Source organism: Electrona antarctica, assembly GCF_951216825.1.
Source record: "Electrona antarctica genome assembly, chromosome: 21".
Classification (NCBI taxonomy): Eukaryota; Metazoa; Chordata; class Actinopteri; order Myctophiformes; family Myctophidae; genus Electrona; species Electrona antarctica.
In genome coordinates this window covers 4,689,150-4,750,097 of record NC_136802.1, presented here as the reverse complement: position 1 = coordinate 4,750,097, position 60,948 = coordinate 4,689,150, and the positions used below count along the sequence as shown (strand labels likewise).

The 60,948-nt window shown below is 43.0% G+C and overlaps 1 protein-coding gene across 3 annotated transcripts; it reads right to left on the bottom strand.

The window, feature by feature from the left end:
- Nucleotides 1-23,941: 23,941 nt before the first annotated feature.
- On the bottom strand, nt 23,942-37,804 carry LOC306914062 (putative apolipoprotein(a)-like protein 2). Of its 3 annotated transcripts, XR_013788639.1 has the most exons (8): nt 37,694-37,804; nt 37,529-37,619; nt 27,070-27,158; nt 26,189-26,342; nt 25,287-25,408; nt 24,740-24,852; nt 24,048-24,268; nt 23,942-23,982 (listed from the first exon to the last, which is right to left on the bottom strand). XR_013788639.1 is itself a non-coding variant. In XM_079490952.1 (7 exons), exons 3-7 carry the CDS (start codon nt 27,107-27,109, stop codon nt 24,128-24,130), a joined length of 570 nt encoding a protein of 189 aa, XP_079347078.1. In that variant the 5' UTR covers nt 27,110-27,158; nt 37,529-37,619; nt 37,694-37,804; the 3' UTR covers nt 24,007-24,127. The 3 variants fall into 3 exon arrangements, 2 of the variants coding, with proteins under 2 accessions (XP_079347078.1, XP_079347079.1); XM_079490952.1 differs by lacking the exon at nt 23,942-23,982 and having other exon boundaries at nt 24,007-24,268; XM_079490953.1 differs by lacking the exons at nt 23,942-23,982; nt 27,070-27,158; nt 37,529-37,619 and having other exon boundaries at nt 24,007-24,268.
- Between the last annotated feature and the right edge of the window lie 23,144 nt (nt 37,805-60,948).

Below are 60,948 nucleotides of genomic sequence, written 5' to 3'. Positions count from 1 at the left end.
AAGTGTGATTTTTGAGGGGCGCTTGCCCCCCCTATATACAGATTTTGTCCCCACAAAATGTCCGCAACACAAACATTAAATGCCATTGACAATGAAGGGAAGATTTACGTTAAAAAAAAAGTAAAGAATAAAAAGATTGTGTCAGCATTCCACGTTGGTGGCAGATTAGTAGAATGAAAATGAGTTTTCATTCTAAATTCGGGTGGTACCAGATCATGGTCGCTCCCTAGTGTTGTGGGTCTGGCTGTCACTCACTTTGGAGAAGTAGAACTAGTTAGACAGGTATGAGGGTATTGAGGGCACTGTCATTTACCATCACAACTATTAGGAGCAGTGAGCACTATTAATAAAGTGAGTGGGGAGCAGTTAGTGGTTAAGGGTCTAATTGACACACAGACCACGGCCAGGGTGAGAACTGGACACCTTTCTGTTTCCCAGACTAGCCTCTCTCCCACAACACTAGTGGTCCTTGACTTCCCTCTCCATCCGTTACCCTGTCTTCAGCATCTGAGACTTCTACCATCGAACCCGAGCTGACCTGCTACACTTCCGATGGTAAAAACTATCGGGGGACCATTGCCTGGACGATCTCTGGCCTCAACGTGCCAGAACTGGTCGGCCCAGACACCTCACGATCACACCAGGACGCCCGAAAACTACCCACACGCGTAAGAACACCCTGACAAAATGTCTGTCTGTCTGTCTGTCTGTCTGTCTGTAATACTGTACCTACATTTTTGTCAGCGGCCTGGACGGGAACTACTGCCGTAATCCAACCAAGGATCCGATGCCATGGTGCCTCACCATAACAGACACAGTCTGGGGCTACTGCCCGGTGCCCAGATGTGAAGACGCTCCCAAGCGAGGTATACTGTTACTGTTTACAGAGAAACTGAGTTTAGCTACAGTAGATGTGGACGTTCCCAGGCTTACCGTTTACTGTTCTGTTATTGAGCATCAGTCTGGATTAGTGAACTCACTGTACACTATAGGGTTTAATATTTTCTCGGATTTGGCTCATTTTAATTCCCGGGAATTTGCGGACCTTTTCCCGGGCTCCCGCGGGAATTCCTGTCAGAAAAAAAAGTAAAAGAGAAGAAAAAAAGTGCCCACCAAAATGCATATATATGTATAGATACTTCATATGTTCAATACACTGACACCACGGCACGTAATCTGCGCCTCAAACTGTGACTCCGCCCACCCTCTGGGGAAGTTGTGATTTGCGCTCGTTCACTGCAATGCAATTTTGCGGCATTTTCAAAACAATATTGAGCAGAGTAGCGATTATCAAACGTATTTGCAATGCCATACGTTGAAAGATCTGTTGCCCGTGGACAAGGCACGCTACCTCCGCAAGTTAGATAGCATCGGCATAGATGTTTGTCCGTATGTGATTAAGGATTGGACCAAGTTGCATTGGCAGCCATAGAAAATTCTTACCCCAGGCTAAAACCGGATGTGACGTTTTTGTGCGTTCCTGTCTAGCTTGGTGTCAGTGTTAACGTTTTATTTGAACGAAATATGAACATATAGCCTACAATAAAATTATTAAATTAAAATATTAATAATGTTATAGGCCTACCGCTTACTACGCTATTCTATTAAGTGACACTTAAGGAGTTTGCACTAATGAGACTGTCGAAGCACGGGGAAAAAAATAAACGACCTCACGTCTTTCACATAGATTAGCTATATGGTCTTTCACCCTTTGAGCAGTGCTGGGTCCCCTTCTCCTTCTATATGGTCTTTCACCCTTTGAGCAGTGCTGCTGGGTCCCCTTCTCCTTCTATATGGTCTTTCACCCTTTGATCAGTGCTGCTGGGTCCCCTTCTCCGCTGCAGATAATGTTGAGAATATGATCATCCCGCTTTGTAGGCCTACTTTATGAAAAGTCTGGGGGTTTAGAAGTGACAATGTCCATCACGGGGAAAGGTAGCCCTGGTCCAGTGCTTACAGCGAGTCTCTCTCTGACGCCCTGTGGAAGTCCCTTCCGCAGCCCTCTGGTCATATTCTCACTCCCGTGCGCGGGTTTTCAAATACCAGCAAATAAAAAAAACGACGTAACTACTCACCGAAACAAAGCCTGCTAGACCTTGGTAAAAGTCTATTCTCATAGCTGGGAAGCGTCTCAGGTCCCCAGCTTCTCTAAAATGCACTTTGTGCCATTTTAATAACGCAATGTACCCTGAATTTACCGGGCAGAGTCATTTCTTCTACTATGGCATTTCCGGGTTTTGCCTGCGCCGATCTGGTTGGATTTATTTTATTCAATGATTAAAATAGTGCATTTTAGAGAGAAGCTGGGGACCTGAGACAGGGCTAGGGGAAAGGTAACTCAGCTTGCTCCGTCGGTAAAACACACTTCTCACAGAGACTGATTAGGCTACTAATGATTGACAGGTGCAGCAGCTTTGGGAGCGTGCCTGAAGATGTCCAACACAGTTCTGGAGAGAGTGACTCGGTGCTTGTCCATTATACGTTCTCCTCCTACATTCATATTTTGCTAAAGTGTATATGCTCTGTATCTGGTTAATTGCGGGAGGATGCAGGATTCGCGGAGTCCCGCTGATTTTAGGTTTTTTTCCTCTACGAGAGTCTAAATGTTTGGGCTATGACCGCCTGTGCCCGCAGGTATTTAAATACCGCCCGTGCCGCCAACATTTACGTTGGGTCCCGCTGGCTCCCGTTCCCGTTGCAGCCCTTCGAGTGTGATCCATAATTCCATATAAATATCATCAAACATGTTTGAAATGATGGGAGGGTTCAGATTGGACATTTGACCACTCATAGATCAGGGGAAAGAACGTGCACCTATGTGTGAAAACTCCTTTAGTGTAATTTCTAACAAGAAAAAACAACAACCTCCGGGACGACGGGTCCCGAAGCCATTTCCGGGCGGGAAATTGCATGCCCTGTACCCGGGAGCAGGGACAAATTAGCCATTGGGTCAGTGGGGCCGTGGCCCAGGGGCCCTTGGCTCTCAGGGGCCCTTCAGGGAAATTGGACCGTCAGGTACTAGGTTTGACACCCCGAAATGGGCTCCTGGGGCCCTTCATTGGCCATTTATTTTGTTAAATTTAGGTAAAAAAGGTGATAAAAACACTGAAAAACATAAAAAATGCCGCACTCACGCGCGCTATGGGGGCCCTGCAAAGATTAGCGGCCCAGGGGCCCTCGTGGGGGTTAATCCGTCCCTGCCCGGGAGGCCCGGAATCCCGGCATTAAACCCTATACTGTACACGTCTGTGTCTCAACAAAGTCTGTTCAAATTACAACTGGTTCAGAAATGCTGATGCTTGACGTAGAAGGTTTAGCGTCATCAACACAGCCTCCATAGAGTCCCCCCCTCGTCTCCAGTCCACGGGGTGCATGCGTTGGTTAGACATAAAAATCACACCCGTGTGAACTGAGTGGTGTAAGGTCTTATATAGACTGATCAGCTGTGGTCTGACGTAATGTCTGACGTAATGAAATCACACCCGTGTGAACTGGGTGACCATAGCAACCATGCTCATTTGTTTTGGTACGGACAGACATACGGACAGAGAAGGATGTTTCAAAGGCATGGTTCACTATAGGCCTATAAGGATGTTTCAAAGGCATGGTTCACTATAGGCCTATAAGGATGTTTCAAAGGCATGGTTCACTATAGGCCTATAAGGATGTTTCAATGGCATGGTTCACTATAGGCCTATAAGGATGTTTCAATGGCATGGTTCACTATAGGCCAATAAGGATGTTTCAAAGGCATGGTTCACTATAGGCCTATAAGGATGTTTCAAAGGCATGGTTCACTATAGGCCTATAAGGATGTTTCAATGGCATGGTTCACTATAGGCCTATAAGGATGTTTCAAAGGCATGGTTCACTATAGGCCTATAAGGATGTTTCAATGGCATGGTTCACTATAGGCCTATAAGGATGTTTCAATGGCATGGTTCACTATAGGCCTATAAGGATGTTTCAATGGCATGGTTCACTATAGGCCTATAAGGATGTTTCAAAGGCATGGTTCACTATAGGCCTATAAGGATGTTTCAAAGGCATGGTTCACTATAGGCCTATAAGGATGTTTCAATGGCATGGTTCACTATAGGCCTATAAGGATGTTTCAAAGGCATGGTTCACTATAGGCCTATAAGGATGTTTCAAAGGCATGGTTCACTATAGGCCTATAAGGACGTTTCAATGGCATGGTTCACTATAGGCCTATAAGGATGTTTCAAAGGCATGGTTCACTATAGGCCTATAAGGATGTTTCAAAGGCATGGTTCACTATAGGCCTATAAGGATGTTTCAATGGCATGGTTCACTATAGGCCTATAAGGATGTTTCAAAGGCATGGTTCACTATAGGCCTATATAAGGATGTTTCAATGGCATGGTTCACTATAGGCCTATAAGGATGTTTCAAAGGCATGGTTCACTATAGGCCTATAAGGATGTTTCAAAGGCATGGTTCACTATAGGCCTATAAGGATGTTTCAATGGCATGGTTCACTATAGGCCTATAAGGATGTTTCAAAGCAGGAAATGCAAATAAGACACATTTTCGAGGGGCCCCTCCTAACACAAAGAAAATCACACCCGTGTGAACTGAGTGGTGCAACTACACATTTATTGTTATAGCTATAAAGATTGATTATATAGAGATTGATTCACTCTGACGTGATATCTGTGATGTCAGTGCTGTCACATACTAACCATAGCAACCATGCTCGTTTTTTTGGTACGAACAAACACGGGTACACGGGTACAAAGCCAGTTGTTGGAGTGGTTTGCACCACTCAAAAATGCCATTGATAAGCAATGGCCAGTTTTGAGTGTTGTTGTGTAAACACAAACGGCAAAAGATTAATGATTGGCAGCATTTGCTAGAATGAGATGGTGTATGATGACGTATGATGATAAGAGCGCCCCTCGCTTCACACAGGTGTGATTTTAATAACATTGAGTGGCTATGGCTAATGTACTGTATAATATTATTTACTACCCATGCTCCAAGTCTAAAACACAGAAAATCACTCTTTAAAACATTCTACTGTACTTGTGTATATGTTAATCACTCTTTAAAACATTCTACTGTACTTGTGTATATGTTAATCACTCTTTAAAACATTCTACTGTACTTGTACTTGTAATCACTCTTTAAAACATTCTACTGTACTTATATGTTAATCACTCTTTAAAACATTCTACTGTACTTGTGTATATGTTAATCAAGTTGTTAATTTGCATGCAATGTGACAATAGGCCTATCTCACAGCATCCCACCCCCCCCCCCCCCCCCCCCCCCCCCCGGCAAAAGTGATTTGCCGGAATGATTTGTGATGATATGATGATGTACGATGATAAGAGCGCCCCTCACTTCACACAAGTGTGGTTTTTGAGGGGCACTTGCCCCTCCTATATACAGCTTTTGTCCCCACAAAATGTCCGCAACACAAACATTAAATGCCATTGACAATGAAGGGAAGATTTACGTTAAAAGAAAACAGTAAAGAATAAAATTATTGTGTCAGCATTCCACGTTGGTGGCAGATAATAGTAGAATGAAAATGAGTTTTCAATCTAAATTCGGGTGGTACCAGATCATGGTCGCTCCCTAGTGTTGTGGGTCTGGCTGTCACTCACTTTGGAGAAGTAGAACTAGTTAGACAGGTATGAGGGTATTGAGGGCACTGTCTTTTACCATCACAACTATTAGGAGCAGTGAGCACTATTAATAAAGTGAGTGGGGAGCAGTTAGTGGTTAAGGGTCTTATTGACACACAGACCACGGCCAGGGTGAGAACTGGACACCTTTCTGTTTCCCAGACTAGCCTCTCTCCCACAACACTAGTGGTCCTTGACTTCCCTCTCCATCCGTCTACTTTTCCCCTGTCCTCAGCATCTGAGACTTCTACCATCGAACCCGAGCTGACCTGCTACACTTCCGATGGTAAAAACTATCGGGGGACCATTGCCCGGACGGTCTCTGGTGAAACGTGCCAGAACTGGTCGGCCCAGACACCTCACAAGCACAACTTCCCGCCCGAAAAGTACCCACACGCGTAAGAACACCCTGCCAAAATATCTGTCTGTCTGTCTGTCTGTCTATCAGTAATACTGTACCTACATTTTTGTCAGCGGCCTGGACGGGAACTACTGCCGTAATCCAATGGATGAGAGAAGGCCATGGTGCTACACCATAACAGACACACGCTTTGACTACTGCCCGGTGCCCAGATGTGAAGACGCTCCCAGGCCAGGTAGCTGTTACTGTTTGCAGAGAAACTGAGTTTAGCTCCAGTAGATGTGGACTTTCCCAGGCTTACCGTTTACTGTTCTGTTATTGAGCATCAGTAGCATCCAGTCTGGATTAGTGCACCTCACTGTACACGTCTGTGTCTCAACAAAGTCTGTTCAAATTACAACTGGTTCAGAAATGCTGATGCTTGACGTAGAAGGTTTAGCGTCATCAACACAGCCTCCATAGAGTCCCCCCCTCGTCTCCACGGGGTGCATGCGTTGGTTAGACATAAAAACACTCCTACAATCAGTCAGACAAACCCGTGCTGCGGGTTAAAAATCAACTGTGCTGCGGGTTAAAAACAAACCTACAACATTAGGGTTAGGTTAGGGTTTGGGGGTTTGAGGGTGTCTGACTGTTGGTATGTCTAACTAAACACATGCACCCGGCCGTCTCCACAGAACCAAAGCAGGTGTTTAAACTGAAGGTAACCCTGGACGACCCCACTGTGGACCTGAATGATCCTGCCGCGATGGAGGCCATCTTGAAGCAGGTCAGTGTCTCTAGACTGTCTGTAAGTCCAAGTCCAACAACACAGCTGGAGAGTGAAACCATCTGTGTGAATGTATGTTATATGTGTTTTGTTTAATAATAATTAATTAATAAAAGCCCTATAAAAAGCACGTTTGAGTTCGTAAAGAGAAGCGATTATTGGAACATTTAGTTCAGCTGTGCGTGTTAGTCTCTAACAATCTGTTTGTATCTTGGGGCCCGTCGGAGCCAGGCTCACCGAAAAGCGAACACAGCTGGACCAGAGGACTAATGTCTGTTGAGGTGAATAACAATTAAGACTGTATTTTTCTCTCAGATGAAAGAGAAACTGAAGCAGCGAGGGGTGAGTGGAGACGTCAAGCTGACATGGAAGAAGCAGCCTGGTGGAAAAGTCTTCAAAAAAGAAGGAGAAGAACAGGACAAAGACAGATGTCTGAAAGTAAATGAAGAATTGTAGATATATAGTATAGTTTGGGGAAGTTTAGATTCACCTACGTTATTTACTTACTTCTGTTTTAATTTGTATTATGCATGTTGTTGTTCATTTTACTAAGCTGTATTTAAAACCCTGATATCACTGACATCTCTTCTTCATTCTACAAGTGGTTTGAACGTCAAGGAGCTGATCCACGACGTATTGCCTCCCACCCTGTAGGCCCCACCAAATATACTGACAATATAGTTTTCCTAAAGAAGTTGTCTCAAGTTCTCCCCCAATAACAACGAACCATGCAACCATGCAACCGTGCAACGAACCATGTGCAACCCAGATTCGGCACAAACGAGGGACTAAATTATTTTCGCTCCTATGCCACCAAAATGTGGAACGCCCTACCAACAGTCATTAAGACATGCAAATCCCTTGACTCCTTCAAAACCGCTCTCAAAGGGCACCTACGGACGGCTGCAATTCGAAACTGGCCTCCGTAAAATCTGAATCCCCCCCCCCACCCCTTTTTCCCCTCACTGTATATGTTTCTTTTCCCTTTTTACCTCCCTTATGATGAATTCCTGTTCTGTTCCGACTATATATAGACGTGTCTATTTGTACGTCTCTAAATGTTTTGATGAATTGAACAAGGTGGACCCTCTTGTAAACAAGTGTAATGCTTAATTGGGTTGTCCACTCACAGTTAACAGTCTTTGTATTGAGTTTGTGCTTGAAATGTACTGTAATTCTGCAAACTGTTAATAAATACCATGTCCTCATTTGAGAATTGAGAACCACTTGTAGTAATAAATAATTGCCATACTTATTCTGGTGAAAACCTGGAGATTGACATTCAGTAAGTCAGTGTTATGGTCAAAATACTGTAAGAACATTATAATGGTGTGTAAAACAGAAAATCAAAAAATTTGCCACGAACACGACCAAGTCTGTACGGACATGTTGGTGAGCCCTGATCATAATTGCTGAGGAAGACGGTGAAGGTGAACAAGCCATTGTCAGAGGATGGGTGTGGTAAACAAATAGTTTCTGGGTGGCTGCAGTGCATCCTGCCAGCTCATGTAAATGAGCCGTCACCGGAGAACTGTGGACTTAAGGGAATTGTTTTGGATGGGCTTACTGTGCTTGACAGAACTGGGCCTTGTTGTTTTAGGTGGCAACTGTTTTGGCAGTAAGTACATTTGGTGGGGGGAATCCTACTGTTGATCAGCTCTTTAATTAAGATGCCATTCTGCCAGATGGCCAGCAGATGGGGTCGTTGCCCGTGCCAGCCGTATTTGTATAACATGTCCCAAAAAGTAGGGATGTTATTGTTTATCAGTGTAGCAGACCGAGCTGGTAAATGAGGTTGAAGCCGACTGATGATCTATGATGGTTCTTTATTAATCAACGTGAAAACTAAAATCAAAGCAGAGAACATATAATCAATATAAAGCAATCATAATTATAAACAAATAAATTTCCAAAAATGACCAATAAAAGTGCATATCAAAACCACATAAGAAAAACACCAAACTACAACAATAAAATCCCACAACAATATGACACAAACCAATAACCATAAATTACATTATTCACCTTGTACCCTCTTCCAGCTAGGTGCTAAACTGCCATTATCAGGTGTCCCAGAAGCATGGCATCAACGCCCATATGAGTTTCAGGAAAGCCACTAAACCAAGTAAATCAAAGAATTAAAATCCAAATTGTTCCATTTCAATTTCATATCTGTGATATTTTTCTGCACTCACTTTGATCCATTTGGATGTCCGTTTCGTCCCGTTCCTCAGATGATAGACTTCTTTCATTGATCTGTTCCAAACATGACCAAACATTTCCCCCCTATTCACACTGGGCTGTTTTTATCTGTCATTGTGTCTCTGGTGAGTGAGCGTGCTTCCTGTGAGCCTGAACAGACTTTCAAAATAAAAGCATTTTGTCTCAGGGTCTGTTACACTACCACCAAAATCATAGGTGGTCATAAAAGAGTGTGAAGCACCAATGATTTTCCGGTCAAAACAAGTAACCACAGAACAGAATTTGTAAACATTGTATAAACAAACAATTTAACCATTCAAATGAAAGGATGCTCAGTCAACAAAACAAAAACGGATTATGAAGTCAAGTCTCCCACCTTGAGACTTCCTCCCACCTTGCATACAACGTTTTAAGTTAGACCCAAATAAAGTTTAGTGTTTTCATTCTGGAGCTGTGAAAGGTCTGGGGGTTTCCGTCCCATAGTTGAAATTATGGAGACATGTAGGGTGTCTCGCCCTGCACACCTCACAGAAATGCCTATGGTCACAATTCTTAACAACATGGCCCGGTTCCAGGCATCCGTAGCAAAGCGCTTTCTCTCTGATACAATTCCGTCGAGCTCCTAAAGACATTACTGTGAACCTTGAACAGTTCTGAAGCTGATGCCTACTGTCTTGGCAGAGCGCACATGATTGATGGTCACCGTCCGTAGCTGCTTGAGTGTGATAAACAATAGCGTTTTCTTGGTAATGTCTTTTATTTATGTTGGAATCAGAGGATCTGAAAGCATGTAGAGAGGTTATGGGATTGCATGCGATCTCTGCCTCCATGGCAACAAAATCTGAAAAATCCTTGAAGCTGGGGAAATCTTTGTTGTCATGCAGGCATTGAGTTACCTGACGATTCCACATAGATGCTGTCCAATCAGGCAGTTTTTTAATGAGTCTTTGATTTTCCACAGTCGTTTAGGATATCCAAACCCTTCACATGGGGCATGGCATCTTGACAAGATCTTAAGTCTGCAAATTCCCTCAGTCCTATGGCATCTCTGTTCTGAATCTTAGGCCACTTTGTAAGTTTTTCTCGAAAGGCTCTTTGAATGGTGAACGGCTGTCCATAACGCTGCTGTAGGCGGTCCCAGGCTTCGCGATAGGCCGCACCATCGCTCCTATAAAAGGTGCCCTCCAAAACCTTCTGTGCTGATCCAGCCACGTATCTCTTTAAATAGTACAATTTTTCTGCAGAAGAAATGGGTTTATGGTCGACCAATGAGCAAAATGAAGCCTTCCATTCAATAAAGCTCATGGGATCTCCATTAAATATAAATGGCTCAGGGATAGGAAGTCTGTTTAGGATGATACTGCATTCAAGTGCCTGAATAAGGGAGGTGACATCTGGGTGCGAATTTGAGAGAACATTGGACTGCAAATTTGAATAATTAATTTCTATAGGTGGAAGAGTCTCTTTGTCTGCGTTAGTTCTACCAATATGGCATTCAGCCTGGGTAATAGATTCCTGTTGAACAGCTTGATCATATACACTCAGTTTAGCTCGAGCTACCTTGACCCCCCTTGCTGCTTGTAGCTGCTCGAGTTCTCCCTTCTGAATCTCTATACTGGTTCTCTTTTTCTGCTCTTCTACTCGTGCCTCATATTCGGCCTCCTTTCCAGCAAGGTCAGCTGCTGCCTCCAGCCTTCTAGATGCCACAGATGTTGCCCCAGAGTGACAGCTAGCACACTGGGATCCGGCCTGTGATGGTGTACCAAAGATGGACTGAGAAGAATCACGGCCACGCAGTTCTTGAAGGCACCTGTGTTCTTCTACTTCATCAAATTCCTCATCCACCATCCTATTATATGCCATTTTCAAAAAGGTCCTCTGAAATGGAGTCGCATGCGTCAACTCTTCGTCTTACATCCGCATCTGGTGTAACATGATCCCGAATTTCTAGGTAGACGTGAAATATTTTCTTTGCTTTTCACCAGGTTATCAATTAAAGGTCCTAGTTCACTTTCTGGAATATTTGACTTTAGGCGATTCCTTGTTGTGCGCACTACGACCTTCCATTGTTTATACATACTGAGGAGTGTTTTGATCTTTTTCTCTGCCATTTTTTTTCGGAACACAAGCATGTTTCCATCTTTGAGATCTTGTAGTGTTTGTTTCTTATTTTGGATGGCTTCCTCTAATGTTTGTCTCTTAGCTGGTTCCATTTCCCTTTGGAGAGCCTCCTTCAAGTTCTCAATTTCCTTGCTAACATTTTCCATTTGTTTTTCTAGTTCCTGGTCTAGATCAGACTCATTTACTGTAACGCTAATTTCTGGCATTTTATACTTTGACTTGACAATTAATGTAACAAAGAGATTACCATAAACAAAGGTGAAACACAATATGAACTCTGTGCAGTATTAAAACTGTATGAACCTTCATGACAGCCATCACCATCTTGTATAAACCTTGAACCTTAAAAACCTTGAACCTTAAGTCGTATGCATAGACACATGTACACTTGAACCCTTAAAATCCTTTTCCAAAGTATGAAAATGTTCACAGTTCAACTTTCCTCTGTGTGAAACTATGTATACGTAGTCTATTTGTACGTCTAAATGTTTTGATGAATTGAACAAGGTGGACCCTCTTGTAAACAAGTGCAGTGCTTTATTGGGTCGTCCACTCTTTGTATTGAGTTGTGCTTGAAATGTATACTGTAATTCTGCAAACTGTTGTTTGCTGAATCAATCAATCAATCAATACATCGCATCGCATTCGTTTTTCATTTTAAATGACACCTAATATAATGTGAGGGTCGCATACAGTGGCCAGATCCTTTGGCAGCATAAAAATCAGTTTAAAGATGGAATGCCATGATTTGTTTTCTCCCTATGATTATACTAGGACTAGGAGTACGATCTTTTTTTCCTCAAAAAAGTGTACAGAAAGTGTTGAAAAGGTTTTTATGTGGCCACACCCACCAGTTCATTAAGTATGCCTGGTTTGCGGTGATGGGTGGTGATCCACCTGAACTGAAGCCGCACCCACAGCTGTTGTTGTAGGATAAAGATTAGGGGAGGGGATGATATTGTGATGTCACTATATCACTGTCATTTCAATTGGGCCTTTTGACTCAAAGACCTTTTAGCTTTCAGGAAGAAACCAAAAATACACAGGGAAGACATATTTTCAATATTTTAACCACACCTGGGGGTCTATTAAAGTGATGATAACTCCATAGACACATGCAAAATAGATTTATTTTTGTTACATTTTATCAACGCAAATCTTGCATGCCACAAAATCTTGCATGACAGTTGACACACCAGTTCAAGATGGGATGGGGGTCCACGGCCAAACACATAGTTCCAGATGGGATGGGGGTCCACATGACACACCAGTTCAAGATGGGATGGGGGTCCACGGCCAAACACATAGTTCCAGATGGGATGGGGGTCCACGGCCAAACACAAATAGATGTGCGGTTCATTTGTTAGAGAACCACCGTTTTAACCGACGAGACACAAGCTGTGGTGTCAGGAATGACCTGATCCAGACATCCTCTTTAAATTACCCATGATGTGAAGCTATAAACTAATTGCTCCTATTTCCTGCCACCAATAAATGTGACCTGAACGTCTCGGTGACAAATTGGAATTGATTTCAGTCTTGGCAGACCATTCTGCAGGGGCTGCGACCCCAGATGCTAAAAAAGCTTCTTTTAAAACATAAATCCATATTAGAATTCTGCTCATTGCAGCTTCTGGCTCACAAGTTTCTCGCCCATATAGCTCGCCGTGTGACGCGTCTTTTTTTTCAAATATCACCTATTTGTGAGGTATTTTCTAATAGCTGTATAGGGTTGAAGTGGTGTAATAATAATCAAAATCAACAAAGTGGAAAATATTGCATTTATATAGTGCCTTTATCCAAGGTGCTTTAGTTTAGTTTATTTGCACATATGTACATAATAACAACAATATGGTAAAATAAAAGAAATACAAGCAAATATTTCAATAAGAAACAAGATTAGTTTCATACATGATGTGCTGGAAGTGCCAAAAAACCCCAAAGGGGCTTATCGAGGGGCCTTCCTATAGAAGCTACCAGTTGAGCTTTAGGGAGCTGTTTCAGTGTACAATGTAAGTCAACCAGGAGCATATTTTGAATGATCAACTTCTAATCACTGGAGCAATTGTTTTTTATTTCTTGTCCACATTTGGAGTTCCATCATGGCAAGGTAACTACTACACAACCCAAATATCATGGCAAGGTAACTACTACACAACCCAAATATCATGGCAAGGTAACTACTACACAACCCAAATATCATGGCAAGGTAACTACTACACAACCCAAATATCATGGCAAGGTAACTACTACACAACCCAAATATCATGGCAAGGTAACTACTACACAACCCAAATATCATGGCAAGGTAACTACTACACAACCCAAATATCATGGCAAGGTAACTACTACACAACCCAAATATCATGGCAAGGTAACTACTACACAACCCAAATATCATGGCAAGGTAACTACTACACAACCCAAATATCATGGCAAGGTTTAGGTAACTACTACACAACCCAAATATCATGGAAAGGTAACTACTACACAACCCAAATATCATGGCAAGGTAACTACTACACAACCCAAATATCATGGCAAGGTAACTACTACACAACCCAAATATCATGGCAAGGTAACTACTACACAACCCAAATATCATGGCAAGGTAACTACTACACAACCCAAATATCATGGCAAGGTAACTACTACACAACCCAAATATCATGGCAAGGTAACTACTACACAACCCAAATATCATGGCAAGGTAACTACTACACATCCCAAATATCATGGCAAGGTAACTACTACACAACCCAAATATCATGGCAAGGTAACTACTACACAACCCAAATATCATGGCAAGGTAACTACTACACAACCCAAATATCATGGCAAGGTAACTACTACACAACCCAAATATCATGGCAAGGTAACTACTACACAACCCAAATATCATGGCAAGGTAACTACTACACAACCCAAATATCATGGCAAGGTAACTACTACACAACCCAAATATCATGGCAAGGTTTAGGTAACTACTACACAACCCAAATATCATGGAAAGGTAACTACTACACAACCCAAATATCAACACAGTGGTCTTACTCTTTAAGGACGTTATTGAAAAGTGCAGGACAACGACATTATTCAAGGTCCTTCTGTTTTGGCACAAGTATGAACTGAGCGAATCTGCACCATTCTTAAGTCAATAAAGTAGCACCCTGGGCAAGACCTACACTGAAAAGACTATCATTTGTTTGGGCGGAAGTTGCGGGATTTTAGCGAAAGTATCGCCCAAGGAAATTACGTTGATGCACAAATCAGTTTACATTCTCCGCGAATGAAACAAGTGTTGTGATTGGTCGGGAAAATATCGTATCTGGGGTGATTACATCTGACGGATGTTCCAGAGGATACATCCGCCGATAGCTTCTCTGCCTTACGTTGTGACCAGGCTTTACTTTTGGCAGATAAGTAACCCAGCTGGTTGCTTCAGAAGACTCAGCACTGGTTTTGCCTGCGTGCGTGCGTGCGTGCACATGCGTGCACAATGTGTGTGCATGCGTGTACCTGCTTGCTTGCATGCCTGTGTATATGAAGCGCGGGCACTAGCCCATTTTGGGACGGGAACCCCTTTTGGTGTTTTAAGCATTATGTTATACTTTAGCTATTGAAAAAAAACAGATCTACAAGCTCGTAGCGTGGCACCGAATGCTGCGCTACGAGCTTGTAGGTCTGCTATTTTTGAAAAATCGTGTGGCGCAAATTTGGAATATATATAGGCCTATATATATTCTTTCAGAGCGAACATTTTTAACTCAAATCTTTGCTTCTGGAACAACATAACATATTTTCAGATTGGAGTCAGAGGCCAAATACATATTATTTTTAGGGGTCCTTGACGTGAAATAGTTTGAGAACCACTGACATGGAAACATAGGGTTTTCCAGAAACATTTTGTAGAATCGAGCTCAGGTCTAAACTAAGGCATATATGAATGATCACAGGCCCATATAGTTATGGATGCGGTTTACATAAAGACATGTTGGACACAGACCTCAGTGAAGGTGTTTCTGTTCTGAGTATCAATGTCATATTGATCTGTGTGAACGCTGGTGAAGCCAGACCTCAGTGAAGGTGTTTCTGTTCTGAGTATCAATGTCATATTGATCTGTGTGAACGCTGGTGAAGCCACAGCTGATTCTAAACATGTTGGACACAGACCTCAGTGAAGGTGTTTCTGTTCTGAGTATCAATGTCATATTGATCTGTGTGAACGCTGGTGAAGCCACAGCTGATTCTAAACATGTTGGACACAGACCTCAGTGAAGGTGTTTCTGTTCTGAGTATCAATGTCATATTGATCTGTGTGAACGCTGGTGAAGCCACAGCTGATTCTAAACATGTTGGACACAGACCTCAGTGAAGGTGTTTCTGTTCTGAGTATCAATGTCATATTGATCTGTGTGAACGCTGGTGAAGCCACAGACCTCAGTGAAGGTGTTTCTGTTCTGAGTATCAATGTCATATTGATCTGTGTGAACGCTGGTGAAGCCACAGACCTCAGTGAAGGTGTTTCTGTTCTGAGTATCAATGTCATATTGATCTGTGTGAACGCTGGTGAAGCCACAGACCTCAGTGAAGGTGTTTCTGTTCTGAGTATCAATGTCATATTGATCTGTGTGAACGCTGGTGAAGCCAGACCTCAGTGAAGGTGTTTCTGTTCTGAGTATCAATGTCATATTGATCTGTGTGAACGCTGGTGAAGGTGTTTCTGTTCTGAGTATCAATGTCATATTGATCTGTGTGAACGCTGGTGAAGCCACAGCTGATTCTAAAGTGTGTCCTTGGGGCGTCCTCTCTGCCCTGCGTCCACGCGGCGGGAGGGACATGCATGGAAATTAGATCTGGTTTGGATATCATGTAAACTGGACTGGATGCAAAAATGTCAAGGCAGGGAATTGCGAATTCTATTGTTGTTGAAGGAGTGGTGTGCGTGCCGAGTGTGCGACTGTGCGTGCCGAGTGTGCGACTGTGCGTGTGTGCGTGCGACAATGAAGATGATTTAAAACTTGAGGACCCGATTCTAAATATCGTCTGAATCTTCTTAAAAATAAAACTCAATGAGAATAGTATGTTGCTTCATTAGTGGCTTTTCATTTTTTTTACACTTTTTCATTTCAAGGATTTGAGTTAAAAATGTTTGCTTTAAAAAAAAAGTAGGCCTATATTCAAAGATTTGCTCATTTGCACACATTTTTTTTTGATAAAATAGCAGATCTACAAGATCATAGCACATAGTAGTCCGCTATGAGCTTGTAGAACTGCTTTTTTCTTAATAGCCAACCAATTTAATTAAATTAAAACAGAAGTAAGTAAATAACGTAGGTGAATCTAAACTTCCCCAAACTATACTATATATCTACAATTCTTCATTTACTTTCAGACATCTGTCTTTGTCCTGTTTTTCTTCTCCTTCTTTTTTGAAGACTTTTCCACCAGGCTGCTTCTTCCATGTCAGCTTGACGTCTCCACTCACCCCTCGCTGCTTCAGTTTCTCTTTCATAGAGACACACGGGGACTACAAATGCCACGCCCCCAAATGAGACAGCGTCCCCACTTCTGGTCCGTTTCAACTGTGTACTGCAGCTGCCAATGCAATCCCTATGAGAGGCATCATAAAATACCCTTATTTCACTGGTTCATTACTGAAGCTGTAGCGATTTATTTTGTGTTCGAATAATGTGTCCCATATGTTTTATTTGTCCTTTTTAATGTCATATACCTGCCATCTCAATATACAACCCACAATGTACTATAATATACTCCATAAGATTGTAAAGACTGCTAGCATCGGATATATTGAAGTTTCCCTGACGTATGATTTGTACGTCACGCATTAATCCTTATAAATACCGCTGCGGCATTCCCCAGCGACGGATCGAGCGACCACGACAGAGTCCAGCGTTGTAAACGGTTAAACGGCCAGTCTTCATCATGCCTAAAGTGTGCTGCGTTCCTCTTTGTAAAAACAACAAAGAAAAAGACAGACTTGATGTTTCATCAACTTCCAGCTGATCATGAAAAGAGACAGAAATGGCTGCACCCATCCACTAGTAAAAAATCTGTGAAACCATCCAGAAGAAGTTTGTGAACTCCACAAGTGGTGGAAATTAAGTATTCAAGTGAAGCTTATGAAGGTATATGTCACAGTGAAAATAGCCTTGAAACTTATGATAGTCAGTCATGACGCAACTTCACCCTGTCTTTAGTGCCTTGCTACATTTACAACGTTTAAGTGTACATAAGCGTTCAGATTTCAAATATAAAGTGCTCACCCCCGGAGCTACGGATGTTATACATTTGCACGTTTATTAGCACCCGTGTAGTCCTTATATTGTTCAATAAAAAGCATTTTTATCCGACGGCTGGCCAATTTCTAATTTTTTCGCTATATGCTTTCAATACGTGCCCTTATCGGTTGGGAGGTGTATTGCACTCATGCATTATTATAACCTTTATAGAAAATGGTCACCGATCGGATTAAAATGCATTTTCTTGAACAATACGGGATGCACGGGTGTTAATAGCAGCCCGTTCAAAATTCTAACATCCGTGTCCCCGGGGGTGAGCACTTTATAGGCTATTTGAAATCTGAACGTTTACAAATGCACATAACTTAGCCAGGCGCTCAAAACAAAGCAAGTCACGCCACGACGCACGTGAAGGACGAGCGTCATGTGATTCGAACCATTAATCCTACTGAATATGATATAGATTGACAATATCAAGAAGTCAGGCAAAATCATCTGAGGAGCATATGCTGCTATATAGGATTACACAGACTGAAATTGACTGCATGAAAAGTAATGTATTATATTATTCTTCATGAAGCTCCCAATTCCCGTGAAATTGCAATATATTGGCTATATAAATAAATAGCCCATATATTGTAATAAGTATTAAAACTGTAATAAATAAGATAGATTCTAATTGATATTTTATTATCTATAAACCTGGAGAATCCACTAGATAGTTGACAATATCTGGATATGTCACTCCTGGCCATTTAGTTGGGTCATTTTCCCAACTACTTTTAGGCAAATCATATGGACAAATTGATAATCCAACATGTTTTATTTTTTCTTTGTACCGTCGGAGCTCCGCGGCAGGTAAAGAATTCATATACGCCTGCATGTTCACACCATGCACCACAAATACGGATGTATCTTCAAACTCGGCGGCGCTTGGAACGTCACTTATAAGCGACAGGTAATCAGTCTGTCAACTCAGCTCTGCTCCGTTAACATTATGGGTAACTCATTCAAGTGGTAAATTAAATGTGAAACAAGTCATCTATTGAGAAAACAAAAAAATATGTTGACAAAGACACTTCATACATTTGGAAACATATTTTTATTCAAATCAATATAGTCTTCAGTTCATGTTGTATTATTTTAAAAGTAGGCTAACTACAGTGGAATTTCAATTGACTTCTATGGGCTGGCATGCAGTACACTGGTCTAACGGACCAGAAGTGGGGCCGCTGTCTCATTTGGGGGCGTGAAATTTGTAGTCCCCGTGTGTCTCTATCTGAGAGACAGAGAACAGACATTATAATAATAAACTTTATTTATATAGCACCTTTCGTACATAAAATGCAACCCAAACTGCTTCACATAAAACAAATAACAAGCAGCGGAGTGCCGAAAAACTAAAAAAGCAGGTCAAATATATACAAATTAGCAAAAAAAATAGCAATACAAAAAGAAAAAATGGTAAGGAAAATGGGTTCATGTGTTTGGGCCGACGGAGCATTGGTCCGAACGACAACCTTCCTCAAACCCTCACCCTAACCCTAACCTCCCCCGGGGCAGCACACCTAAACCTAACCCCAACCCTCTCCCGACCCCCAAAGCACCTCGGACCAATGCTCCTTCCAACCAATGCTCCGTCGGATCATAGTATGCGCTCGGTGCTTCGCAAGGAATCTCGGGGAAAGTTTTGCCCTCCCTTGAGCACATATGCTCCAGAGCCGGAAATATGTCTACGCTAAAGACACTCACCTGTTTCAAGATGGCCTCCATCACGGCAGGATCATTCAGGTCCACAGTGGGGTCGTCCAGGGTCACCTTCAGTTTCAACACCTGCTTCGGCTCTGTGGGAACGACGGGGGACTCTGTGGGAACGACGGGGGACTCTGTGGAGACGAGTGTTTAGTTAAGAGACGAGACGAGGGGGGGGGGGGACTCTATGGAGGCTGTGTTGATGATGATGCTAAACCTTGTCTACGTCAAGCATCAGCATTTCTGAACTAGTTGTAATTTGAGCAGACACACACACACACACACACACACACACACACACACACACACACACACACACACACACACACAGTGTGTACAGTGAGGTGCACTAATCCAGACTGGATGCTACTGATGCTCAATAACAGAACAGTAAACGGTAAGCCTGGGAACGTCCACATCTACTGTAGCTAAACTCAGTTTCTCTGTAAACAGTAACAGCTACCTGGCCTGGGAGCGTCTTCACATCTGGGCACCGGGCAGTAGTCCCAGCGTGTGTCTGTTATGGTGTAGCACCATGGCCCTGTCTCACTTCCTGGATTACGGCAGTAGTTCCCGTCCAGGCCGCTGAAAATGTAGGTACAGTATTACTGACAGACAGACAGACAGACAGACAGACATTTTGGCAGGGTGTTCTTACTCGTGTGGGTACTTTTCAGGCAGGTAGCCGTGATCGTGAGGTGTCTGGGCCGACCAGTTCTGGCACGTTTCGCCAGAGACCGTCTGGGCAATTGTCCCCCGATAGTTTTCACCATCGGAAGTGTAGCAGGTCAGCTCGGGTTCGATGGTAGAAGTCTCAGATGCTGAGGACAGGGTAAAAGTAGACGGATGGAGAGGGAAGTCAAGGACCACTAGTGTTGTGGGAGAGAGGCTAGTCTGGGAAACAGAAAGGTGTCCAGTTCTCACCCTGGCACACACACGTGTACAGTGAGGTGCACTAATCCAGACTGGATGCTACTGATGCTCAATAACAGAACAGTAAACGGTAAGCCTGGGAACGTCCACATCTACTGGATCTAAACTCAGTTTCTCTGTAAACAGTAACAGCTACCTGGCCTGGGAGCGTCTTCACATCTGGGCACCGGGCAGTAGGCCCAGGGTGTGTCTGTTATGGTGTAGCACCATGTCATCTCTGCGTCGCTTGGATTACGGCAGTAGTTCCCGTCCAGGCCGCTGACAAAAATGTAGGTACAGTATTACTGACAGACAGACAGACAGACAGACAGACAGACAGACAGACAGACAGACAGACAGACAGACAGACAGACATTTTGGCAGGGTGTTCTTACTCGTGTGGGTACTTTTCAGGCGGGTAGCTGTGATCGTGAGGTGTCTGGGCCGACCAGTTCTGGCACGTTTCGCCAGAGACCGTCTGGGCAATGGTCCCCCGATAGTTTTTACCATTGGAAGTGTAGCAGGTCAGCTCGGGTTCGATGGTAGAAGTCTCAGATGCTGAGGACAGGGTAAAAGTAGACGGATGGAGAGGGAAGTCAAGGACCACTAGTGTTGTGGGAGAGAGGCTAGTCTGGGAAACAGAAAGGTGTCCAGTTCTCACCCTGGCCGTGGTCTGTGTGTCAATAAGACCCTTAACCACTAACTGCTCCCCACTCACTTTATTAATAGTGCTCACTGCTCCTAATAGTTGTGATGGTAAATGACAGTGCCCTCAATACCCTCATACCTGTCTAACTAGTTCTACTTCTCCAAAGTGAGTGACAGCCAGACCCACAACACTAGGGAGCGACCATGATCTGGTACCACCCGAATTTAGATTGAAAACTCATTTTCATTCTACTATTATCTGCCACCAACGTGGAATGCTGACACAATCTTTTTAGGTGCTGGAAAGGAGGGTCCGGCCGAAAGGAGGCTGAGTAATGTGATACCTCTGTAATTGGCACACACCCTCTGATCCCCCTTTATAAACTGTGGGACCACCACCCCGGTCTGCCACTCCCTCGGCACTGCCCCAGACTTCCACGCAATGTTGAAAAGGCGTATCAACCAAGACAGCCCCTCAACACCCAGAGCCTTCAGCATTTCTGGACGAATCTCATCAACCCCCGGAGCTTTGCCACTGTGGAGCTGCTTAACTACCTCAGTGACTTCCTAGCGGGAGATTGACGACGATCCCCCATCATCCTCAGGCTCTGCTCCTGTCAGGGAGGGTGGGTCTGATATCTAATGTAATCCTGGGTGCTACACTCCCTCTGCCAACCTGGGGAGAGCAACGGACTGACCTCATGCCTCTTTCTATGCATGAGGAGTCCAAGCCGCTTCTTTTCACCCAATCTGGGACCCATCTGCACATTTAAAAAAAAAAAAACAGATCCCAGTGTGGGCTCCCCCAGAGTTAGTGTCGAAGTGTCAAGCAAGACACTGAACCCCTAATTGCTCCCGATGTGCAGGTGCCTTGCATGGTTTCCTCTGCCGTAAATGGGCGAATGTAATCTATTTAAATCGCCTTGCATAAAGGCGCTATATAAATGTGCCATTTATACCACCCTGACTGCATGTTTTCAAACTCTCACGAGATTTGAGATGAGTCCGGAAGCCTCTCTCTGTCCATCTGCAATTTGACGGACAACACATAGGGGCCCCTGGCCCCATATTTAAGATGTGTGAATATTATAACGTGAAATGAATGGACATATTTAAAGTGAAATAAAATGTTTGTTCCAATGCTTAATAATATATTTTTCTATAACTGCCATAATGCTCTCAATGCTCATCCACATGACGGTCAGTGTTGTCAGCCTGGGAGAGGGGGACATTATCCTTTAGTTTAAAGGATATGTTTCATTGGATTTCTTTCAAATTTGTACACATCGATTGCATCTCTAAATTCAAGTCTGATTTTGAGTTTATGGAGACAGTATTGTAGGATCTTTGGAATAGCACAATGCCAGCTAAAATCTGTTTTGGGTTGGATTTTCTCTTTATGTAAATAAATGGCCATGAATGTTGTAGCCTATGCTAGCTACTTACCTGACGAAACACTGAAGAACAGAAAGAGCTGGCAAAACATGATACACGATGCCGCCACTGAGAGGCGCTGTTTGTCTTAACTTGTAGAACTGAAAATATAACAAGATTCAAGAACATTGCATGCAAATAAACCTCTGGTCCTTTTACTTTCCTCAAATACAATAATGAACACCAAACAATGACATTTTACTTAAACAACAACAACATGGTTAAATGGATAGAATGTTTTCATGAGTGAATTTCTATGTTTTATGTGTGTAGTAGAAAAAGTGAAGGCCTAATATGCAAATATGACCATTTGCATTACCTGCTTTGAAACATCCTTAGCCTGCATAGGCCTATAGAGGCTGTGCGCATGCATAAAGTCAATGGCAAATCGAGTGGCAAAGTGAGTTTAACATTGTTTAACATTGTTTGACAAACATTGTTTGACAAAATACAGTCAAATGGGCTAGTTATTTACAGCAGGGTGAAATCCACCTTGACCAGGCTTGTGTTGAAACCCAAACACACAACACATTGATATTATACTTTAGAAATGTGGGCCACACAAGATAGGCCTTTATTTGATTATTATTTTCCCAACATTTTTAACAACTCATTCCTTTTTTAAAACGTTTAGGATGACTAGTTTTAGGCTGTATTGTTGCACAATGCCGTAAATCTCTTTGAGGTCCATATACACATGAAATAATAGGCTACTTTATTCATTATTATTATACTTATTATCCTATTACTATTATAGTACTACTACTACAAATAGAAGCATTCTATGACAGAAGTGGGCTGTCACTGTGTAAGGCCAATAAACCAACCTGTTTAAAGCGTGAATTTCAATCAATCATTTGCCTTGATTCCTTGCAGCTTGATGTAATCCGTCTTTACACGCTTCATGTCATAAGACTCTTTGTTTTATCTTCCTCCTTCCCTTGTCTCTCATGTAAAACGATCTCAGAGCATTATGTAAAACATCAGAAGACCGTCACGCATGCGTGCATTTTAATCGGGGGTTGCATCATGCTATATAGGGCTCAGGAGGTACAGTTTCAGTCTTGGACTCGGAAGGTTCCCGGTTTCAATCCCTGCAGGCTCCTCCTGGATCCCATTTGTGTTGAAGTGTCCTCGAGCAAGACACTGAACCCCAAAGTTTGGTGCCTTGCATGGTTTGGGGGGAGAACAGAACAGGGCACTTGAGATAACTCCATTTAGGCAGGGCCGACGTGCAGAGAGCACTGACGGGGCAGGGGCCCAAACGCAACAAAAGGGCGCGCGTGTGTGTGTGTGTGCACGCGTGTGCATAGCGCTCGCCGATTCTTTTGGGGATGGTCTTTTTGTGGGGTCTGTCCCTACGTGCCATTTCACACATTTCCTAGGCTAATGGAGCAAGATGTTTCACAATAACTTAATGGGCCATGTCATTGGACAGTCAATTAAGCAATAATTATGTTCTCATTACAATGTAATCGTTAAAATATATAATATTGATAAAGGCCATGGATCATCTGTGGTCCTTATTTTTTTCCCCCCCACAGCCTGTCATTTTTTTTAGGGGGGTGAAAGGGGCACTTTGAGGCAAAAGGGCACATGCCCCAAAAGAAAAAAAAACTTAAAAAAATAATAATGAAGAAGAGAGGTCGGTGCTGTCAGGGTTTTAAATACAGTTAAATGAACATAGAAAACAAAATGCATAATACTAAAGTGTTCCTCAGTGCAACTGCTGTAAATAAATGACTTAACTTAGGCCTGACGTCAAAAAAGAAGAAGAAAAGAAGTCTTCTGAAAGAATATATATATTTATTCAAAGATTTGTGCCGCATTTTCACGATTTTTCAAAAATAGCAGACCTACAAGCTCGTAGCGCGCTACTCGCGCTATGAGCTTGTAGATCTGCTATTTTTCAATAGCTGAAGCATAACATAATGCTAACACCAAAAGGGGTTCCCACCCAAAATGGGTTAAGTAAAACTTCCCTGAACTATACTAATATATCTATTCTTCACACATAAGAATTTATTTTCAGACATCTGTCGTCGTCCTGTTCTTCTCCTTCTTTTTTGAAGACTTTTCCACCAGGCTGCTTCTTCCATGTCAGCTTGACGTCTCCACTCACCCCTCGCTGCTTCAGTTTCTCTTTCACCTGAAAGAGAGAGACAGTCTTGTTATTTGGGCAGCGGTGACCTAAGGGTTAGAGGAGTGCCCTTGTTGTCGAAAGGTTGCTGGTTCGATTCCCTGGACGGGCAGGAAAAATCTGGGTGGGGAAGTGATTGTCATCACTCACCCAACACCGCTGAAGTGCCCTTGAGCAAGGCACTGAACCCCCAACTGCTCCCCCTGGAGCTGCTTAGTGGCCAACAGTATAAGACTGTGGTTGTACTGGTCAGCTCCCGGGTTTTAATGTGTGTGTTTCTATGTGCAGGGCGTTGCTGAAAATGAGCACCTGTGCTCAGCTACTTCCCTGGGTAAATAAAGAATAATAAAATAAATAAATAATAATAATACATAAATAAATTCTCCTCAACAGACATTTGTGCTCTGGTCTGTGATGTTGGACTTGGACTTGAACCCAGATAATTGAATCTAGATTAATCTTGAATCTAGAGACACTGACCTGCTTCAAGATGGCCTCCATCACGGCAGGATCATTCAGGTCCACAGTGGGGTCGTCCAGGGTCAGCTTCACTTTAAACACCTGCTTCGGCTCTGTGGGAACGACGGGGGATTCTGTGGAGACGAGGGGGGGACTCTGTCTCTACGTCAAGCATCAGCATTTCTGAACTAGTTGTAATTTGAGCAGACTTTGTTGAGAAACACACACACACACACACACACACACACACACACACACACACACACACACACACACACACACACACACACACACACACACACACACACACACACACACACACACACACACACACACACACACACACACACACACACACACACACACACACGTGTACAGTGAGGTGCACTAATCCAGACTGGATGCTACTGATGCTCAATAACAGAACAGTAAACGGTAAGCCTGGGAACGTCCACATCTACTGGAGCTAAACTCAGTTTCTCTGTAAACAGTAACAGCTACCTGGCCTGGGAGCGTCTTCACATCTACTGTAGCTAAACTCAGTTTCTCTGTAAACAGTAACAGCTACCTGGCCTGGGAGCGTCTTCACATCTGGGCACCGGGCAGTACTCCCAGCGTGTGTCTGTTATGGTGTAGCACCATGGCATTCTCTCACCGTCTGGATTACGGCAGTAGTTCTTGTCCAGGCCTCTGACAAAACATTTATGTAGATACAGAGAAAGGCAGGTATAGGCAGTCATGGATGGACAGAGTGACCAGTGTTGATTTCGTCGACTAATACTATGACAAAAAAATGTTCGTCGACTACCTTTTTTCACTGCAGAAAACTGAATGGAAACTAAGCTATGATGACTAAAACTAAGACTAAATATATTGACAATTTCGTCAACAAATAAAAACTTGACTAAAATGTTAGGAAGGGACTATAGTGGACAAGAGATCCAGTATAAGTCATTTTACACTTGGTTGCATGCTGAAAATAGCCGATCTACAAGCTCACAACGCGTCACAGCGTAGTGTAAAATCAGCTATTACGACGGCATCAAGGCCCGCCAAAATATATTGTAGTAGATTTAGTCGACTAAAATCATATGATATTTAGTCGACTAAAACTAGACTAACACTAAAACATTCCAGGTGACTAAAATATGACTAAAACTAAATGAAGTTTCATTCTAAAAGACTATGGGCAGTATAATGCATGTCTTAAGTACCAGGTCTTATTACTTAACTTAAGACCTGGAGGCGTGATCAATGCCATTTGGCTATTCTGAGTGGCCAAACAGCATTGACCACGCCTCCAGGTCTTAAGTTAAGTCATAAGACCTGGTACTTAAGACACGCATAATACTGCCCTATGACTAAACTAAAATCTAAATTTGCTGTCAAAAACAACACTGGGACAGACAGACAGACAGACAGACAGACAGACAGACAGACAGACAGACATTTTGGCAGGGTGTTTCTTACTTGCTCGGGTGGGATTCTGGCCTGTTGGCGTGTACGTGAGGTGTCTGGGACGACCAGCTCTGGCAGGTTCTGCCAGAGACCGTAATGGCGACGGTCCCCCAGTAGTTTCTGCCATCGAGAGTGTAGCAGGTCAGCTCGGGTTCGACGGCAGATGCTGAGGACAGACGGGGAAAAGTAGATGGATGGAGAGGGAAATCAAGGACCAGGGTCATCATTGACCTGGCATCATGTCTACATAGCATGCATCTAATTCTAAATATGATCTGGTCCGACCCAAATTTAAAATTACAAAACATTCTCATTCTACTACTCTTCCACTAAAATGTGGAATGCCCTCACACCATCCTTTAAACGTTTTCTTTGGCTGGGGACCCCCGGAAATGCGTTGGCCATGTCTTGTGCCCGGCGCCCCCTCCCCACCCCCAAATTCCCAATACAAACTGACCGCTACAATAGATAAAAAGAGAGAGGATCCGGGCACTCAAAGTTAAAAATGAGGAACGCCTTTATTAAATTAAAAAAGGCAACTGCCAACATGTATCGACCAACAAGGTCTTCATCAGGGCAAGAATGGCCGCTACAATAACCTTAATAATAATAGGCTAGAGAAAATACATAAATCATAAATACTGAAACCAGATATAAATATAATCATTAAGGAAAGTTTATGCATGTACTGTGTACTGTATGTAAACTCTTAATTTCCATTTTCCAGCCATTCAGATGCAAAAGAAAAAAGAAAATCTGGGGATCCCCCCCAAAATAATATGGCAACAGACCCCCGAGGGGTCGTGACCCCCAGGTTGAGAACCCCTGCTTTAAAGCACTGTTTCCCAGACAGTGAGTCGGGACCCATTTGTGGACGTTGTGGGCCTACTTACCTGACAAAACATTGAAGAGCATGAAGAGCTGGCAAAACATGATGCACGATACCGCCACTGAGAGGCGCTGTTTGCCTTAATTTGCAGAACTGAAATTTCAAGATTCAACAAGTGCAATTGTCACATTGCACGCATATAAATGGGGTGACCAGATCCAAACTGTTCATTTGAGGGACAGAAGTATCGTTTGTGTGGGATGGGGGGACCCTGTCCCACACAAGCGATACTGGAGTACCGGGTTAGCAACTTACTACTTGAGTTGCTATATGCCTTGATGTCATATTCGACCATATAGGCCTATTGGCTATCATTTATAAACTCCTCTGGTGTCTCACATTTTGTTTTAAAAACCATGCTTTATTTTAATTTGTATGCTATTTTAACAGGCTTAAAATCACGTACAGCTTGCAGGAATGAGAGAGCTTTACAACAGAAGGCCAACTATTAGGGGACTAAACTATTAGGGCATTTGAACACTGGTGCAATTACCTGCCAGTCACAATGTGGGACAGGGTCCCAATTTGTGGGACACCATGCAAAGAGGGACATCTGGTCACCCTAGTGGTCACCTCTAGTACCTTGTTGTAATTTTCCTCAACTACATGTGGTGTTTACACCAAGCAATGACACTTTACTTAAAACCCATTTTGACCTGAGATCAGATTCTAAAAATGTCTTCTACATCCTGACAGTTTCTACGTCAGTCGTTCTTCGATTTTTCAAAAATAGCAGACCTACAAGCTCGTAGCGCGCCACTCGGTGGCGCGCTATGAGCTTGTAGATCTGCTATTTTTCAATAGCTAAAGCACAACATAATGCTAACACCAAAAGGGGTTCCCGCCCAGAATGGGTTAAAAAGAACAACAATGGAATTGTTAAAATATCCACCAGATAGAATGTTTTAATCAGTGATTTATATTATGTTTTAAGTGTATGGGTAGTAGAAAAAAAACATATTCAAGCCAATGATATTGATATATAATATGATATAATAATAATAATATAATATAGAATGATATATTCATGACAACAGCCATACTCAAGTTTATGAAAATATGTCCGTTTGCATTTCCTGCTTTGAAACATAGGCCTACAGTGAACCACGTAGAGCCTCCAGTAGGACTTACAGGGACTCATTCATTTCACTGCATAGTCTGTCAAATAGAGGCAATTACTGTGTTCTCCTGGAATTGTCATTTTCAAAAGTGACATTAATTTAGCATATGCACTTTGTTTGAACTGTGTTTTAAACATTGTTATAATTTAGCTATTGAAAAATAGCAGATCTACAAGCTCATAGCGCGCCACCGAGTGGCGCACTACGAGCTTGTAGGTCTGCTATTTTTGAAAAAAATCGTTAAAATGTGGCGCAAATCATTGAATATATATATTTCAGAGCGAACCTTTTTAACGAAAATATTTGCTTCTGGGGGAGGGGGGCGGGGGGGGGGTCCCTGGAACTACATATTTTGAGATGGGGGGTCCGGGGCCCAATAGAGATAATTCTGGTGGTCCTTGACATGAAAAAGGTTGAGCACCAGAAGGTTTTTCAGAACAATTTTAGGATTTAGAAGGCTTTTCTTTATCGACCTCAGTCCAAAATGGGTTAATAATTATGAGTAGCCTACTGTAGAGTATTATGACTTATTCTTTGACTAAATAAGTATGGGCTAGATCACAGCAGGGTGAAATTACTAGCCTATTTACTACTACTACTATTACTACTACAAATAGAATCTATGAATCTATAACAGAACTATGGAGAATAATCCAACTATTACCTGTTTAAAGTGTGAATTTCAATCCGTATTTTGCGTTGATGATTCCAATTGCAGCTTGTTTGTAATCACCTTTACACACTATAGCTTCTGCATGTCATAAGAGTACGACTCATCATCTCCCTCTCCCTCGGACCCCTCCCATGTCTCTTATGTAAAACACTCGAAGAACCATATGTAAAACATCATGGACCAGACAGTGGCCTTGTGACCAGACAGTGGCCTTGTTGACCAGACAGTGGCCTTGTGGTCAGAGTGTCCGCCCTGAAACTGGGAGGTCGGGGGTTCGATCCCCGGCCGGGTCATACCAAAGACAGTAAAAATGGAACCCAATGCCTCCCTGCCTTGCACTCAGCATCAATGGGTTGGATTGGGGGTCAAATCAACTAATGATTCCAGAGCGAGGCGCACGCTGTGGCTCACCGTTCCAAGAGATGGGTCAAATGCGGATTACAAATTTGACTGCGGTAACGTCTGTGACTAAGCGTACGACTTTGACTTTGGTCAAGCAAGCAGGGTCCCGCATGGCTGCTTTTCTATCAGGGTTCCATGATGCTTCAGGGGCTCTGCAGGATGGTAGTTATAGAGCTTCTGTCTTGGAATCTGAAGGTTAGTTCCAGCAGTTTCACTCAGGATTAAGACCTTTAGTTGATGCATGTTGTTTTCACTGTTGTGGTTTGAGCGTCAAGAAGCTGATCCTCAGATCCACTGCCAAAGTAGTTTTCCTAAAGAAAACTCACAACCTGCAGTCCAGTTATCTCAAGACAAGTGCCCTGCAGTTCTCGCCCCCAAAACAAAACGGGTCCAATTCTTTCTCTCAATAAGTCCACAGTTCTGCAGTTACCACCTCTAATTTACATGGAATGGCAGGAGGCAGCCATCCAGAAAAGAAGTGTTTATCACACCCACATGGGGAGGATGTGTTTAGCAGAGACACACATGGCCCGTGTCATTATTATTGCGTTTGGGTCCTGCTGGCTGGGGGTTCAAGTCCGTTCTAATCATGAGCATCTGCCGATACCGATTTTTCCCGATCCAATAATATATATTTTATAGAACACGTTTATCATATCACAATAGTACAATATCCCTAATCACAGACAATTTCCCGTCTAATATCATGATATGGATATAATATTGATACTAGGGATGTCCCGATCATTTTTTTGGCTCCCAATCCTATTCTGATCATTTGAAAATTACGTGATCGGCTCCCGATTTCCGATCACCCGATCCAATCGGGTCAACCCTACTGACAAAGACCACATCGCCTGTCTCCTGTCAATGTAGCTTCACATCCACACACAGGTCACCAAGGGCAAAGGAAACCCATGCAAGGCATTGTTTTACATAAAGATTAAGGGAGGGAGGGAGAAGGAGGAGATATAGATCTCATGACATGCAGAATAGTTATAGTGTAAACCAGGGTTACAACAAGCTGCAAACGACGGATTGAAGTTCACGCTTGAAACAGGTAATAGTTTACTTTATTCTCCTTATAGGCTCATAGAATGCTTCTATTTGTAGTAGTAGTAGTAGTAGTAGTAGGCTAATAATGATAATAATAATAATGTTGTGTTGTAGCCTAACACAAAAAGCCTAAAACTAGTCATCCTACAAACACTTTCAACAAGGAATGAGTTGTTAAAAATGTTGGGGGGGGGGGGGGGGGACACCCTGCTGTGAATAAATAGCCCATGTGATAATGTATTTTGTCAAAGAATAAGTCATCACACAGTACAGTACAGTACAGTACAGTACAGTACAGTACAGTACGTATTTATTTCCAAGCTTCAGAATCATATTGACCTTTAGATTTAATCACTTATATGTATGTATGGAACATTAGTAGCACTTTGAAATCCCAGAACACATTGCCTATAATATGCAGAAATGAATTGGGAACGGATTCATTGGTCCTAATCAGAGCCATCTGCAGGCTTCAGGAAAGGAAGAGGGTGTACAGATCAAATATTCACAATAAGGAACATCATTGAGCAATGCCTGGAGTGGAACAGTCCATTATACATCAACTTCATAGATTTCCGGAAAGCTTTTGATAGCTTGCACCGTGATACGTAGTGGAAGATTGTAGAATCCTATGGCGTCCCTCCAAAGATGACTGCATTGATTAAGATGTTTTATCATCAATTGCAGTGCAGTGTCATTGTCAATGGCAATCTCACAGAATCGTTCCCTGTGGAATATGGTGTACGCCAGGGATGTATCATCTCCCCCATACTCTTCCTGATCGCCATTGACTGGACCATGCGTAAGACCATCTCAGATAAGCCCAGAGGCATCCAGTGGACTCTCTTCACCCAGCTAGAAGATCTTGATTATGCTGATGACCTTGCTGTTCTCTCCACCAATCACACCCACCTGCAAGAGAAGACGGATAGGACTGACCGATTTGCTAAGCAGATAGGTCTGAACATCAACATCTCCAAAACCCAAGTGATGTGCACACACCCAACACCACATGTTTGTACCAATCACTGTGGATGGTAACCCCCTTGACTACGTTGAGGAGTTCACGTATCTGGGAAGTCTCCTCAGTAAGGACAATGCGTGCAGCAGGGACATCAGTATAAGGCTCGGAAAAGCTCGCAGCACATTTGCAAGCCTCCAGACCATCTGGAAATCTAAGCAATACGGCTTAAAAACGAAGATCAAACTGTATAACAGCAACGTTAAGTCAGTGTTGCTGTATGGCTCAGAATGCTGGCGAGTGGTGGAGAGAGCGACATGAATAAGATCAACTCATTCCACAATGGGTGCCTCCGGAAGATATGTCGCATCTTTTGGCCAGAAAAGATCTCCAACGAGGACCTGTACCTAAAGACAAACTGTTACAATGTGGTACTGGAAATCAAAAACAGACGGCTCAGATGGCTCGGACATGTCCTTCGAATGGATCAGAACAGCATTCCTAAAGTAGCCCTAAGATGGACCCCACCTGGAAAGAGGAAACAAGGGAGGCCAAAAACAACCTGGCGGAGAACTGTGACCTCAGAACTGAAGATGGCAAATCTGACATGGGGCGATTAGGCTCAACATGCTGCACAGGATAGGACCAGATGGAAGCAGATAGTCAGCCTTATGTTCCACCGGAACCAAGAGGATTAAGGATAGGACCAGATGGAAGCAGATAGTCAGCCTTATGTTCCACCGGAACCAAGAGGATTAAGGATAGGACCAGATGGAAGCAGATAGTCAGCCTTATGTTCCACCGGAACCAAGAGGATTAAGGATAGGACCAGATGGAAGCAGATAGTCAGCCTTATGTTCCACCGGAACCAAGAGGATTAAGTAAGTAAGTAATCAGAGCCATCTAATAGAAGAGTTGCGATGTTGAGAGGCAGAAACCGAGCGCTCGAGAGCTGTTCATGCAGCCTGAACTGAGACAAGCTGGAGTTGGAAATACATTGTTTTCAACGAGGGCGGCGCTATTTTAAGTGTGCAACATGACAACGGTTTTAAAGTAGCCTATTATACAGTGACAACTAAAGTCTCTTTAATGTTTATGTTGTACTATTACTATACAAAACAATTTAAAATAAAGGGATTTAAGATCATTAAAGCTTGGCTTTTGCCCTGAGTCCAATGCATTTCTGCCTACATCCAGTCCAGGACTTGTCCCAGTGGGTTGTCCTCACGCTCAATGCTTAGTCTATGTAGAAGAGCCGCCATTGGACTGAAGCCCCATGAAGTGAACACAGTTTGCGTAACTCTGAAGGCTCTGGTCCTACTGAAGCCATGATGACCTCATGTCTGCACCAAAGACATGGTTCACTAGAGGCCTATAAGGATGTTTCAAAGCAGGAAATGCCTAACACCAATAATGCCATTGATAATGAATGGCCAGTTTTGAGTGTCGAGTGTTGTCGTGTAAACAATCTGATTAATGATTGGCAGCATTTGCCAGAATGAGATGATGTATGATGACGTATGATGATATGAGCGCCCCTCGCTTCACACAGGTGTGATTTTAATAACATTGAGTGGCTATGGCTAATGTACTGTATAATATTATTTACTACCCATGCTCCAAGTCTAAAACACAGAAAATCACTCTTTAAAACATTCTACTGTATGTACTTGTGTATATGTTAATCAAGTTGTTGTTAATTTGCATGCAATGTGATTGACTATACTTCTTGAATCTTTTTCAGTTCTACAAATTAAGACAAACAGCGCCTCTCAGTGGTGGCATCGTGCATCATGTTCTGCCAGCTCTTCATGTTCTTCAGTGTTTTGTCAGGTCAGTAGTTCTACAACATTCATGGATATTTACATAAAGGGATAATCCACCCCAAAACAGAATTTAGCCGACATTGTGCTATTTCAAAGATCCTACAGTAGCCTATTGTCTCCCTAAACTCAAAAACAGACCACGGACATTTTAATTTATGATGCCATCGATGTATACTTATGTTTTATTTTAGCTTATATAATTTTTGAGGGGTGCTAGCCTCTCCTATGCCCAGCTTTGTCTATTTGTGTGAACACAAACACGATGATTTGATTGGCTGATCCCCCATAGCGATGATTTGATTGGCTGAGCCAAGTACATATTGGGAATAAAAAGTTAGGGCAGAAAGATGAAGACACCAAAAGTGATTTGCCGGAATGATTTGTGATGATATGATGATGTACGATGATAAGAGCGCCTCACTTCACACAAGTGTGATTTTTGAGGGGCGCTTGCCCCTCCTATATACAGCTTTTGTCCCCACAAAATGTCCGCAACACAAACATTAAATGCCATTGACAATGAAGGGAAGATTTACGTCCCCAAAAAAAGAGTAAAGAATACAAATATTGTGTCAGCTTTCCACGTTTGTAGCAGATAATAGTAGAATGAAAATTAGTTTTCATTCTAAATTCGGGTGGTACCAGATCATGGTCGCTCCCTAGTGTTGTGGGTCTGGCTGTCACTCACTTTGGAGAAGTAGAACTAGTTAGACAGGTATGAGGGTATTGAGGGCACTGTCATTTACCATCACAACTATTAGGAGCAGTGAGCACTATTAATAAAGTGAGTGGGGAGCAGTTAGTGGTTAAGGGTCTTATTGACACACAGACCACGGCCAGGGTGAGAACTGGACACCTTTCTGTTTCCCAGACTAGCCTCTCTCCCACAACACTAGTGGTCCTTGACTTCCCTCTCCATCCGTCTACTTTTACCCTGTCCTCAGCATCTGAGACTTCTACCATCGAACCCGAGCTGACCTGCTACACTTCCAATGGTAAAAACTATCGGGGGAACATTGCCCAGACGGTCTCTGGCGAAACGTGCCAGAACTGGTCGGCCCAGACACCTCACAGACACAGCTACCCGCCTGAAAAGTACCCACGCGAGTAAGAACACCCTGCCAAAATGTCTGTCTGTCTGTCTGTCATAGAAACCTGCGTTGCCATGTGACCTTAAATCTGGTAAGCATCCATCATTTACACCTGGCTGTGAAGTTGGGAAGCACATGGGGAAAGTAGAAAACATTATTTTACACAAAAAGTTGTTTTTTGTCGGTAAAGTAAAATTTCGACACATCATGTAAAATGACTGTTATACAGGTACAAAGCAAAATGTACCTAGGTCTAAAATGTAATATCATACACGTTGATGATTTGCCAATGGAAAGAACCATGTGAATCATTTAGCAATTAAATTGTCTGAAGTAGCTTATTCTAGTCATTGTTTTCTAAAATGGTGGCTATGGGTAAGATGAGCCAATGTCCAGGGGTAAATTGAGTCAATGGGAATAACTATTCATATTTTTGTATTAAGTCTTTGCTACTCAAATTATACTCAAAGACCTTTAATTTGCATGTACTGTACATACTCATTTAAGAGAAGTTTGCAATATTGTATTAACAATATTGCAAATATAAGGTTCTGAATAACAAACTTTATTTAATTGTCTTAATATTGTTTAAATAATAAATAAACAAATAAGACTATTTGCAAAAGGGAAAACTGTTATTATATTATTTTTGATAAGTGAATACATTATCTGTTCAAGTTTAAGCTTTTAACATTAAAATATCATGTGGTTCGACTTGCCCCTCGACTTGGATCAACTTACGCCTTACCTGGGGCAAATTGAGCCACATGAACACTTTTTTTTTTAAAAAGGTCATATTTTCATGGCCCTTTGTCATAGATGCTTACTCATCATTTCAATTGATAGAAGACATCCTGAAATATGGGTAGATCATTAGATTTTACTGCCATCTCATTTTGCCTTGCTTCCAGGACAACTTAAGCAAAAAGTGGTTAATCTTACCCCGTTCTCCCCTACCTACATTTTTGTCAGCGGCCTGGACGGGAACTACTGCCGTAATCCAGACGGTTCGACTAGAATGCCATGGTGCTACATTAACAGATTAACAGACACACGCTGGGACTACTGCCCGGTGCCCAGATGTGAAGACACTCCCAGGCCAGGTAGCTGTTACTGTTTACAGAGAAACTGTGTTTAGCTCCAGTAGATGTGAAGACGCTCCCAGGCCAGGTAGCTGTTACTGTTTACAGAGAAACTGTGTTTAGCTCCAGTAGATGTGGACGTTCCCAGGCTTACCGTTTACTGTTCTGTTATTGAGCATCAGTAGCATCCAGTCTGGATTAGTGCACCTCACTGTACACGTGTGTGTGTGTGTGTGTGTGTGTGTGTGTGTGTGTGTGTGTGTGTGTGTGTGTGTGTGTGTGTGTGTGTGTGTGTGTCTCAACAAAGTCTGTTCAAATTACAACTAGTTCAGAAATGCTGATGCTTTAGCATCATCATCAACACAGCCTCCATAGCGTCCCCCCCTCGTCTCGTCTCTTAACTAAACACTCGTCTCCACAGAGCCGAAGCAGGTGTTGAAACTGAAGCTGACCCTGGACGACCCCACTGTGGACCTGAATGATCCTGCCGTGATGGAGGCCATCTTGAAGCAGGTCAGTGTCTCTAGACTGGAGGTTCAAGTCCAACAACACAGCTGGACCAGAGGACTAATGTCTGTTGAGGTGAATAACAATTAAGACTGTATTTTTCTCTCAGATGAAAGAGAAACTGAAGCAGCGTGGGGTGAGTGGAGACGTCAAGCTGACATGGAAGAAGCAGCCTGGTGGAAAAGTCTTCCAAAAAGAAGGAGAAGAACAGGACGAAGACAGATGTCTGAAAGTAAATGAAGAATTGTAGATATATAGTATAGTTTGGGGAAGTTTAGATTCACCTACGTTATTTACTTACTTCAGTTTTAATTTGTATTATGCATGTTGTTGTTCATTTTACTAAGCTGTATTTAAAACCCTGATATCACTGACATCTCTTCTTCATTCTACAAGTGGTTTGAACGTCAAGGAGCTGATCCACGGCGTATTGCCTCCCACCCTGTAGGCCCCACCAAATATACTGACAATATAGTTTTCCTAAAGAAGTTGTCTCAAGTTCTCCGAACGAACCATGCAACCATGCAACGAATCATGTGCAACCCAGATTCGGCACAAACGAGGGACTAAATGATTTTCGCTTCTATGCCACCAAAATGTGGAACGCCCTACCTGTCATTAAGACATGCAAATCCCTTGACTCCTTCAAAACCGCTCTCAAAGGGCACCTACGGACGGCTGCAATTCGAAACTGGCCTCTGTAAAATCTGAATCCCCACCACCCACCCCTTTTTCCCCTCACTGTATATGTTTCTTTTCCATTTTTACCTCCCTTATGATGAATTCCTGTTCTGTTCTTTGACTATATATAGACGTGTCTATTTGTACGTCTCTAAATGTTTTGATGAATTGAACAAGGTGGACCCTCTTGTAAACAAGTGTAATGCTTAATTGGGTTGTCCACTCACAGTTAACAGTCTTAGTCAGTCTCAGTGTATTGAGTTTGTGCTTGAAATGTACTGTAATTCTGCAAACTGTTAAATAATTGCCATACTTATTCTGGTGAAAACCTGGAGATTGACATTCAGTAAGTCAGTGTTATGGTCAAAATAAGAATTATAATGGTGTGTAAAACAGAAAATCAAAAAATTTGCCACGAACACGACCAAGTCTGTACGGACATGTTGGTGAGCCCTGATCATAATTGCTGACGAAGACGGTGAAGGTGAACAAGCCATTGTCAGAGGATGGGTGTGGTAAACAAATAGTTTCTGGGTGGCTGCAGTGCATCCTGCCAGCTCATGTAAATGAGCCGTCACCGGAGAACTGTGGACTTAAGGGAATTGTTTTGGATGGGCTTACTGTGCTTGACAGAACTGGGCCTTGTTGTTTTAGGTGGCAACTGTTTTGGCAGTAAGTACATTTGGTGGGGGGAATCCTACTGTTGATCAGGTCTTTAATTAAGATGCCATTCTGCCAGATGGCCAGCAGATGGGGTCGTTGCCCGTGCCAGCCGTATTTGTATAACATGTCCCAAAAAGTAGCGGATGTTATTGTTTATCAGTGTAGCAGACTGAGCTGGTAAATGAGGTTGAAGCCGACTGATGATGTATGATGGTTCTTTATTAATCAACGTGAAAACTAAAATCAAAGCAGAGAACATATAATCAATATAAAGCAATCATATAAACAAATACATTTCCAAAAATGACCAATAAAAGTGCATATCAAAAACACCAAACTACAACAATAAAATCCCACAACAATATGACACAAACCAATAACCATAAATTACATTATTCACCTTGTTCCCTCTTCCAGCTAGGTGCTAAACTGCCATTATCAGGTGTCCCAGAAGCATGGCATCAACGCCCATATGAGTTTCAGGAAAGCCACTAAACCAAGTAAATCATTAAAATCCAAATTGTTCCATTTCAATTTCATATCTGTGATATTTTTCTGCACTCACTTTGATCCATTTGGATGTCCGTTTCGTCCCGTTCCTCAGATGATAGACTTCTTTCATTGATCTGTTCCAAACATGACCAAACATTTCCCCCCTATTCACACTGGGTTGTTTTTATCTGTCATTGTGTCTCTGGTGAGTGAGCGTGCTTCCTGTGAGCCTGAACAGCCTTTCAAAATAAAAGCATTTTGTCTCAGGGTCTGTTACAATCAGTTTGAACCGGAAGTGAAAGTCGGCCAGGTCACAGTAGTGAAATGGGGCCTGTGAAAGACGGCTTGTGCGTGTGAGAGACTAAGGCCCTCATTTATCAATTGAGTGTAAATTCTGCCCCAAATTAGAGTGTAGGATTCGTAGTACACCCACGTCGGGTCGGCATTTATAAAGTGATCGCAGACAGCTGATCCTTCCTAATTTCATTCCTAGCAGTAATAAATGTGACGGCTGAAATCAATCTGGCACGCCCTATGAAATCAAGCCTCGCCCTCGTTTTTGCGACATGAACAACTGCAATACGACCTGGAAACCATGGTTACAGGAAAAAAAGGTTCCCTCGCTGCCCCCTCTCTCATACACAGACGCACGCACACGCAACTAAGGCAACTTGTTGTATCTTAAATAAATAAACCTGCATGAATTAAATAAAGCTGTATAAAGGCCTACCCTGTCTGTTTCTCCTCTCGCTTCGCTTCCCTTCTGCCCGCCTCACCCCCCCCGCACGCACGCACGCACGCACGCACGCACGCATCGCAATTTGCAAGCAACTGTCACTGTGTGTTGTTAGTTGTATATTAAATTTAAGTCTTTTTAATTTAAAATACAAAGATATATTAGTGAACGAAAACCTGAACCTGTGAACCATGAATTAAATAACAAATAGGCACACACGCTGCTGTTTTGCATAGGTGCTCCTCCTGTCCTGTCTGTCTGTCTCTCTCTATCACTGTGGTCCGTCCGTGACTGTGACCAACTGACCATTGCCTCGCAGTCGCTGCAGTGGCTGGGCACTGGTGGTGGTGGGCTGGCTGGGTAGCCTACCTATCTCCGATGCGGTTCCCACTTGCGCTGGCACGGTACATTTGGCATTCGAGCCACGTGTCGGGTTTATTAAACGAGGAGGAGATTGCACATACCGTAACTCCAGAAAGACATCGGCCTGCTGTAGATTAGGCTACAGTAGGCTACCCATGTTGGGACTCTCCGCAGCTGCACTAGCCTATAGTAGCCTACTCTCCAACGTCCCGTCATGGAAATATTTCAGCACAGACAGCCCAAATCCTTGCATGTATGCGCTCATGCAAAACACTGTTTAAATGGCTTAAGCATCTAACTTGCAACATTGTTTTTAATTGCGCGATTATCTTATATGTATTTAGCCCATATATACCTATACAGTTTTATATAAACATTTTAGGAGTGAATACATATGTTTAGATGCCTGTGACAGCCTCTCAGCTGGTCAAACAATGCTGCTCCGCTGTTCTACGACAGAAAAACAGGTGAGGACAAAGCGTACGACAGCTCCCGACCAGACGTGATTTTTGTCTTGGCTCAAGTTCAAATTCAAACTTTGGCGCAAATCGTAAATGCTGAAAATTGCGGTAATTTCGGCGTACACCCATATTTTGGCGTACGCACGGTTGATGAATGAGGGCCTAAGACTCATAATCTCCCTCTCCCTCGGACACCTCCCGTATCTTATGTAAAACACTCTAAGAACCTGTATGTAAAACATTGTGGTCTTGCACAATCCATATCTTCACAATATTCAAAACAATTAGGCTATGTCAATAATAATGTTGCAAACAAGTGGGTGCTATTCGCATTCTCTAAAAGCCTGGGATAACCTATACTGTGACCTTTTGTGCCTATGCCCAAATATGTAAAATCACTCAGTCTGAAGTAACTCCACCCTGCCTGTATTCAACTTCTATGCAAAAGTATATATTGTCTCAGTAACTGCAACGATTCACTAGTCTTAACTGGCCGCCCAGGCGGTGAGAACAGGGGTCCTGAGCATAGATCTGCTCAGGGCCCACGGTGAAGCTCTCTGTCTTTGTTTCAATAAATACAACTCCGATGAGACCGTCATTTTCTCTGCTTTTCTTCATCTGACGCAGTCCTGTTTTTGAGAACTCCATACTTCTCTGGTTTAGTTAGTAGCTTAGAATGGTAATCAATTATGCCGTTTCTAATATACAACAACATCATAAGACGTTTTATCGGGTCCAAAACGGGTCCAATTCTTTCTCTCATTAAGTCCACAGTTCTCCAGTTACCACCTCTAATTTGCATGGAATGGCAGGAGGCAGCCATCCAGAAAAGAAGTGTTTATCACACCCACATGGGGAGGATATGTCACCCAAAAATGGGCGAGTCTTTAGCAGAGACACACATTGCCCGTGTCATTATTATTGCGTTTGGGTCCTGCTGGCTGGGGGTTCAAGTCCGTTCTAATCATGAGTGGCAACATGAATGTGTGTGTGTATATATATATATATATATATATATATATATATATATATGCTAAATTGTTGTTTATGATATGCTGACAAATAGCCGATACCGATTTTTTCCGATCCAATAATTTATATTTTATAGAACACGTTTATGCCATAATATCACAATAGTACAATATCCAAAATCACAGACAATTTCCAGTCTAATATCATGATATGGATATAATATTGAATACGTTTTTGGCTCACAATCCGATTCTGATCATTTGAAAATGACGTGATCGGCTCCCGATTTCCGATCACCCGATCCAATCGGACCAACCCTACTGACAAAGACCACATCGCCTGTCTCCAATAGTGACGTCAATGTAGCTTCACATCCACACATGGGTCAACCAAGGACAAAGGAAATCATGCAAGGCATTGTTTTACATAAAGATTGAGGGAGGGAGAAGGAGGTGACATAGATCTCATGACATGCAGAATAGTTATAGTGTAAACCAGGGTTACAACAAGCTGCAAACGACGGATTGAAGTTCACGCTTGAAACAGGTAATAGTTTACTTTATTCTCCTTATAGGCTCATAGAATGCTTCTATTTGTAGTAGTAGTAGTAGTAGTAGGCTAATAATTATAATAATAATAATTTTGTGTTGTGAAACACAAGCCTAAAACTAGTCATCCTACAAACACTTAACAAGGAATGAGTTGTTAAAATGTTGGGGTAAAAAACCCTGCTGTGAATAAATAGCGTGATATATGTGATAATGTATTTTGTCAAAGAATAAGTCATCACACTGTACTGTACAGTACAGTACAGTACAGTACAGTACAGTACAGTTATATGTATTTATTTCCAAGCTTCAGAATCATATTGAACTTTAGATTTAATCACGTATATGTATGTATGGAACATTAGTAGCACTTTGAAATCCCAGAACACATTGCCTATAATATGCAGTGAAATTGGGAACGGATTCATTGGTCCTAATCAGAGCCATCTAATAGAAGAGTTGCGATGTTGAGAGGCAGAAACCGAGCGCTCGAGTGCTGTTCATGCAGCCTGAACTGAGACAAGCTGGAGTTGGAAATACATGAGCATGTGTGCAACATGACAACTGTTTTAAAGTAGTGTACAGTGACAACTAAAGTCTCTTTAATGTTTATGTTGTACTATTACTACAAAACAATTTAAAATAAAGGGATTTAAGATCATTAAAGCTTGGCTTTTGCCCAGGGTCCAATGCATTTCTGCCTACTTCCGGTCCAGGACTTGTCCCAGTGGGTTGTCCCCACGCTCAATGCGTAGTCTATGTAGGAGAGCCGCCATTGGACTGAAGCCCCATGAAGTGAACACAGTTTGCGTAACTCTGTCTATATCTAAGGCTCTGGTCCTAATGAAGCCATGATGATGACCTCATGTCTGCAGACTCTGCACCAAAGACATGGTTCACTAGAGGCCTATAAGGATGTTTCAAAGCAGGAAATGCCTAACACCAAAAATGCCATTGATAATGAATGGCCAGTTTTGAGTGTTGTCGTGTAAACAATCTGATTAATGATTGGCAGCATTTGCCAGAATGGGTGTATGATGACATATGATGATAAGAGCGCCCCTCGCTTAACACAGGTGTGATTTTAATAACATTGAGTGGCTATATGGCTAATGTACTGTATAATATTATTTACTACCCATGCTCCAAGTCTAAAACACAGAAAATCACTCTTTAAAACATTCTACTGTATGTACTTGTGTATATGTTAATCAAGTTGTTGTTAATTTGCATGCAATGTGATTGACTATACTTCTTGAATCTTTTTCAGTTCAACAAATTAAGACAAACAGCGCCTCTCAGTGGCGGCATCGTGCATCATGTTCTGCCAGCTCTTCATGTTCTTCAGTGTTTTGTCAGGTCAGTAGTTCTACAACATTCATGGATATTTACATAAAGGGATAATCCACCCCAAGACAGAATTTAGCCGACATTGTGCTATTCCAAAGATCCTACAGTAGCCTACTGTCTCCCTGAACTCAAAAACAGACCACGAACATTTTAATTTATGATGCCATCGATGTATACTCTCCTATGCCCAGCTTTGTCTATTTGTGTGAACACAAACACGATGATTTGATTGGCTGATCACCCATAGCGATGATTTGATTGGCTGAGCCAAGTACATATTGGGAATTTGGGGATAAAAAGTTAGGGCAGAAAGATGAAAACACCAAAAGTGATTTGCCGGAATGATTTGTGATGATATGATGATGTACGATGATAAGAGCGCCCCTCACTTCACACAAGTGTGATTTTTGAGGGGCGCTTGCCCCTCCTATATACAGCTTTTGTCCCCACAAAATGTCCGCAACACAAACATTAAATGCCATTGACAATGAAGGGAAGATTTACGTTAAAAAAAAAGTAAAGAATAAAAAGATTGTGTCAGCATTCCACGTTGGTGGCAGATAATAGTAGAATGAAAATTAGTTTTCAATCTAAATTCGGGTGGTACCAGATCATGGTCGCTCCCTAGTGTTGTGGGTCTGGCTGTCACTCACTTTGGAGAAGTAGAACTAGTTAGACAGGTATGAGGGTATTGAGGGCACTGTCATTTACCATCACAACTATTAGGAGCAGTGAGCACTATTAATAAAGTGAGTGGGGAGCAGTTAGTGGTTAAGGGTCTTATTGACACACAGACCACGGCCAGGGTGAGAACTGGACACCTTTCTGTTTCCCAGACTAGCCTCTCTCCCACAACACTAGTGGTCCTTGACTTCCCTCTCCATCCGTCTACTTTTCCCCTGTCCTCAGCATCTGAGACTTCTACCATCGAACCCGAGCTGACCTGCTACACTTCCGATGGTGAAAACTATCGGGGGACCATTGCCCGGACGGTCTCTGGCGAAACGTGCCAGAACTGGTCGGCCCAGACACCTCACGGACACACCAGGACGCCCGAAAACTACCCACACGCGTAAGAACACCCTGACAAAATGTCTGTCTGTCTGTCTGTCTGTCTGTCTGTCTGTAATACTGTACCTACATTTTTGTCAGCGGCCTGGACGGGAACTACTGCCGTAATCCAAGCAAGCAGCCGAGGCCATGGTGCTACACCATAACAGACACACGCTGGGACTACTGCCCGGTGCCCAGATGTGAAGACGCTCCCAGGCCAGGTAGCTGTTACTGTTTACAGAGAAACTGAGTTTAGCTACAGTAGATGTGGACGTTCCCAGGCTTACCGTTTACTGTTCTGTTATTGAGCATCAGTCTGGATTAGTGAACTCACTGTACACTATAGGGTTTCATATTTTCTCGGATTTGGCTCATTTTAATTCCCGGGAATTTGCGGACCTTTTCCCGGGCTCCCGCGGGAATTCCTGTCAGAAAAAAAAGTAAAAGAGAAGAAAAAAAGTGCCCACCAAAATGCATATATATGTATAGATACTTCATATGTTCAATACACTGACACCACGGCACGTAATCTGCGCCTCAAACTGTGACTCCGCCCACCCCCTGGGGAAGTTGTGATTTGCGCTCGTTCACTGCAATGCAATTTTGCGGCATTTTCAAAACAATATTGAGCAGAGTAGCGATTATCAAACGTATTTGCAATGCCATACGTTGAAAGATCTGTTGCCCGTGGACAAGGCACGCTACCTCCGCAAGTTAGATAGCATCGGCATAGATGTTTGTCCGTATGTGATTAAGGATTGGACCAAGTTGCATTGGCAGCCATAGAAAATTCTTACCCCAGTCTAAAACCGGATGTGACGTTTTTGTGCGTTCCTGTCTAGCTTGGTGTCAGTGTTAACGTTTTATTTGAACGAAATATGAACATATAGCCTACAATAAAATTATTAAATTAAAATATTAATAATGTTATAGGCCTACCGCTTACTACGCTATTCAGAACAAGTGACACTTAAGGAGTTTGCACTAATGTGACTGTCGAAGCACGGGGAAAAAAATAAACGACCTCACGTCTTTCACATAGATTAGCTATATGGTCTTTCACCCTTTGAGCAGTGCTGCTGGGTCCCCTTCTCCTTCTATATGGTCTTTCACCCTTTGAGCAGTGCTGGGTCCCCTTCTCCTTCTATATGGTCTTTCACCCTTTGAGCAGTGCTGGGTCCCCTTCTCCTTCTATATGGTCTTTCACCCTTTGAGCAGTGCTGGGTCCCCTTCTCCTTCTATATGGTCTTTCACCCTTTGAGCAGTGCTGGGTCCCCTTCTCCTTCTATACGGTCTTTCACCCTTTGAGCAGTGCTGGGTCCCCTTCTCCTTCTATATGGTCTTTCACCCTTTGAACAGTGCTGCTGGGTCCCCTTCTATATGGTCTTTCACCCTTTGAGCAGTGCTGCTGGGTCCCCTTCTCCTTCTATATGGTCTTTCACCCTTTGATCAGTGCTGCTGGGTCCCCTTCTCGGCTGCAGATAATGTTGAGAATATGATCATCCCGCTTTGTAGGCCTACTTTATGAAAAGTCTGGGGGTTTAGAAGTGACAATGTCCATCACGGGGAAAGGTAGCCCTGGTCCAGTGCTTACAGCGAGTCTCTCTCTGACGCCCTGTGGAAGTCCCTTCCGCAGCCCTCTGGTCATATTCTCACTCCCGTGCGCGGGTTTTCAAATACCAGCAAATAAACAAAACGACGTAACTACTCACCGAAACAAAGCCTGCTAGACCTTGGTAAAAGTCTATTCTCGTAGCTGGGAAGCGTCTCAGGTCCCCAGCTTCTCTCTAAAATGCACTTTGTGCCATTTTAATAACGCAATGTACCCTGAATTTTGGGTACATTGGCTTGCTCCGTCGGTAAAACACACTTCTCACAGAGACTGATTAGGCTACTAATGATTGACAGGTGCAGCAGCTTTGGGAGCGTGCCTGAAGATGTCCAACACAGTTCTGGAGAGAGTGACTCGGTGCTTGTCCATTATACGTTCTCCTCCTACATTCATATTTTGCTAAAGTGTATATGCTCTGTATCTGGTTAATTGCGGGAGGATGCAGGATTCGCGGAGTCCGCTGATTTTAGGTTTTTTTCCTCTACGAGAGTCTAAATGTTTGGGCTATGACCGCCTGTGCCCGCAGGTATTTAAATACCGCCCGTGCCGCCAACATTTACGTTGGGTCCCGCTGGCTCCCGTTCCCGTTGCAGCCCTTCGAGTGTGATCCATAATTCCATATAAATATCATCAAACATGTTTGAAATGATGGGAGGGTTCAGATTGGACATTTGACCACTCATAGATCAGGGGAAAGAACGTGCACCTATGTGTGAAAACTCCTTTAGTGTAATTTCTAACAAGAAAAAACAACCTCCTCCGGGACGACGGGTCCCGAAGCCATTTCCGGGCGGGAAATTGCATGCCCTGTACCCGGGAGCAGGGACAAATTAGCCATTGGGCCAGTGGGGCCGTGGCCCAGGGGCCCTTGGCTCTCAGGGGCCCTTCAGGGAAATTGGACCGTCAGGTACTAGGTTTGACACCCTGAAATGGGCTCCTGGGGCCCTTCATTGGCCATTTATTTTGTTAAATTTAGGTAAAAAAGGTGATAAAAACACTGAAAAACATAAAAATGTCGCACTCACGCGCGCTATGGGGGCCCTGCAAAGATGACCGGCCCAGGGGCCCTCGTGGGGGTTAATCCGTCCCTGCCCGGGAGGCCCGGAATCCCGGCATTAAACCCTATACTGTACACGTCTGTGTCTCAACAAAGTCTGTTCAAATTACAACTGGTTCAGAAATGCTGATGCTTGACGTAGAAGGTTTAGCGTCATCAACACAGCCTCCATAGAGTCCCCCCCTCGTCTCCAGTCCACGGGGTGCATGCGTTGGTTAGACATAAAAATCACACCTGTGTGAACTGAGTGGTGTAAGGTCTTATATAGACTGATCAGCTGTGGTCTGACGTAATGTCTGACGTAATGAAATCACACCCGTGTGAACTGGGTGACCATAGCAACCATGCTCATTTTTTTTGGTACGGACAGACACGCAAACTAACAAAGCCAGTTGTAGGAGTGGTTTACACCACTCAAAAACAGTCCTACAGTCATTAGTCAGACAAACCCGTGCTGCGGGTTAAAAATCACCCGTGCTGCGGGTTAAAAATCACCTACAACATTAGGGTTAGGTTAGGGTTTGGGGGTTTGAGGGTGTCTGACTGTTGGTATGTCTAACTAAACACATGCACCCGGCCGTCTCCACAGAACCGAAGCAGGTGTTGAAACTGAAGCTGACCCTGGACGACCCCACTGTGGACCTGAATGATCCTGCCGTGATGGAGGCCATCTTGAAGCAGGTCAGTGTCTCTAGACTGGAGGTTCAAGTCCAAGTCAAGTCCAACATCACAGACCAGAGGACTAAGGGTCCCTGGAACAACATATTTTCAGATGGGGGTCCGCGGAAAAAAATAGAATTGAAATGAAATAGTTTTAGAACCACTGAGGTAAATAACGAGACTGTTTTTGTTCATCTCTCAGATGAAAGAGAAACTGAAGCAGCGAGGGGTGAGTGGAGACGTCAAGCTGACATGGAAGAAGCAGCCTGGTGGAAAAGTCTTCAAAAAGGAGGAGAAAAATAGGAAGAGGAAGACAGAGCTTTGAAAAAAATAAATACCGTAAATCAGGGTTTTTTGGCTGGGGACCCCCCGGAAATGCTTTTGCCATGTCTCGCAACCTCCGCCCTGCCCCCGCCCCTCGCCCCGCCCCCGTCCCCACCCCCAATACAAATTGACCTCTACAATAACCTCAATAATAGTTATTAAGGTGCTGGCACAGTCGGTAGTGCTGTCGCCTCACAGCTAGAAGGTCCTGGGTTCGATTCCCGCTCGGGACGCTGTGGGTGCTGGCGGCGTGTTTCCTCCTCCGCGTCATCAGTGCCCATACCCGAGGTGGGGTTGGCGAAAGGGCCTTTCTGTGTGGAGTTTGCATGTTCTTCCCGTGTCCCCTAGGGTAGGTACCCTCACAAAAAAACATGCAGTAATCCTGGTCTCTAAACTGCCTCCCCCTGGCCAGCCGGGGCGCCTGATGGAGGGGAAAGGAACTGGTTGGAATAACGTGTTCCTTCCACGCGCTACGTCCAATCAGGGAAACTCCCCCCTGTCAGGTGTAAAGGAGCAACTTGGACACTCAGGCATGAAGGAAGCATGAGTTCAAGTCCGTTGCTCTCCCCATGTCCCCCATATATGGGGACTAGGTTGGCGGAGGGTGTGTAGAGCCCAGGATCACATTAGATAATTGACACAGGGGTGAAAAATGGGTTACAAAATCGTGGGATAAAAAATATTTAAAAAAAAAAACCTTAAAAGAGCATTCAGTGATTTGGGTGATTTGGAAACCCCCGGTCTGCCCCGGTAACAAGATGTGCATATTTATGCAATACAGTGGGGGGGCACGTTACAGGCCAACAGCACGCACACCAAGGCCCAAACTATGTGTACTATGTAAATGTAACCCAGTGTCAGTTTATAATTAAATAAACACAAACATGGATCACCTTGAAGGAATTGTAGTTTTATTTTAGATAGCGTATTACTATCCGGTTTCAATTGAATTGATCAAATGAAGTTTAAATATAAGTTCGAACTGGAGCGTACTTCACAAAACAAATAAAAATCAATATAACCACAGCATTTCAACAATCATGTCAAAGAAAAGGAAACTTATCAAAACAGATATATACCCTGAACCCCACACGCAATACCTAATTCTAAATTAGTGTTTTGCAGTTCCGTCCTTCCTGAATGGGAATTCAAACAAAAATAGCTCTCTCTCAAAAAGTACAAAAATAAATGTAAAACAAAATAGAAAATGGAGAAAATCCAAACTTAAACAAAATACTTCACTGGTCTATTGTCCTATGCCAATGAAGGTCTTTGGTTCCTCCGACCCTGGATGTGAAAGAACTTTGGTTCCTCCAACTCTGGATGTGCTCTCACACACACACACTTTAGTCTGGCCTCAGTGCATGCTTTTATCCTCGGACACCAGGCATAGCACACCCGGTTTCAATACAGCTGTCTGGTCCTCCTGCTGTCAGATAATACAACTAGAAGCTGGCTTTACCACCGTAACTGGCCTTGACTCCTTATGGTGCAGAACTGTCTTCACCATGGGGTGAGCACTGCAGCTCCTCTGTAGCCCCTATGGCAGCAGACCACTGTAAGCTGGCCGGTCTTGTATAGTACTGGATACACAGAGTTCAGTAGAAAGTCCTCACAGTGGGACGATCCATGCGGTCCACAATAGCAGTAAACCTGACAAATAGCAGTGTATGTGTAAACAAACGGTAACGTGGCTGTGCTGCAACTACTATTGCAGCCAGTCTAATACAGAGTGCTCAATGTACATTTACAATAGAACATTATAATTCAAGTATTTCCCATTACATTTACTAAACACAGTAAACAATACTCAAAGTTACAGTTCATTAACTATAACATTCCCTGAGAATACTTGACATATTTTCACTTGCTGTTAGTGGCTAAACAGTATCACACAAGCTTAAGTTAAATCAAACACCTATTCTGAATATTAACCAGCTGAATAATTATATACATCATGTAAAATATCTCCCTTATGCAGCTCACCTGACAAATAGCAGTGTATGTGTAAACAAACGGTAACGTGGCTGTGCTGCAACTACTATTGCAGCCAGTCTAATACAGAGTGCCCGCGCTGTGCAACACACTACCGTAAAGTGGGTGTACTGACGACAAGGGTTACTGAATGCAGCAGTGTCGCAACATTCTTAAAGTGACAGGCACAACATTCCTATAGCTATAGTTAACTCCATAGGGGTTACATCCTCCCCTGCTTAGACGAGAACGTCCCGTTCAATCCCAGGTACCTTGGATACCACATCTGTATATCATGTTGCTGAAATTCTACAATACCATCACAAAACACAGCCCGATGAGCTAAAGAATTAACCTTATGCTTCCTACGAGACCTTCTTGGGCCAACCTCATAATCAGCAAGATATACTGGTGGAGCTATCTTTCTCCTAGGCCTAGTAAGCACAATGGATAAGTTAGATTCAGATCCCTGATCTACCTGATCATCAACCAGTGGGCTATTTGAGTTGTCAGGCTGCTGTGTTTCTAGATTTACATGAGTAGCACCATCCATGGTTGCTGAGAATTCTGGAGCTTCTGGGTTTAACAGACTACTTGACTGCTCTTCTCTTTGATCAACAGGGAGAGCTGTTTGAGATAACAATGATAATTCATCATGACAATCATATGCCTCCTCCTCTGACACAAGTTCTGACAGTTCCTCTGTTTGGGCTGGAGAGGCTCGAGTATTTGGACGTTTAACCATAGTGACCTCCTCATCTACGGACAAATCCACTGGCAGAAAGCCACAAGGAAGTAGCAAATCACGGTGTAGCACCCGGTCTCTGCCCTCCCCGATTTCCGGCCTGACAGTGTAAACTGGAATCTCAACATTAGGTTGCTTAACCACTATATACACTTGAGATTCCCACCTATCTGAGATCTTGTGCTTTTTCCTGAGACTTAAGTTACGCACCAAAACCCTATCACCCACCTCAATGGGTTGGGCTGTTACCTTGGCATCCCACCTCCGCTTATTCATCATCTGCCTCTTCTCAGCATTTTTAGAAGCTAAAGCATATGCATGTCTAAGCCTATTCTTCAGATCTCGCACATAGCTTGAATGTGTTTTGGAATCATGCCCTTGAGGAGAGATACCAAAGCAAAGGTCAATAGGCAGTCGAGGCTGCCTGCCAAACATAAGAAGAAAAGGAGCTTCACCTGTGGTGTCATTTCGTGTACAATTGTACGCATGCACTAGAGGCTTGACATACTTTCTCCACTGCTCTTTCTTTTTGTCACTGAGTGTTCCCAAAAGATCCAGTAGTGTTCTATTAAACCTCTCTACTGGATTTCCCCTGGGATGATAGGGTGTGGTTCTGGATTTGACTCCTGACAGTTTACATAATTCAGACACAACTTCAGATTCAAAACAAGCTCCCTGATCACTATGCAGCCGCCTAGGAAAACCATAATGACAGATGAAATTCTCCCATAAAGTTGTGGCAACCGTCTTAGCTGTCTGGTCTCGAGTAGGGTATGCTTGGGCATATTTTGTGAAATGATCCGTTACAACTAAAATGTTCCGGGTGTCACTGGAATCAGGCTCTAAAGACAAAAAATCCATGCAAACTAATTCAAGTGGACCACTGACCTGAATGTTCACCAATTTAGCAGCCTTCTGTACTCTGCCCTTCCTTCTGAGACACCTTTCACAAGACTTACACTTCTCCTCAATGTACTTTGCCATTTTAGGCCAATAGAATCTAGCCCTAGCCAACTCTATGGTCCTATCAAACCCCAGATGACCCGTTTCATCGTGAATTCCTTGGAATGCTCTCTCTCGAGAACTGGTAGGAATCACTAACTGGTGGTAGGGCTTTCCACTTTGGTTGAGAACTCTGCGATGGAGAACCCCATTAATCAGCAGCAGTTTAGACTTCTCTCTTAGCAATAAACCCACTTCAGGTAACTCGCCTCTCTTGTCTAGAGTGTCTATATCTGTCTCAGTCAATAAAATGTAAATTACGCGGGACAAATTAACATCCTCACGTTGCAGTTGCTGCCAGTCCTCACTGGTCATTCCTGGCAGCGTGGACTGACCAGGCCATGGCTCAGGTTCCTCCAGGTCATCTGGGACTGCATCAGGGTCACACAGAAGGGTTTCAATAGAGGCTATCTCTCCCTCCTCATCAGTTTCATCACTGCCTGAGTCTGTTACAGAAGCAGCATTGGCTCCATGACGCATGCATAATGTTGTTATAGCTTCTGCATTCAGAGCACCAAACTCTTCTGGTGAAAAACTAATCCTTCCGATTAGATTTGCAATCTTTTGATTTAACTCCTCAGACTCCTCATCTTCCTCTGCAGGTCCCTGAGGTCTACGTGAGAGCCCATCAGCATCTGTATTACGTGCACCCGACTTGTAGTGAACATCAAAGTTATAGATTGAAAGTGCAGCAAGCCATCTATGACCCGTGGCATCCAGCTTTGCACTAGTGAGGACGTAAGTTAAAGGGTTGTTGTCAGTTAGTACCTTAAAAGTGGCCCCATAGAGAAAATCGTGAAATTTCTCACAAATAGCCCACTTAAGTGCAAGGAATTCTAACTTGTGTGCTGGATAGTTCCTCTCACTTTTAGATAGACCACGACTAGCATATGCCACTACTCGAGTGTTGCCCTCCTGAACTTGATACAATACAGCACCTAACCCTGTGACGCTAGCATCTGTATGTAACACATAAGGAAGACGCCAGTCAGCAAAACCAAGAATGGGAGCCGACGTCAACCTTTCTACAAGGGCCTCAAAAGCGGCTTGACAGCTCTCAGTCCACCTAGTGCCTAAAGACAGTGACTTGGTTTGTTTGTAGTTAAGACCCTTATGCCGTGGAGAAAAGTCCCCTTTCAGCAAATCATTCAATGGCCTGACCACACCAGAGTAGTCGCGCACAAAGCGTCTGTAATATCCAGTGAAACCTAGAAAGGAGCGCAATTCCTTAACGGTTTGCGGCCTCGGCCAATCTTTGATGGCAGACACCTTATCAGGGTCTGGTTGAATCCCTTGAGCTGATATCACATGCCCCAGATATTTGACAGAGGACTGAAAAAAACTTGCATTTTGAGGGAGACAGTTTTAGACCAAAATCTGAAATTCTCTTTAGCACAGTCATCAGCCTCTGCTCGTGTTCCTCAATAGTGCTGGAGAATATGATCAAATCGTCAAGAAATGCAATCACCTCTTGTAGGTTAATCCCTGCCATAACCTTCTCCATTGTCCGTTGAAATGTGGCAGGTGCATTGGTCAGCCCTTGAGGCATCCTCCGGAACTGCCACGTCCCAAATGGTGTTGTGAATGCAGTTTTGGGACGATCAACTGGTTGTACATCTAGCTGATAATAACCACTTTTGAGGTCCAATACTGTAAACCACTTAGAGCCTGAGAGAAGGGCAAAGGTTTCCTCAATTCGAGGCAACGGATATGCATCCTTCTTGGTCAAATTGTTCAGTCTGCGATAGTCAACAACCATTCTGAGATCACCATTTTTCTTTCGCACTAACACTATTGGTGATGCATAAGGACTATTAGACTCCTCAATAACCCCACAAGCCAACAGTTCATGCAAATGCCTTTTCAGATCTTCAAAATCTGATGGTGAAACTCGCCTTGTCCTCTCTTTAAAGGGAACATGAGGTTCTAACTCAATGCGATGAGTGATACCTGAAATGTGACCAATGTCAAGGTCATGTTTTGAGAAGGCCTGTGAGACTTCTGAATGGATCCTTGCTTTCATGTGTTCTTTAAACTCAGTGGTGATAGGGCTATCCCCAAAATCCAGATCAACACATTCTTTACCTGTAGGCGAAATCCTCTCATTTTGTGCAACCATCAGAGTATGGGTTTGTTCAGAACTATCAGGGGCCACCATTGGTACTGGAATGACCCAATCAATGGGTGAACATTCCGCAAGGACAGTTTTTGGAAACAGAGTGACATCGTGTCTATTCACATTTCTTACCCTGAGCTTGAATTTGCTGTGGGATTCTGGTGTTATGTCAACAATTTGCTCGTGTACAAGTAGTCCACCTGGGGTTGGACATTCACATGAACTGCCAATGAGTGCTTGAAATTTGTTGCCTCTGGGCTTGGTGTGACATATCCCTTTAAGCACACACAATTCCCCTTGTTTTAACTTCACGGGTACCTTACTGCTAAGTCTCACTTGCAGTACCTTGACATTCACCATTTCAGGTCCTGATGTTTCATTGCAAGCACTGTATGCCATCACCCAGTTGCCCTGAATGGGCACATTTTTCAGAAACTGCTTTCCACCTTCCTGTATGCAGTACTTTATGAGCTTGCGGAGAACATTTGTACCGACTATCAACTGAGCCTTTGCATTGTAGGGCTGATCAGGGCTCACTAAGACTAGTGTTGCAAAGCGTTGCCCTGTCCCACAGGCTTTCTTAGGAAATTGCACATCCACCTCTATATATCCCAAATAAGGCACCTTCTGCCCAGCCGCGCCCTCGATATCAAGCAGTGTTCCCACAGAACATAACTCTCTGTGGGAGAGATGTTCAGAGTAAAAGGACTGTGATACAATAGTCACTTGTGACCCTGAATCTGGAAGACAATTACATTGCACTCCATCAAGCCACGCTACTCCTTCACATGACTCTCCAACCAGACCATCAGGTAACTGAGTATCAGTCGCTTCACTATGCTGTAGTTTAGACATACATCCCTGTGATAAGGGGGAACCAGTTTGATGGCGAGCTCCTGCTTGTTCCACAGCAGGAGCTCTCACTAGTTTAAAGGTGAACCCTGTGAAGAAGCGGTTTGCTGCTGACCTGCCCTGTTTTGGTATCTCTCCAGTAATTTCTGTTGTACAAGATTAGCATTTGCTGGGTTAGGGCATTGCTGAAGGACATGAGACTCTTCTCCACAGTTGTAGCAGAACTTTGTAGCTTTTGACTGCTTTTCTGCTGACTTGGTGGGATGCTGCTGACTAACACTGGTGGTCCTGACACTCTGCCTGGGCTTCTGCCTAACTGTATCATCTCCTGATTGGTACCTCTGAGCCGACACCAATTTCATCTCTAACTCCAACTGAGCAATTCTCTCCTCTAGTTGAGCTCTGGTATTAGAATCTAAGCTTACTGATGTGCAGCTGCTCACATCCTGCTCCTCACCTGCCACATGGGTTTTAGAGTGGACTTTCGTTGCAGCAGACCCAACATGACGTCTCCTCCTCATCTCTTTCATCTGACTCTCTTTCTCTTGAGATCTGATTTTCAACAAGAGCTCAGAAAATGTCAAAACCCTCAGTAGTGGATCAGTCACATAATCTTTTAGGTGTAAAGTATCGATCAATTTATCATCCCAGCAGCCTCTAATGAACTGCTTAAGCAAGTGGGAATCAGCATTTCCCCCTGCTACACCATTTCTAGCGACTACTTCCTGTAGAAGCGTTTGGAGTCTTCTGAGGTAATCTGAGGAACTCTCCCCACCATCTTGATTAGTCTCTAAGAATTGGATGTACAACTCATCACCAGCTGTCACATTTCCATATGCATTGTCTAGCTCATGCAATAAATCACTTGGATTTGCCTGTGTACCTACATTCAAAGCTATGTTCAGTGCTGGTGAAAGCAGACTATCAAGTAATATCCTACGCTGCCGACCTTCTGAAAGGCTCGAATCATTGAGGACTTGCTTAGCATGCAACCGCCATAAACTGTAATCTACTTCAGTAGGAGATTTAGGGAAATTGCCAGAAAATGGCCTTAGTTTCCATCTGGTGAAGCTCTGTGACTCCGAGTCCTGTTTGACAATGTGCTCGACAATCACCCGTTGTACATCGGCTGGTATGGACAAATCTGGTATGGTACTAGCACTATGCCCCTGTGCTTTTCCTGAATGACTGCTAGCCTCACTGGGCCTGCCTGTTGTAGCACTGAATGAAACCCGGGATCTCGAATGGACAGGTGTTGAAGTTAAAGGGGACTTGTCACTTTCCTTCTGACTACATATCTGCTGTGCAGCTTGTTGACTCAGAGCCATTGGGTTTACATTGTATGCTGTAGCCAACTCCTCTATTTGCCTTTTAAAGATGCCCGTGATATCACCCATCATGTCTGCAAGATACCTGGGCTCACTACTACAGATTGAAACCCTAGGAGAGTACTCGTCAAGTTGCACTACTTCCCAACAAGGACCAGCACCATCATGAGATTGTTCAGCATGTAACAACATTGGAGTTAGACTTTCGCTAAACTCACACAGAATGGCATGTGAATCATCATCTAAACGCTGAATCTGTACCACCTTGTCAATGACACGGAATGCACTTTGCACTTCTTCTATGGTAACCTGCTCATCAACCCTCTTCAAAATAACTGTGTTGTCAGGGTCAAATCTAAACTTGTTACACAGATCCATTCTTGATTTCCTTTGGCCCTAACCAATAACCCTACAATTATCCTGAGAAATTGAGAATTGTTAATAAGTACGCTCCAGTCCCTGTTCGGGCGCCAATTTTCCTATATGTAACCCAGTGTCAGTTTATAATTAAATAAACACAAACATGGATCACCTTGAAGGAATTGTAGTTTTATTTTAGATAGCGTATTACTATCCGGTTTCAATTGAATTGATCAAATGAAGTTTAAATATAAGTTCGAACTGGAGCGTACTTCACAAAACAAATAAAAATCAATATAACCACAGCATTTCAACAATCATGTCAAAGAAAAGGAAACTTATCAAAACAGATATATACCCTGAACCCCACACGCAATACCTAATTCTAAATTAGTGTTTTGCAGTTCCGTCCTTCCTGAATGGGAATTCAAACAAAAATAGCTCTCTCTCAAAAAGTACAAAAATAAATGTAAAACAAAATAGAAAATGGAGAAAATCCAAACTTAAACAAAATACTTCACTGGTCTATTGTCCTATGCCAATGAAGGTCTTTGGTTCCTCCGACCCTGGATGTGAAAGAACTTTGGTTCCTCCAACTCTGGATGTGCTCTCACACACACACACTTTAGTCTGGCCTCAGTGCATGCTTTTATCCTCGGACACCAGGCATAGCACACCCGGTTTCAATACAGCTGTCTGGTCCTCCTGCTGTCAGATAATACAACTAGAAGCTGGCTTTACCACCGTAACTGGCCTTGACTCCTTATGGTGCAGAACTGTCTTCACCATGGGGTGAGCACTGCAGCTCCTCTGTAGCCCCTATGGCAGCAGACCACTGTAAGCTGGCCGGTCTTGTATAGTACTGGATACACAGAGTTCAGTAGAAAGTCCTCACAGTGGGACGATCCATGCGGTCCACAATAGCAGTAAACCTGACAAATAGCAGTGTATGTGTAAACAAACGGTAACGTGGCTGTGCTGCAACTACTATTGCAGCCAGTCTAATACAGAGTGCTCAATGTACATTTACAATAGAACATTATAATTCAAGTATTTCCCATTACATTTACTAAACACAGTAAACAATACTCAAAGTTACAGTTCATTAACTATAACATTCCCTGAGAATACTTGACATATTTTCACTTGCTGTTAGTGGCTAAACAGTATCACACAAGCTTAAGTTAAATCAAACACCTATTCTGAATATTAACCAGCTGAATAATTATATACATCATGTAAAATATCTCCCTTATGCAGCTCACCTGACAAATAGCAGTGTATGTGTAAACAAACGGTAACGTGGCTGTGCTGCAACTACTATTGCAGCCAGTCTAATACAGAGTGCCCGCGCTGTGCAACACACTACCGTAAAGTGGGTGTACTGACGACAAGGGTTACTGAATGCAGCAGTGTCGCAACATTCTTAAAGTGACAGGCACAACATTCCTATAGCTATAGTTAACTCCATAGGGGTTACATCAACTCTTAATTTCTATTTTCCAGCCATTCAGTTGGGGGGGGGGGAATAATGTGGTGACCCACCGGGGGGTCGCGACCCACGGGTTGAGAGCCCCTGCCGTAAATAATAATTCTAAAATAAGAACTCCACTGAATTACTTCTTAAAATGAATGTGTGAAGAATAGTAGAGGTAAAATAGTTTGGGGGAATTTTAGATCGCTGAAAGCTCAGGAAAACTTTAGTTTATGAATAGTGGCCTGTTACAGAAAGATGTCAATGTCCCCCGCCACGATCGGCTTCTGGTTGAGGAATTTAACGTCCAGTCTCCTAGCACATGAGAAACTAACCTATACATGTAATTAGGAAGAAACCTGCTGTATGTTTTTTTCGTGTGAGAGACTAAGGGCAATATTATGCGTGTCTTAAGTACCAGGTCTTATTACTTAACTTAAGACCTGGAGGCGTGGTCAATGCTGTTTGCTGCCACTCAGAATAGCCAAATGGCATTGATCACGCCTCCAGGTCTTAAGTTAAGTAATAAGACCTGGTACTTAAGACACGCATAATACTGCCCTAAGACTCATTGGGCTGTATTTTGCGTGTCTTAAGTACCAGGTCTTATTACTTAACTTAAGACCTGGAGGCGTGATCAATGCCATTTGGCTATTCTGAGTGGCCAAAGAGCATTGACCACGCCTCCAGGTCTTAAGTTAAGTAATAATACCTGGTACTTAAGACACGCATAATACTGCCCTAAGACTCATAGAGCCCTATTAAGCAAGACGAAAAACCCATGCGGTAATACAGATTTCGCCCTCGCTCTGCGCCTTTTCGTATTATGGAAGCCGTGGTGAGCGCTCACTCATATGGAATACCACGTTCCTGCATAATTTAGCATTGGGGGAGTGTCCATATGTGAATTATTTTCGCTTTGCGCTAATTTGCTATTAAGCCCCTTGACCTAAAAACACTCAGCGCATACCGATTCCGCCTGGGTCTGACCACGTCTTAAAAGCAAAAAGCACTGTTTGATGTTACACTTGAGCGGCTCTGGAGTGCTGCTGGAGTGTTGCCATGTCTGCTGTTTATTATAAGCGGCTTCTTTTTCTGCAAAGTTGCTTGTAAATATTGGTAGTTGTGGTTGCTTTTCTTGTTTCTAAAGTGCTTATTTGGGCTTTTCTCCTAATGTTGTTTAAACCAGTGATCCTCACACAGCGACATTCCCATGTCAAGGACCCCCAGATGAATGCATTTGCCCAACTAAGCCAGTGACCCCCATGACAGATTTGTGTTTTTAAATGTTTCAATAACATTTTTCACAAATATTCTTATTGTCACTTTTTTCAAAGATTACTTTTGAAAATAGCAGATCTACCAGCTCACAATGCATCACATTCATTCATTAAAACAATGAACTCTGACTGCAGGGGGATATATATTTATAATGATCATTATAACAATGTGCAAGAAAATATGTAAAAAGAAGGAAGAACTTTATATTTGTGGACAATCAAAATATGCTGGAAATTTTAATGTGGTGTCATTAAAAGGAATCTTGATATGGCAGACTCACTATCTAGAAAATAAAAACATGGCACTTCATTTAAAATAGGTTGTAGACCCCTGTTATATGCGATTCTTTTGGGAGTATGTTTATAGACCTATTTACTTGTTTCTATGAGACATGGCAACAGCGAGTTTTCTGGCTTTCTCGTTGAGATTATAAAGGGTCATATATCGCTCATTTCTAAACCTTTTTTTAAAATTAAAACATCTCCATAATCACTGGGAAGTTTGCTTTCATACGCTGTATCACACCCGACTCAATTCTTCTTCAATAAAATGCTACGAGCGAAGACCATAACATTGGGGCCGCAGCAATACGCATGGCGCACGTATGGCATTTCAACTCATTCCTTCGTCGTGACTCGAATGAAATAAAATAAAATAAACGTTATGTTACTGGTGTTTTTCAATAGAAACAAATAAAGAGCGTGTGTGCAACAGTCAGTGCATATACGTGCATGCACTATAGGCTATATTTCCTCCTTGTCGGGATGGTGAGCTGAGCTCTTCACAGCCCGTTTGTCTTTCATATTATTCTTATAATATTTGATATTATAAACACTCATGGTTCTCTCATTTCTCAGCCGTTTTTTAAAATGTAAAAATCCCCACATTCCTTAGGAATCTTGCTTTCATTCGCTGTATGGTATATGGTTCTATTTTTATCGAATTAAACAATATCAAACGAACTTGTATGTTCGGGGGTTAGACGATTCTGGGAACATTACGCATGGATTGCCAATTTGCCAGCCAATGCTGCGTATCTACTCGCAGTTCCATTCCGATCTGAAAGGTATAGGTAGGTGCCATTTCAAAGGCTTAGTTATTCATTTATGAATCAAATGAACTAGAATAAAGATTTTTACAGCTGTTTTTCATGCTTAGAACAGAAACAAATGAAGTGATGATGTGCGTATATCTCCCTCCCTTAGCATATGGCTGCGCCGCTGTAATGACTTTCCAATGAACACTGCAAGTTACTTAACAAAATAGAGACATAGGCCTACAAGCTATGCACATCATGGCTGTGACAGCTTGCGGATCTGTTCTTTTGAGGCATAAAGGTGACAGCATGCAGTGCAATAGGAATAATTAACCCAAATGTGACAAAGTCATGTCATGTCTATGGTGCCAGTCTGCAGAAATGTAATACCACTTGCCGAAAAGGGCGCATCATCAGCTGGTGTCGTAAAGAGAATAGTACGGACATGTTCATTGGGTAAGCCTCAAAACTCCCTTAAACACTCCCATGACTAATTCAAGCCCGTTTTGCTCACACCACGGGGTGTCGAAAGCGCTTCTTACCTGGCCCATAATTGTAATATGACATTGCACCCGCCCCCACGTCTTAAAAACTGTAAAATTATATGTAATTAGATTCCACTTGCTTAATAGGGCCCATAATCTCCCTCTCCCTCAGACCCCTCCCATGTCTCTTATGTAAAACACTCTAAGAACCTGTGTGTAAAACATTGTGGTCTCGCACAATCCATATCTTCACAATATTCATAATAATTAGGCTATGTCAATAATGTTGCAAACAAGTGGGTGCTATTCGCATTCTCTAAAAGCCTGGGATAAAGACACCTATACTGTGACCTTTTGTGCCTATGCCCAAATATGTAAAATCACTCAGTCTGAAGTAACTCCACCCTGCCTGTATTCAACTTCTATGCAAAAGTATATGTCTCAGTAACTGCAATGATTCACTAGTCTTAACTGGCCGCCCACTGGCGGTGAGAACAGGGGTCCTGAGCATCTGCCCAGGGCCCACGGCGAAGCTCTCTGTCTTCTTTTCAATAAATACAACTCCGATGAGACCGTCATTTTCTCTCCGCCTGCTTTTCTTCATCTGATGCAGTCCTGTCTTTGAGAACTCCATACCTCCTTGGTGTAGTTAGTAGCTTAGAATGGTAATCAATTATGCTGTTTCTAATATACAATAACATCATAAGACGTTTTATTGAGTCAAGCAAGCAGGGTCCCGCATGGCTGCGTTTCCATCAGGGTCCCATGATGCATCAGGGGCTCTGCAGGATGGTAGTTACAGAGCTTCAGTCTCTTAGTTCCAGCAGTTTCACTCAGGATTAAGACCTTTAGTTGATGCATGTTTATTCATTGTTGTGGTTTGAGCGTCAAGAAGCTGATCCTCAGATCCACTGACAAAGTAGTTTTCCTAAAGAAAAGAAGTGTTTATCACACCCACATGGGGAGGATATGTCTGGGGGTTCAAGTCCGTTCTAATCATGAGTGGCAACGTGAATGTATATATATATATATATATATATATATATATATATATATACATGATTTTGAGCATCTGCCGATACTGTTTTTTCCCGATCTGATAATTTATATTTTACAGAACATGTGAAATGAAATGAAATGAAATCTATATTTACCCAGGGTATCTGGGCTAAGCTCAAGAACTTGTTTATGCCATATCACAATAGTACAATATCCCAAATCACAGACAATATCCAGTCTAATATCATGATATGGATATAATATTGAATACTAGGGAACCCCGATTACCGATCACCCGGTCCAATCGGAACAACCCTACTGACAAAGACCACATCGCCTGTCTCCAATAGTGATGTCAATGTAGCTTCACATCCACACACGGATCAACCAAGGACAAAGACCACATCGCCTGTCTCCAATAGTGATGTCAATGTAGCTTCACATCCACACACGGATCAACCAAGGACAAAGGCCACATCGCCTGTCTCCAATAGTGATGTCAATGTAGCTTCACATCCACACACGGATCAACCAAGGACA

Bases quoted from the DNA above. Each gene is read 5' to 3' on its own strand.
- LOC306914062 (XM_079490952.1), bottom strand. From the start codon at position 27,109: ATGTTTTGCCAGCTCTTCATGCTCTTCAATGTTTTGTCAG. The intron at 26,343-27,069 runs GTAAGTAGGCCC...GTCTGTCCTCAG, and splicing joins GCTCTTCAATGTTTTGTCAG to CATCTGCCGTCGAACCCGAG. The intron at 24,269-24,739 runs GTCAGTGTCTCT...TCTCTCTTTCAG, and splicing joins TGGAGGCCATCTTGAAGCAG to GTGAAAGAGAAACTGAAGCA.